Source organism: Palaemon carinicauda, chromosome 40, assembly GCF_036898095.1.
Source record: "Palaemon carinicauda isolate YSFRI2023 chromosome 40, ASM3689809v2, whole genome shotgun sequence".
Taxonomy (NCBI): Eukaryota; Metazoa; Arthropoda; class Malacostraca; order Decapoda; family Palaemonidae; genus Palaemon; species Palaemon carinicauda.
This window is the reverse complement of record NC_090764.1, coordinates 10,770,664-10,825,663: the sequence shown is the minus strand read 5'-3', so window position 1 is coordinate 10,825,663 and position 55,000 is coordinate 10,770,664. Positions and strand designations below refer to the sequence as shown.

Sequence of the window (55,000 nt, the reverse complement as noted above, 5' to 3'; positions counted from 1 at the left end):
TTAAGGTTTTTAGGTTTATTTTATCACAAATTAAGGTTTTTAGGTTTATTATATCACAAATTAAGGTTTTTAGGTTTATTATATCACAAATTAAGGTTTATAGGTTTATTATATCACAAATCAAGGTTTTTAGGTTTATCATATCACAAATTAAGGTTTTTAGGTTTATTATATCACAAATTAAGGATTTTAGTCATATCAAATTGTGACCCCATCACTGCGTAGTGAAGCGACCTCTTGGTGGAAATGATTATACGAAACTATGAGTAAATTATAGTTGCTGAATAGTAAATTTATCCACATAGGTATGAATGAATATGAACACGTGACCCATTAATTTTTCCAAAATCTTAGAGGAAAAGTCACATATCTAGAAAGACCGACAACTCAATTTTTTTTTATTATTATGAAATACACATTTACAATTAAGCAGAGAATTACTCACACCATTACAGATAGAAAATACATACCGATTTTGATACACACACATATACATATATATATATATATATATATATATATATATATATATATATATATATATATATATATGACAGCAGGCCGGGAGGAAAAAGGAAACGAAGATTGGACAACCGCTTTCGTGTTATTATTACACCTCTTATATATTTGTCATTATATATATATATATATATATATATATATATATATATATATATATATATATATATAAATATATATATATATATATATATATATATATATATATATATATATATATATATATATATATATATATATACATATTCTAGCATATCGAAGGAAAGGAAAATTGTAATGCATGCAGGACAGTTCCCTAGAGACTGACCATGTGTTCGAAGGATCAGTGCCCAAGCCTCCATCTCCACCCGATTTATAACCAGGCAAGACCAGACCGTGGCTGCTTCCCCAAACCCTCCTTAACTTACAAGGATGGTGAGGTTGCAGGCTAGTGGAACTAACGAGTTTGAGTGGGATTCGAACCCCAATCTGGCGATCACTAGGCATAGACGTTACCAAAAGTCCTATCTAAGAGCCCTGTTGGAATAGATGGGTCATTTTGATGGGGCTAATAAACCAGTTTGTTATTTTTATTTTGGTTTTCGCTAGGGAATTTTATTTGTCTAGAGAACGAATATTTTTTTCTATATGTAATTTTATTACCAATATTATAATGAATGTTGAGCAGAGTTGATCATATATCTATTTTAACACGGATATCTCTAAGAAAAGATGTCTTTTAGAATAATGGCGAAATATGATTTATTTTTTTAAACGACACCATAGTTATTCTATTGGGTACTTTGTGTTGACACGGACGCTGTGACAGCTCAGCAAACTCGCTCGCTTCTACGCTAGGTTACACACAGCCAAGCCAAAGAAATTTCCTATCACGTAAGCCAGTATTTTCTGCAGAGAACTATGAAGGAAATAAAGGGTCTTTTGTTATGTTTCAAAGGCAGTTAATAGAGCCATGGAAAGAGCATTGAAAATTATTGTAGATGCCTGTGTTGTAAATCAATATTATAAGCCAAAGAAATGTCCTATTACGTAAGCCAGTATTTTCTGCAGAGAACTATGAAGGAAATAAAGGGTCTTTTGTTATGTTTCAAAGGCAGTTAATAGAGCCATGGAAAGAGCAATGAAAATGATTGTAGATGCCTGTGTTGTAAATCAATATATTATTCACTTCATGCGCTTTACAGTATGTGGTGTTCATACACAGAGTAACGCATACATGCCTAACGACGCACACAAACATGAAATTTGGCGCCTCAGTGCAGGGTTACCAGATGATTTCCACTGGATTACCGTACATGAGCCTTAAAATTATCGTTTTTTAACCAAAGTTATCGTACACAGTTTCAAAATAATTATTTACGAGTTACGTGATTGACTTATTTCAAAATATTTTAGTATAACTGTTTAATCAAACACACACACACATATATATGATAAATTTTTCACATTTTTACGTAGCCAAGTGGCTTAGTCACTGTCTATACAGGCTTGCCGACCAGGGTTCGATTCCCGGCCGGAGCCAAGCTCTTGTCTTTGTGTGATTTCGCCTGGGGCTCTGATCCCGAGGTCGTTAAGAGAATCCAGACATTAATGTATCAAAAATATATATATGGCTTATTTGAACACACACACACACACACACACACACATATATATATATATATATATATATATATATATATATATATATATATATATACACCTAAGGTATGTATCATACATCGTACCGGACCCAAAATAACCGTACGTGTATGATAATTATCGTACGTATGGCAACCCTGCCTCAGTGACTCGCCCATCAACCAGAGCAGGTTGAAACCGCCAACATCGTAGCATGATCTATCCACGGTCCGACTCTTATCTTTTTTTCGTTATCTTTTATTATGAAAATACAATTACATTTTCTCAACATACATTTTTTTTTCCTTTTATAAAGAAATATTTCCTTAACAAATTATATTTTACATTTTTGTATATATATTTTCGCTATCTTTTATTATGAAAATACAATTACATTTTCTCAACATACATTTTTTTCCTTTTATAAAGAAATATTTCCTTAACAAATTATATTTTACAATTTTGTATATACATTATAACATCTAATATGATATGATAAAATTACATTTTTATTTTATTATTTTTCTAAATATGTTTTTAAGTTAGAAACATACTGATTTGTGAAAATATTTTTAACCTGATTCTTATATCCAGTAATATTGACATTAAATGTATTTAACAGTTTAATCTTTATACACTTAATAATTTGCTGTTCAGCACTTATTCCCAATTGTCTTGCCATCCAGATACTTGAAATAAAATCTGCTATTATTACCATTGCTGTATTTTCATCTCTTTTTTTAGTTAGCTTCAAAATATAGTTTTATAATCCTTAACCTGTTATTAGTTTTCAATGATAGTCGGACCTTGATTTTAGATCGGGGAACTATAACTTTATATTCAAGATTCTAGGAAAACATCTTACTGGGGAAATTTCCCCCTCCCCCCCTGGGGAAATTTCCCCCTCCCCGCCTGGGGAAATTTCCCCCTCCCCCCCCTCTCTAAATCTTTCACACTCACAGAATAGTTCTTAACCGGATCCTTAATGGATGTAATTAGTTAAGAAAGCTTGAAGAAAGTTTCGCAATCCTTTCTTTTATGTAAGAACACGCCGTGCCAATGAAGTTTCAGAAATGACTAGTTCAGTTATAAAGGAAACAGATGCCTTTCTTAAGAGTAAATTTCAATATGATCGGTGGCTTTTGAAAAATATCTATTAAGAAAGAATGAATAAAATGTTCACCAAAAAGTATATAAATTATTGTTTTTGAGTGACTAAAAATTAAAATCAAGATGTGTGATGTTGTAAATTGTTAAATTAGATGGATTTGTTTATAGAAAAATGCAATTAAATGTGATCATACTGTAAATATTGTGATTGTAAAGAATATGTAATTTAACGTTTTAATAAAAAGATAAAAAAAAAACTCCTAAACTTGGTAGTAACAGGAAAGTTGAGCACCCAGCACCCACTTCTCACTCTCCATTGGTTAATGTGACCAGAGTAATGTGACCATAGTCCCGCCTTTAGAAGGGATAGTCCCACTTATATTCAATTGTATCAAAATTTCCGCTTTTACTTTACTTGCGTGGTTTTTTTGTCCCGGTTTGTTCGCGTCTGTCCCCCTTTTTTACTTGTTTACTTGTTTTGGGTTTAAATCCAACCCTCCACTGAAGTCGAGTGAACTACTTCTCGGGCGGGTCCATATTAATCATCTAGCGAAACATTTTCATTATAACTTATACAATTCTTTGATTGTAGCATCTTCCAAATCATATGATCATGTGAAAAGTAATGTCTTTAGTTTCTTCTTAAATTCAATTGCTCCCTTTAGGTCCTTCATTTCAGTTGGCAGTTTATTATAGTGTCTAGGCGCACAGTAGCTAAAAGCCCTATGAACAAAACTGTCTAAATTAATGGAATAGTATTCATATTTTCTTGAAATTTTCCATTCCATGAGTCACAATGATTATCTAATGGCAACAGTTTGGATGGATGGAGTGAGTGGAGAAAGGTCTAGGTCTAGGTGATATGAGATTAGATGTGAGGGAGGCAGACGAGCGTGCTAGATATGAGTATGAATGGTGAATGATTGTGGCGTAGCTTCGGTAGGCCCTGCTGCTTCCTTCAGTCGCCGTGGTGATCGCTGAAGTAGTAGCAGAATTCGGCAAGTTACCCTATCTTCATATATATATATATATATATATATATATAGAGAGAGAGAGAGAGAGAGAGAGAGAGAGAGAGAGAGAGAGAGAGAGAGAGAGAGAGAGAGAGAGAGAGAGAGAGAGTGTGTGTGTGTTCACCTATCCTTTTTATTTCGGCTATCCCGAAAACTGGGGAATTTTCTTGGAAGATAGATAGAAATTAACATGGAGAGAGAAGGTATATATATATATATATATATATATATATATATATATATATATATATGTATATATATATATGTATATATATATATATATATATATATATATATATATATATATGTATATATATATATGTATATATATATATATATATATATATATATATATATATATATATATATATATATACATACACACACACAATATCTCTCGCTTAAAGTCGGTAATATATATATATATATATATATATATATATATATATATATATATATATATATATATATATATATAAATATATATATATATATATATATATATATATATATATATATATATATATATATATATATATATATATATACACACACACACAATATCTCTCGCTTAAAATCGGTAATATATATATATATATATATATATATATATATATATATATACATATATATATATATATATATATACATATATATATATACATATATATATATATATATATATATATATATATATATACATATATATATATACATATATATATATACATATATATATATACATATATATATATACATATATATATATACATATATATATATATACATATATATATATATATATATATATATACATATATATATATATACATATATATATATATATATATATATATATATATATATATATATATATATATATATATATATATATATATATATATATATATAATTAATATATAAACAAAGGTACTTAACTATTATTGCCCCACCACTAATTTCAGATATAACTCCAATACTAGTTCCCAGGGTAGTTTTGAATTTTATCCACCTACAGATTAAATAACCTAAGCTAACCAAACCTAACTTAAAAAATAGTAAAGGGGTAATATCGGAAATTAGTCAATTTTTTTTAGCAAGGCAGATTTGCACCGACTCGCAGGGGTGCCCTTTTAGCTCGGAAAAGTTTCCTGATCGCTGATTGGTTGGACAAGATAATTCTAACCAATCAGCAATCAGGAAACTTTTCCGAGCTAAAAGGGCACCGCTGCGAGTCGGTGCAAATCTGCCTCGCTTAAAAAAATGAACTATAGTGAGGAGGCAATATCAAAGGTTTTTTTTTTTTTTTTTGTCAACCTTTTTTGGTTTTCGCTTGGGAATTTTATTTGTCTAGAGAACGAATAATATTTTTTTCCATATGTATTTTCATTACCAATATAATAATGAATGTTGAGCAGAGTTGATCATATATCTATTTTAATAAGGATATCTCTAAGAAAATATGTCTTTTAGAACAATGCAATATTTCCCCTTTAACGTAAAATTGATTGAAATTGATATTGCCAGAAATTTCATTTAAAGAAATCAAGAACTTTCATGAACCGAAATAACATTCTATCTATAAAAAAAATTATTCAGGTATCTGTAAAAAAAAAAAAATTACTCCATTATGGGCCACAACTATACTGTACTCAGAAGTCTTGCTTATAATTCAATTGCATAATTTGCAATAAATTTCTTTTTCTGAATACATTTGGACGTGAAGTAGCAGTATGACCAGAATTCAAAACTTGGCAATTCAAATTGGAAATCTTTTTCAAGAATACAAAGCCTGATATAATAATTAATTCCATGAATTGAAATAATAATTAAAGTAAAAGTGTGCCGTCAAATCTGTGCCATGTAGTTTAATCCATAAAATTGATAATTGTTGAAAGAATTTGTTTCTAGGTATGATGTGCTTCATATTTTTCTTGAAATGTTTATTTTATTCCTTTCCTAATATTATTACTAGTTATGATACAACCCTAGTTGGAAAAGCAGGATGCTATAAGGCCATGGGCTCCAACAGGGAAAATAGCCGTGAGAAAAGGAAATAAGCAATCATAGAATACTGCGCCTGATTGTACCCTAAGGAAAGAGAACGATTAACCCAAGACAGTGGATAAGTTCATAGTCCAGAAGCTATGGCACTACAAAAGCCTAGAAAACTATAGTTTTATTTTCGATTCTACTTGAAGTGCTCACCCAGGTTAAAGTCTTATACACTTACGAAGAATAAAGTATTCACTGAATAATGGTAGTACAATAGTTAACCCCTTGAGTGAAGAAGAATGCTTCGGTCACCTTGGTGTTCTCAGGTGTATGAACAAGGAGGAGAATGTAAAATATAGGTCAGACTATAATAGGTAAATATGTAGGCAAAGAGAAATGAGCCGTCACGAGAGAGGGCTCCAATGTGGTATTATCGGGCCAGTAAAATGACCCAATAATTTGCTAGCAGTAGTATGTCAATGGGTGGCTGGTAGGGTTATTCAGTTATGAAGACCAATATGTGTACGAGTCCCAGTGCAGTTCAATTAAACCTTTCATTACTTATTCAGAATGAATTGACTTATGTTCACATTTTTTTATGGATAATCCCAACTAGTGAAGTTAATGCAAAGCCAATTTTTTTCCACGGTTTACCATTTGAAAATATTTAAAAATGTATAATTATTAACATTTAATCAAACTAATATTGTTCAAAGATAATCACTTTTTTTGGACGACTGGAAAAGATAAATGTTAGCAAAGAAACCCCTTGAAAGTGGTAAATTTTATATATATCAAGCCCCATCAGGTTGACCTTTGTAATAGTTTGTGGATTATTTGCCCTCTGGGTCAAAAGATATATCCTTAGTTGCAAATTGATTCCAGAGAGAAGATTAACTTTTGATTTTTTGTTACAGGCAAGAAGCAAGAATAGCAATGGATCCCTATCGCCATTACTACAAACCAGTACATCCACTGCCTCCAAGAAGAAATTTATTTCGTGGCCGTGATCTGTATGGTCCCATACCGAGGAATGAAGTGAAGTGGCACAACCTTCCCCATCCCAGTCCTAACTTGGATGGACTGGGTCAGTATGAGAAATTTGAGCGTAATATCCTATCGGAGCATGCCATGGTGCAGAACAGCTTTCCACGTCCCCATCCAAGTGTAGACGGTCAAGCAGTGATATCAAATGCAACTAATAGGTACTCTCAGATACCAAACAATGAGACGAGAGAATGCAGTAGATGTGGAGCAGTTTACTCTGTACAGGAAAATGGCAAAGCAGTCAAACCTGAGATATGTAAATACCATCCCCACAAAACACAAAAGTCCTTTCCTCATCGGTGTTGCCAAGGCATCCCTGGAACCAAGCCATGCAAGATTGCCTTACAACATGTCTTCGAGGCTATGGACCTTGACAATCTGACTGGTTTTCTACGGACGAAAGATAATATTTCTGTAACATCTCGCGAAGTCTATGCTGTGGATACCGAAATGATTTACACTGAGGGGGGTCTAGAAGTTGGATGCTTGTCCATTGTTAACATTGATTGTAACGTGGTTTATCAGACAGTGATTGTCCCTAGTAATCACATTTTGGATTACAACACAGAAATGTCAAAACTCAGCCCATTAGATTTCGTTGGGGAAACAACAACCATTAAACGTGTCCATGAAAAGTTACAGACCCTTTGGGGCCCTAACACCATCCTTGTAGGTCATGGACTGGAAAGAGATCTACTCAAACTGCGGGTAATTCACGATAAAGTTGTCGATACCCAGGTGTTATACCCACACAATAAAGGTCCCCCTTTCTTGAACTCATTGCATAATTTGAAGGAAAGATATTTATCACATCAGAAATACGCTAAAGGTTCTTATAAATGTAGCAATGAAGCAATAGCAGTAATGAGTCTTACTAAACTTAGGGTATAAGTCTTATTACTGGGACCTTAACATGCATCGGGAATATCTTAATCATCATCGTTGAGAGAAGAATATGGTATCAAAAGAGCTGGTTATTTAGGTATCATGATTACTATGGTTTTTTTTAATATGTTTTTTTTTTTTTTTTTTTTTTTTTTTTTTTTTTTTTTTTTTTTTTTAAATATTGAGTACCACCTGTCATGATTGTTGAATATCATGGGTACCATGGTTATTTTAGAAAAAAAAAAAAAAGTGTTATAACCAAAAATGTAGCCTTGACAGAATTAAATAGTGTTTGTATGGTTATTGTACCATTGATGGAAAGCTATAATACCTTCAAACACATGAGTTTTTGACATTGTAAATTTGCCTCTATTGTTTTGTATAAATGACACCAAATGTGTATTCTTCAGTAGTTTTGATATAGTTTTAAGTTTTTGCCATTCAGATTTTGCAAATAGTCAGATCAGTATTTGACAGTGCCATTGCAAAACATATTTAGCTTCATTTTAAACTTGCCTCATTCTTTGGTAAACATTGCAGTTTTTATTTTTGACAATCATTTATTCCAAAATATAAACCTGACCTCAGATAACTATTCAAATCAGTAAATGTCTCACTAGAAAATCATTTGAAAGACATTGTTTAATGTATAGTATTTTTATATGGTCAATTTTTCATGGTGTTTTGACCCAAGAACTAAATGTTTCCTGGGCTAAAAATATACTATAATTGTTAAATAGTATGTATTTGCTGGTAATAATAGTTTTATGATATTGAAGCATTTGTGCTCTAATTATTTGGGTTATAATTGATTGGTTGAAAGTTGCTAAGTACCACAAAGGGGGTAGTTCTCTGAGAACATCTAGGTGTCATTTATTTCTAATAGAATATTATTTAGTTATCAGAGAATTTTTGGCGAATATTTAAGGTTTCCTTTTGTAATAAAGTTCGTAAGCTTCCCTTGTGTCTTTTATTTTGCCATTTATTTTTTATTTTGATAATTCATATAAAGATTAAAGTCTGTAGTCCAAATGCCCCTTTACTAATGCTATGGATAACATTAAGAGCCAAGTTGAAACAGTAAATTTTGTAAATGTGCCATGAAATGAATTTAAATCCTACAAAGAGTTCCTGCAGAGCTTGGATGACATCTTGTATCTGCAATAGCTATGGTGTGAATTGGAAAGAGGTTGGATATTAAGGTGAAAGGAAACTAACATGACTAGAGGTAAACTAAAGTTGCCAAAGAGATTCTGGGCAAAATAAGCCCCACCCCCCTGGTGACATCATAGCCAATCATGTCTCCTGCATTAACAGCGGTCACTTCACTCAAAACACATCCCCTCAAAGTAATTATAAGTTAGCATAGTTTGAAATGTGTAAAGGGAATCTTTACCGTTACTATAGAAGGCTAAGAAATGGCTGAACTCTATCAAGTTTTGCTGGAATCACAATATTCTACAGGAATAGACAATATTAACGCAAGTCAAATCTAAACATTACAAGAAATTTGTTTTGTTAGAAGTAAATAAAGACCATAAAGTTACTTGCTGAGAATGACATTGATAATTTCAATGTCAGTGTTAAAATTTAGTTTTATAGAAATATACATTGTTTGCATCCTGACGGCGTATAAAGATTTGCATGCTAATGTAGCAGTTGTCAAAACTTCTCATTTGTGATTATAACAAGGCCAATAGATACACCAGCTATATACTTCCTAGGACAGATAGTATTATCATTTAGTTTTCTCTCCTGTGGACAATTATAGGTGAGAGTGTTCATATGTACTGTACATGCCTTTTCATATCTACCTCTTAGACCTTAACAAGTCCATTGCAGTATATTTGCTACAATTTTCATTGGAGGCCTTTTTGTTTTCCTTGCCTATTGATACAATTCGTGTTGATTACACTTACTGTGCAATTGTTACATTGATACTGCTTTAGTAGTCTTAGCATCCTGAACATCTTTATCTGCAAATATTTGGCCATTTGGGTAAGCTGGACAGAATGCAGTCCTATCCCAGAAATAGGGTAGCACTGGATTTTGTGGGTCAGATTTCAGGGTTAGTTCTGCCCTTAACATGTCAATAAAACTAGAAACCTATAATAACAACTCTCAGGCTCAAAATTATAGGTCAGATCTCGGGCATAGTTCTGCCCTTAAGATGTCAATAAAACTAGAAACCTATAATAATACCAACTCTCAGGCTCAAAATTATGGGTCAGATCTCGGGCACAGTTCAGCCCTAAAGATGTCAATAAAACTGGAAACCTATGATAATAACTCTCAGGCTCAAAATTATGAGGCAGATCTCGGGCATAGTTCTGCCCTTAAGATGTCAATAAAACTAGAAACCTATAATAATAACAACTCTCAGGCTCAAAATTATGGGTCAGATCTCGGGCACAGTTCAGCCCTAAAGATGTCAATAAAACTGGAAACCTATGATAATAACTCTCAGGCTCAAAATTATGGGTCAGATCTCGGGCATAGTTCTGCCCTTAAGATGTCAATAAAACTAGAAACCTATAATAATAACAACTCTCAGGCTCAAAATTATGGGTCAGATCTCGGGCACAGTTCAGCCCTAAAGATGTCAATAAAACTGGAAACCTATGATAATAACTCTCAGGCTCAAAATTATGGGTCAGATCTCGGGCATAGTTCTGCCCTTAAGATGTCAATAAAACTAGAAACCTATAATAATAACAACTCTCAGGCTCAAAATTATGGGTCAGATCTCGGGCATAGTTCTGCCCTTACGATGTCAATAAAACTAGACCCCTATATTAATAACTCTCAGGCTCAAAAAATTTTTGATGGGTGGACAAGACCACCAAAGCTCTCATAATTGGGTGTTGAGAAAGCAGCAATTGGAAAACCAGGGCAGCATGAAGAGGAAGATTGGTTGAACAAAAAGGGTGAAATGTGAAATTTGGGAGAAGTTGAAGAAATAAGAAAAGAGAAAATGATTCCATATGATTTTAGATATCCACATTTTCACATGATAGCCTTTACATTGAAGTCAAATTCAATTGTTCAATTGTTTTGGCCTAATAGAAGCCTCAAGTTATAGCTGAAAGATTTGTGCACCAGTTGTGGAACATAGCTGTATTTTCCTTCCTTACTATTTCATTGTATTGTATGTATTTATGAATTTGTGCCATATGCCCTAACACTGGGTACAAGGAAGCCATTCAGAGCATAGGTGCAAATGAAAGAAAATTATTTAGAAGTCTAACAGGTAGGGGCAAGACGATACTGCAGAGACCACTGGGATATTTACAGTGAACTGGAGACACTTCCCACCGAGTGACCTGGAACTTAAAAGTAATTGGTCAAAATTTCAAATGCAGTCTTCGGAATTTTGATTCCACACACATTCAACCAACACTCTTCACAAGGGTTGGGTAAAAGAAACGGGCGATTTCGCGTAAATTTGGTGCCGTAAGGTGGGATAACTCCTAACCTAATCTAAAAACTCGCCGACCATTGCCTACGCTCGTATAATTAACACACTAGTACTGCCTAATATTTTTTTTACTTGGTTTCTATCACAATATAAGAAGTTTGTGATTAAATAGATACATATCAGTTAGTGTACAGTACATGTGCTCACGTGTAAACTATGTACTGGACACGGTAAGTGTACAGTATACTACGTACAGTAACACTACAGTACATTAGTCATTGCCGTGACCAGAACTATAATTTTACCCAGTACATATTCGTCAAACACTTACAATATAAAAACAAAACACTATTGTTCCTATCAAGTAATATTGTATAACACTCGCTGATACTGTACTGTATCTTAGTGTAATATATGTACAGTACCATCACTACAGTAAAGCTTGAAATATTCTAAGGTAGTAGGTTGACCGAGGCACCAACCACATGTTGAGATACTACCGCTAGAGAGTTATGGTTTTTATTGACTGGCCAGACAGTACTACATTGGATCCTTCTCTCTAGTTACGGTTTACTTTCCCTTTGCCCACACATACACATAATAGTCTGGGCTATTCTTTACAAATTCTCCTCTGTTCTCATACACCTAACACTGAGATTACCCAACAATTCTTCTTCACCTAAGGGGTTAACTACCTCACTGTATTTGTTCAGTGGCTACTTTCCTCTTGGTAAAGGTAGAGACTCTTTAGCCATGGTAAGCAGCTCTTCTAGGAGAAGAACACTCCAAAATTAAACCATTGTTTTCTAGTCTTGGGTAGTGCCATAGCCTCTGTACAATGGTCTCCCACTGTCTTAGGTTAGAGTTTTCTTGCTTGAGGGTACACTTGGGCACACTATTTTATCTAATTTCTCTTCCTCTTGTTTTGGTAAAGTTTTTATAGTGTAAGAACAACTTATATAAATTCCCCCTTCATAAAGATTTTAGAGGGGAGAGAATAAAACACACACACACACACTCATATATATATATATATATATATATAGATAGATATATATATAGATATATATATACATATATATATATATATATATATATATATATATATATATGTATGTGTGTGTGTGTGTGTGCTTGCCGAATTCTGTTTACAAAGGTGTAAGTCTTCTAGTTGAGCACAAAGGAAAATTTCTGGTTTAGAAGACATTTGGATACTTTTATTTAGATTAAGTGTATATATATATATATATATATATATATATATATATATATATATATATATATATATATATATGATAAAAGAATTTTATGTCGATTTTAACGCTTCATATCGTTTTATGATAACTACAGATTTTTTTTTTTAAATTGCAAAACATTTTCGTTAATAAATAAGAAAGCTATTAAATAAATAGAAATTTTATGCAAATTCTAGTTTCATTATTTCCAGCCTGAAATAATCTCTTTATCAAAAGAATTAAATTACACTTTTATAATAACGTAAAATCATTCGAATTCAATACCCTTTACCGTTATTTCACAGCGAGAATAATTTCATGTCACTAAGTAATATATTGAAAGATTTTCTTATGCATTTCATATCAAATATTGCATAAAAATATACTGAATGTATTTAGAGCCCCTTTTAATAATTTCCAATGGTAATGAAATTGATAGTAAAGTCATTGTGTATTTGTTATTGTTATTGTTATTATTATTATTATTATTATTATTATTATTATTAAAGATAAGTATACATGGGTAAGAGTGGCAAATGGAAGAGTAGTAGAAAGGGCGTTAATGGATTGTGTTGATAACTAAAAGAATGTTTGGAAGATTGAAAGACGTGCACGTGTTTAGGGGTATGGCTAACGGTATGTCTGATCATTTTTTGGTGGAAGGAAAATTAGTTGTAACAAAAGAGTGGGGGAATAGAGTAGGTGGATGTAAAAGGGAGCTAGTGAGGGTTGAAGAGCTAATAAAACAGGGGGTAAAAAGTAAATATCAGGAAAGGTTGAAAATGACATATGACGAAGTGAAAGTAAGAGAAACTGGTAATTTAAAGGAGGAGCAGAAGTTAATAAAAGAAAATTTTGTTGGGATTGCAAGTGATGTGTTAGGCAAGAAGGTTGTTGGAGGCAGCATGGGGAAGGGCAGTGAATGGTGGAATGAAGGAGTAAAGGTAAAAGTGGAAGAGAAAAAGAGGGCTTTTGAAGAATGGCTGCAGAGTAATAGTATAGAGAAGTATGAAAAATATAGAGAGAAAAATGTGGAACTAAAGCGCAAGGTACGTGAGGCAAAGAGGGCAGCTGACCTGAGGTGGGGTCAGGGATTGGGTCATTTATATGAAAAGAATAAGAAGAAGTTTTGAAAAGAAGTGAAGAGAGTAAGGAAGGCTGGCTCAAGAATTGAAGAGACAGTGAAAGATGGAAATGGAAGGTTGTTAAAAGGAGAGGAGGCAAGGAAAAGATGGGTGGAATATTTTGAAAGTTTACTGAATGTTGAGGATAATAGGGAGGCAGATATAATTGCTGTTGCGGGTGTTGAGGTGCCAGTGATGGGAGATGAGAATGAGAGAGAGATTACAATAGATGAAGTGAGGAGAGCACTAGATGAAACGAGAGTAGGAAAAGCGTCTGGTATGGATGGAGTGAGAGCTAAGATGTTGAAGGAAGGGGGTGTGACTGTACTTGAATGGTTGGTGAGATTGTTTAATATGTGTTTTGTGTTGTCAATGGTACCAGTAGATTGAGTTTGTGCATGTATTGTACCACTATATAAGGATAAGGGAGATGTGCATGAGTGTTGTAATTCAAGAGGTATTAGTTTGTTGAGAGTAGTTGGAAAAGTGTATAGTAGAGTAATGATTAATAGGATTAAGGATAAAACAGAGAATGCAATCTTAGAAGTACAGGGTGGTTTTAGAAGAGGTAGGGGTTGTATGAATCAGATTTTTACAGTAAGCCAGATATGCGAGAAATATTTAGCAAAAGGTAAGGAGGTGTATGTTGCGTTTATGGATCTGGAGAAAGCGTATGATAGAGTTGATAGGGAAGCAATGTGGAATGTGATGAGGTTATATGGAGTTGGTGGAAGGTTGTTGCAAGCAGTGAAAAGTTTCTACAAAGGTAGTAAAGCATGTGTTAGGATAGGAAATGAAGTGAGTGATTGGTTTCCGGTGAGAGTGGGGCTGAGACAGGGACGTGTGATGTCGCCGTGGTTGTTTAACTTGTATGTTGATGGAGTGGTGAGAGAGGTGAATGCTCGAGTGCTTGGACGAGGATTAAAACTGGTAGACGAGAATGACCATGAATGGGAGGTAGATCAGTTGTTGTTTGCGGATGATACTGTACTGGTTGCAGACACAGAAGAGAAGCTTGGCCGATTAGTGACAGAATTTGGAAGAGTGTGTGAGAGAAGGAAGTTGAGAGTTAATGTGGGAAAGAGTAAGGTTATGAGATGTACGAGAAGGGAAGGTGGTGCAAGGTTGAATGTCATGTTGAATGGAGAGTTACTTGAGGAGGTGGATCAGTTTGAGTACTTGGGGTCTGTTGTTGCAGCAAATGGTGGAGTGGAAGCAGATGTACGTCAGAGAGTGAATGAAGGTTCCAAAGTGTTGGGGGCAGTTAAGGGAGTAGTAAAAAATAAAGGGTTGGGCATGAATGTAAAGAGAGTTCTATATGAGAAAGAGATTGTACCAACTGTGATGTATGGATCAGAGTTGTGGGGAATGAAAGTGATGGAGAGACAGAAATTGAATGTGTTTGAGATGAAGTGTCTAAGGAGTATGGCTGGTGTATCACGAGTAGATAGGGTTAGGAACGAAGTGGTGAGAGTGAGAACGGATGTAAGAAATGAGTTAGCAGCTAGAGTGGATATGAATGTGTTGAGGTGGTTTGGCCATGTTGAGAGAATGGAAAATGGCTGTCTGCTAAAGAAGGTGATGAATGCAAGAGTTGATGGGAGAAGTACAAGAGGAAGGCCAAGGTTTGGGTGGATGGATGGAGTGAAGGAAGCTCTGAGTGAAATTCCTTATTCACGAGAGGCAAGGTGGAAGTGGATGGATTTTTATTTGAAGCAAAAACCTGAATTCGACAAGAATGTGTAAAACCTAGTGGGAGTTAACTCCGTATCTCTCATGGCAATCTAGTGTAAGACTAAGTCAACTATCTGTTTTATTTCGTCTCTCAGACATAAGTTCGAATCCTGGGCCCAACATAGGTAATTCTCATAATAGAAATTTCCCATTGGGTATGTGTCCACTAGGAAGAGTGATTTCGATATTAAGAACTATTTGCGGCTTAATAATTGATATTATATATATAAATATATATATATATATATATATATATATATATATATATATATATATATATATATATATATACACACACACACACACACACATATATATATATATATATATATATATATATATATATATATATATATATACATACGTATTTACGACAGATAATAAATTAAAAGAAGAATAAGTACGAGATGAAGAGCTTTTGGTAAACAAAGTGAGATTATGAAATGTCATATGCCACTCTCTCTCTCTCTCTCTCTCTCTCTCTCTCTCTCTCTCTCTCTCTCTCTCTCTCTGAAAAGAAAAGTATTTAATCAGATGGTCCTACCATTATCAACTTATGTATAAGAATCTTGGAGCCTTATTAAAGCCTTAGAACATAAAGCTAGTTACAACTCGAAGAGCTATGGAAAGAATTATGTTGGAATTAATCCCATTAACACTACGAGACATAAAAAGAGCAACATGGATATTGCAAACGACCCAGGGGAAGGAAGTGAAGACGATGTATTGACGATTTAAGATAAGACAATAAACACACGAATATATATATATATATATATATATATATATATATATATATATATATTTATATATATATATATATATATTATATGACATATCTGTTTTGACGCTGTTACTGTTTTTAGAATGATATATTGTTAATTAATTCTCATCGTTTATTTATATCCTTGTTTCCTTTCCTCACTAGGCTATTTTTCCCTCTTGGAGCCCTTGGGCTTATAGCATCTTGCTTTTCCAAGTACGGTTGTAGCTTGGCTAGTAATAATAATATATATATATATATATATATATATTTATATATATATATATATATGTATATATATATATATATATATATATATATATATATGACGAGAGAGAGAGAGAGAGAGAGAGAGAGAGAGAGAGAGAGAGAGAGTCTTTAACAGTAATTAATACCATTCCTCTAAAGTTGCTTAGAAAAAGATAAACCATAATTACTTCTTGCCCAGATAAAGTGATTGGTAACGCCGTATGGCTGCCCCTACATACACGGAACCAACATGCCATTCCATATTACAAGTACAACTATCCCCAATTAAATAGTTTTCAAATATTCTTATATTGAGTCTCGGGTCTTCCTATACCGCTCATAAAGTCATGGTTCACTCACTCTTAAGGCCCCTACACACGATCAATTTTTTCGTCAATTTTTTGTTGACCAGGCGGACATGAGTCTTTTTATAGTTTATATATGACATATTTGTTTTTGACGTTGTTAATAGTTTATATAGGACATATCTGTTTTGACGTTGTTACTTTTTTTTAGATTGATTTATTGTTAATTTATTCTCTTCATTTATTTATTTCCTTTCCTCACTGGGCTATTTTTCCCCTTTGGAGCCCCTGGGCTTATAGCACTTTACTTTTCCAACTAGGGTTGTAGCTTGGACAGTAATAATAATAATAATAATTATAATAATAACAATAATTTATTGACGTCAATGAATTGATGGAGAAATTGACCGTGTGTAGGGGACATTGATATCAATTTAATTGAAACAATTTCATTGAATCAATTCATTGAGAGATCAAAGATCCTTTGATATTTATTGATGGGTCTTCAGTAAAATTGATCGTGTGTGGGCAAAGCATCAATATATTGATCAATAATCTAGTGTTTTCCCAGCAGTGAAAGAGTCGTCATCGTAGAGCCACAGATGCTTTCATCTCGAAAGCATCTAACTGAATATTGAAGTGAAATCATTGACCGTGTGTAGGCACAGTGATTTCCACAATTTCATTGTCGTTAATAAATTGATATGAATTAATTGACGAAAAATTGATCGTGTGTAGAGGCCTTTAACTTCTAAGTAATCTTTCCTAAATTCAAATCTTTCTGACGTTCACAAACACCCTTAACCCTTGTATGTAGGTACGCTCGGGCTGTTCTTAAAATGTACTATGATATATACTGTATATGTTATAAACTGTTAGATTGTAAATGTGTATTTCATGATAAAAGATAATAAAAAGTTTCAATTATCATTACTTCTCTTGTAGTTTATTTATTTCCTTGTTTACTTTCTTCACTAGGGTATTTTTCCCCTGGTGGAGCCCTTGAGCTTATAGCATCCTGTTTTTCTAATAAGGTTGTAGCTTAGCTAATAATAATAATAATAATAATAATGAATATCCTTTAGCTATGGTAAGCAGCTCCTCTAGGAGGACACTCCAAAATCAAACCATTGTTCTCTAGTCTTCGGTAGTGCCATAGCCTCTGTACCATGGTCTTCCACTGTCTTAGGTTAGAGTTCTCTTGCTTGAGGGTACACTCGGGCACACTATTCTATCTAATCTGTGTTCTCCCTGTTTTGTTAAAGTTTTTATAGTTTAATTAGGAAATATTTATTTTAATGTTTGTGTCCTTGAAATGTTCTATTTTTCCTTATTTCCTTTCCTCACTGGGCTATTTTCCCAGTTGGAGCCCTTGGGCTTATAGCATCCTGCTTTTCCAACTAGGATTGTAGCTTAGCAGATAATAATAATAATAATGATAATAATAATAATGAATATTCTTCATGTATCTTAATCGGCTTATCAAACGACTTAATGCCATTTGGTCAAGATATTATCTTAATTGACGATAAAATTCTTTTATTGGTTTACCAATTACTGTATTTTCCGATTGAATATTACGAATAACCCCAGACATAGTTAAGGACGTATCTGAAGCCTTTGTTCTGTAGTGGACTAAAAACGGCTACATTTGTTGTGTAAATAACTTGAAATTTACGGAGTTTCCTGTGGCGTTTCACAACTCATCATTTATTATTATAAAAATTAAATTATTATTATCATTAAAATGAATAAAATTATTATTATCATTATTATTATTATTATTATTATTATTATTATTATTTTTACTATTATTATTAGTAGTATTATTATTCTTATTATTATTTTATCTTTTGTTATGAAAATACAATTACATTTCCTTAACATACATTTTTTTCTTTTATAAAGAAATATTCCTTAACAAATTATATTTTAAATTTTTGTATATACATTATAACATCTATTATTATATAAAATTACATTTTTCTTTTTTTATTTTCTAAATACGATTATCAAAAGTGGCGCAAAATGAACTAAATTTCAATTTGTTTGAAAATAATAAAAACGAAAAAATTGATTTGAAAAATAACTAAAGCAAATAAATATATGATGCTGACGTCATACGCACCTAGTGTAACAGGAAGTCGTATTGCCAAGTATTATGATTCATATTTCGTAAACAGACCAGACCACGTATCAAACTTTCCTGTACGATACGTGTCGTAGCTTGACTGTGGCAATAACAATATCCATGTAATTTTTTTTTGTTTTTTTAAATACAGATTTAGACAAATACAAATATATTACATATCATGTAATTTTATACGATTCGCATTCTTCTTCTTCTTCTTCTTCTTATTATTATTATTATTATTATTCGTGATTTACAGGGTAAAATGTTTTAAAGATTAATTCTATCATTACAATCAATTACACACACACACACACACATATATATATATATATATATATATATATATATATATATATATATATATATATATATATATATATATATATATATATATATATATATATATATATGTGTGTGTGTGTGTGTGTGTGTGTGTGTGTCCAAAGTGTCAAGATCATTCAGTAAAATAAAAAGATTATTTACGTAAATATTCTATGATGTATATGTGTTATAAACTTTAGGATTGTAAATGTGTATTTCATAATAAAAGAAAAAATATTTTGGCGGTTTCACATTTCTTCGACGCAATTCACAAAGGTCTTCCACTGTCTTGGGTTAGAGTTCTCTTGCTTGAGGGTACACTTGGACACACTATTCTATCCAATTACTCTTCCTCTTGTTTTGTTATAGTATTTTTAGTTTATATAGGAAATATTTATTTAAATTTTATTACAATTTTTAAAATATTTATTTTTTCCTTGTTTCCTTTCCTTATCGGGCTATTTTCCATGTTGGGCCCCTGGGCGTATAGCATCTTTCTTTTCCAACTAGCGTTGTAGCTTAGCAAATAATAATAATAATAATAATAATAATAATAATAATGTGTATGCAAAGATAAAATAAACCGTAACCAGAGAAAAGGATCCAATGTAGTACTGCCTGGCCATTCAAAAGATGCCATAACTCTCTAGTGGAAGTATCTCAATGGTCTAGTGGAAGTATCTCAATGGGTGACTGGTGCCCTGACCAACCTACTACCTATAAAATAACCCCAAAAGACCGAAAAGGAGCAACATGGATAGGAGAACAAACTACAATCAATGATATTCTAACGTGTAAGGAAGGGAAATGGACATGGTTAAGAAATATAAGAATTTCAAATAATAGACGGACATTAATAATAACAGAACGGGTATCTGTAGATTGCAAATGAAGGAGGGGTAAGAAGAGAAAATGATGGATTAACGAAATAGGAAAATTCGCGGGTATAGACGACTAGACTAGAGAAGACATACTGGCCTGCAGTGGAGTAGTTATGACCACTGCTGATGATGATGATGATGATGTGTGTGTGTGTGTGTGTGTGTGTGTGTGTGTGTTTTAGTAGTGATAAACAATTTCTATTTCGATGAAAACGTCAAAACAAATTATCATATTATGAGAGGCTTAATAGGCCAATATTATCCGAGTAATCAGGCACCATCTCCCCCCCCCCACCAATAAAAAAAAAATAATACAATGAAACTGCCATTCAAAACAATTCATAGAATTTTATACTAAATCAACTTTAGCGTAAAAATTCGATGAAATTAAAACAGGCTGCCTTTATAAGGCTTGATCAACCCAGGGAATATGCAATGTTACTGATATGTTCTGTAGATTGTAGGCCTATGCATGTATTCCCATGACGGTATACTGTTTTTCGATAACAGGAAACATAACTGCCACTGTAATTATTATTATTATCATTACTTGCTAAGCTACAACCCTATTGGAAAAGCAGGATGCTATAAGCCCAGGGGTTCCAACAGGGAAAATAGCCCAGTGAGGAAAGGAAACAAGGAAAAATTCAATATTTCAAGAACAGTAACATTAAAAAAAAATCTCCTATATAAAATATAAAAACTTAAACAATACAAGAGGAAGAAAAATAAGATAGAATAGTATGCCCGAGTGTAAATATAATGTTTTCGATAACAGGAAACATAACGCCCACTGTAATGAACGGATTGTCCTCCAAATCTGTAATAATACTTCGTCGTAAGCCGTATCTTGGTTGGCTATCAATCCGTACCGTACACGTATTAGATGTGTAACCTATAGCAGCGACGAGGAAAGGATTGAGCTAACATCCGGTTGCCAATGCCACACCAAGTCACACTCGGTTTCAGTCTGTATTGGGATCTACACTCATTCTCTGACCAGTCTTCAGTCGCGCACATCATTCTAGATCAGCCAGACCATTTCCATATTTGAAGATTGTCACATTCTCAACGAGTTGGACCATAGGACGAAGACACAACATATAAATTCCATTCCTTCATTTCACTGATTGAGCATAATCCAATGTAAGTAAAAGTTCATAAGTTCAAATTTGCGACAAATGATTTTATGTGGAGGAGGTTTACGTAAATCTTTTTACATTTTCATATAACATATGTTCTATTGTTACTCTTCCTAAAATAATTAATTTTAATTGTTCATTACTTCGCTTACAGTTGATTTATTACTGGATTGCCTTTCCTCACAGGGCTATTTTTTTTCCCTTTGAATCCTTAATAGCATGTTGCCTCCCGTTATAACTTTTTTTTTTCAAGTAACACACACACACCCACACATGTATGTATGTGTGTTTCTTACGAAAATAAATCTGTAACTAGTTGATAGCAACAAAGTAATTGTCATAATGAACGGTTGACACATTATATAAATTGCGCATTGAATCACTTCTATGATTTTTTTTCCACATTTTTTTTCCACGTAGGACCAAATCTGAGTTTATTGTTTATAATAAGGTAGATCATTTCAAACCCACAATTTTGAACGACCTAATGTAAAGGGCTGGCTACTGACCAAGTATATACTTATAATAGTTCAAAATTCTTTTTAGACCTACCATTCTTTAATGGGTCGTTTTCATCAGGAACCCCCGGAGTTTTGGGGTGGGAAGCCTTACTGGGAAAATGATATTATGGTAAAAAGAAACCTCTTTGTACACTCAATCCACCTTTTTCTTCCCATGGTTTATTTTCAAAGGCCAGTAGTAGCCTAGCTATATCGATGTTCCTGTCCATGTTTTATCTGTCAATCTCTTGTCCCGCCGATGTCCTTTTTCTCAAAACCTTGTATAATATCCTCAAATTCTACTCTCGTGCTCCTTTTTTTTTTGGGGGGGGGGGTCTCTTAAGCCCAGTAAACTCTACGATTCATATATCAACCTCGTGGTGCAGTACTGGTGTTGTAAAAAAAACTACACACTAAAATCAAACCATTGTTCTCTAGTCTTGGATAGTGCCATAGCCTGTGTACCATGGTCTTCTACGGTCTTGGGTCAGATCTCTTGCTTGAGGGTTCACTCTGGCACCCTATTTTATCTTATTTCTCTGCTACTTGTTAAAATTTTTACAGTTTATATGGGAGATATTTTTTTTAATTGTTACTATTCCTATAATATTTTATTTTTCCTTGTTTCCTTTCCCCACTGGGCTACGTTCCCAGTTGGAGCCCCTTGGTTTATAGCATTTAGCTTTTCCAACTAAGGTTGTAGCCTAGCAATTAACAATAATACGGTAGCCTACTTTTAACACACTACGATTCATGTATCAGCCTAGTGGTGTTGAAATAAAAATTACTAGCGGCCATAGTGTAGCCTACCGCAACAGTGCTAACTTGTTTTCTCGCGATAACTGCGTTGTAAAACGCACCCATTCAATACTGCACTTGCAATGAACTAGAGTGCGTATACGCCTCAAGTGTTATTTCCATCGTTATTCTTTCCATAGCCCTCTTGGGGTGCAACCAGCTTATATTGTAATCACTAGTACCACTGTTCTATTGTATACCTTTTTTTTTTTTTGTTATAGGAATGGTTGAAAGTGTCACCTTATTAAAATGTCATTTTGATTTACCAAAGCTACCCGAGCTCATTGCCTTGGTAACCAGTTCCAAGTACATATGTACTAAAACAATCTCATAATTGTATTGTGAAAAACGGACGTAAGATTATGATATAAAAATAAATAAATATATATATATATATATATATATATATATATATATAATTTTATATATTCATAATCGATCTCATAATTGTCTTTTGTGAGAAAATGGCCGCAAGATTATATATATATATATATATATATATATATATATATATATATATATATATATATATATATATATATATATTTATATATGTATGTATGTGATATCAATTATCACTAACCTTTAGGTGTAAATCACCACAAATGGATAAATGATATTAAGTGTCAACTTAGTAAATATATATCCCCTGAAAATATATCAAGGCTGGAGTGTGTGTGTATATATATATATATATATATATATATATATATATATATATATATATATATATATATATATATACATACATGCGCATATGCATACATATAGACACGTGTGCATACAACATATGTATATATATATATGCACTATGTATGCATGTATACATATAGACCTACATGTGTACATCCATATACATATACATACAGTATGTTATATATATATATATATATATATATATATATATATATATATATGTGTGTGTGTGTGTGTGTGTATAGTTCCAAACTCACCTGTTTGTGTTTACATTAAATCTGATACACTTGGAATTATTAATACATCAACTCTGAGACAGATAATTAACTCCCAGACAGCAATATATCAAACATTGAAAATCCAAAAATCTCTTAATCACTCAAAACTAAACTGGAATAATACATTCTACAAAATTGAATTTATTCTATATATATTACAACATTTTGAAAGAATTTACATATAAAACAAATCACTCGAAATATAACAAAACTTAGATTGAGACAAAACTGTTACCATCTGAAAATTATATAATAACTTGACTTGAACTACTATACCCGAATAAACCTTAAACTAAGAAAAGGAAATAACAGTTATGAAAGGTATACAGTCACTTGTTTAACTTTTTAATTAAATCTGAATACAATACTTAACTTTGACACTTAGTGAAAATAGATAACCAGATCACAATACCAGAATCTACCAACTTCGTACAGGGCTGTTTACTATAACTCCTAAGAAAATTTTTATAAGTACTCCCTATGAATACAAAGACTCGTCACACCAAATCTTTGATTTGTCACTGAACTCCTTTAAAACAATACACCGAGGTGCGCGCGGCGCGAGAGAGAGAGAGAGAGAGAGAGAGAGAGAGAGAGAGAGAGAGAGAGAGAGAGAGAGAGAGAGAGAGAGAGAGAGGCATCCAAGCTGAGTCATCAGTTATTAAGTACAGTTACAGTATTGCTCTCAACTGTATCCACCAACACGAGACGGACTCTTACAGTCGGCTAGTTCTGCCGACCCTTTGTCACCAAAAATATCCTATCACTAGGTTTTCCGCCAATTTTCCAAAGCACATGGCACCCAAAACAATTATATTTTCTCAAACAATACCTCATAAAAATGTAAAAACATTACATAAGCTCTTGTTCATATTTCATATGGTCACAGAACACTCAAACAGGTGACTTGAGACTTGTAACAAAAATGCGTGAAATAATAAGTTAGTTCTTAAAAATAATTTTAATCTATATACTAACGACCAAAGAATGCAATGAAATTAATGATGAGGGTCTTAGGTAATTTCCATAATAAACTTAAATCTGCACGAGAGGCAATCACATTACGTTTGCCTCTGAACATTGTCTGTCTCTCGAACATACTATGTCCTGTTGCCTTGAGGTTTTGTATATAAAGAAGAGTGTTCCTTAATATATAACTCAGTCGTTTCCAATCTGCCTTTGAGTTCACAACTCCTCTCTCGGCACAGTCACAATCCCAGAGAATTTTACTAAAGGTATCCAGAATTGTAACTCCTGGCGCGAGTATCCCTTGTATTATCTTATAGGGATATCGCATAAGATGAGAGGACGTATTCTTGACACGCCACATAGCTATCTACACCCCTCATAGCGTTTACGCTTCGAGAGGGAAAGTGGCAAGAATTGTAGGAGAGCCGTTAAGGCAATACTCCTACTCGTACTGTAATTGGGCGCCATCTAGCCATTCTTTCGTTCTTAGCGTTCCTGACCGGTGTTTATCCTATGTTTTTGGGCTCAAGCCATATCGTCCTGATGGAAGGTTTCTTCAGTAGCTTCCTAGGGTATATTTAACTACAGTGGATATTCCCAGAGAATTAAACTAAAGGTTATCACAGAATTCTAACTTCTGGTGTGAGTACCCTAAAGGTTTCCCTCTAGGATATCGTATATCAACAGGGGACGCATCTATTAACACGCCACATAGCTATCTGCACGCCATATAGAGTTAACACTTCGATATGGATAGGTGGCTGAGTAACTGAGGAGCCGTTCCAAAGTTACTCTCATCCGTGGCTACTTTTGGTACCCGAGACGTAAACAAACGGGCGCCATTGCTAAATGACGTCACGTCCGTCCTCATCCTTTCGCTTGTAGCTCCTATGCTTAGTCGGATTTTTCCCAAGTGTCTTACTTATCTGCTTACATCGCCGTTATGACTCAATCTCCAGCCTCGTCCTCTTCTGGAAAGATGAGTACCAGATCCTAGTTTCGTTTAAATAAGCTCTGGCCGTAAAGTAACTTCTACTTTTCATAATATTTGGTGTTTTATGACGGAGCTGTGCCAGAACCGGACGCGCCATTTACGGTGCCGCTGTTCATATTGCATACCTTATTTAGTTAGCCAGAACAGCCTCTTCTGGTCCCTTAACTGATTAATATTATTAGTTATTTAGTCTTCATAGCTAGGATGTAATTATATTGTGTGTTTGCGCTCGTTAGGCACGGTCTTTGGCCGACCCCATACCAGATCGCTAGCCTAGCCCCTAGGCATGACAGCCTAGTGCTCATATTGCTTCTTGATATAATAGTGTTCCTAAGTTAAATCATGAAGAATTTGGCGTTGTTGAACATACTAGTTACTGTGATGTAAGTGTTTTTGCCTTCGGGGACCATACAAGGGACTGTGTTGGTTTGTGTACCACACTCTCCTAACCTATGTAGGAACCCTTGCATGCTTCCTATCCCCCTTACCTACGGGTAATTCCCTCTGGGTTGCCTTGCTTCTCCCTTATTCTATATTGTGGAAAATCTTTCTTCACCCAGAGTATTATCGCTTCTCATCCTACCCTAAGGGAATGAACCTCCCTTAGGGTTATGCTTGAGACCTTAGGAAGGGCTCTACCCTTCTCCAGTTTGCACTTGGTTGGGTTACTCCTTCCTCGCTAGTTTGCACTTGGTTGGGTTACTCCTTCCTCCCTGCAACTAGCGATGTGTCTTTCCAGGCCTCCCTAGCCTAGGAGAACGGTTCTCCTAATCTAGGTTAGGTTCTGGGGGCGAGATTCTGTTTTATCATAGTTCGGGACAGTACATCAGTGCTGTACCTGATCTGAGCTACCTATCCTAGGTTAGGGAGCGTTCTCCCTTGCCTTGGTGGCCTCTCATACAGAGTCTCTCCATCTTAGAAAGACCCCTACTCCCCTACCCCACTCTATCCCTTCGTGTAGGCCTGCCTACACACCTCTGTCCGCTGTCCTACAACTCCTCCCTTGGGTGGAGTGGTAGGGCTAGCCTTGTTCTGAGCTGGCCGGTCTGGTACACTTCCCCCCCATAGTGTTCTATGGGGGTGGTTGCCGGCGGCTGTCCTGTCGGCGGAGGAATTCCCTTCTTTGAGTGCTCTCTGTCCCTCCCTAGGGTTACCTTAGGCTCCCAGCCGCCTGCCGGCCCACTGCCGCCGGATGATAGGTGTATCTACTCCTATCATGAGTGCACTCCCTCCGGAAGGAAGCTGGCAGGGTATAGGTCATTACCCCTCCCTTCCCTCCTTACCTTTCTCTCTCTCTATCATGGTGCCGGTCCCTTGCCGCCACTTACTCAGGTGACCTCTATTCATAAGAACCCCCCCCCCCAAGGCGTCAACCTGCTGGGTTGCCGACATACCGCCGACGTCCTCCCTCATACATTTCTCCAGGCTTACCTGGCGACAGCCGGCCGAGTGTCAGAGGCTGCCACCCCTTCCCGCTGGCATTGATTGCCGGCATCCCAGGTGTCCGCCCTTCTTATTATATCTTATGATTTGATCAAAGGTTCACCATGCCGTCAGCCGCCGCTGTCTGAGCCCGCCGCCCTGGCGGTGCCCCGCCGCTGGGCCGGCGGTCGCCTCTGTGGTGTTTTCCATCTTGGTTGTCCAGTGTGTCCTCCTTGATGTGTTTTCACCTTGCAGGACCAGTCTCCGGCGTGCCGTCGGCCTGCCGGGACTACCTAATGAGACGCCAATGGACATGCACCCCTTTTACGGCTGACGGCACCACGCCGGCAGTCAATCTGATGCAGCCAGAGAGTCTGCCACCTCCATCTAGGCATCATTATACCATCTGATATAGTGGCTAAGCTGTATGGTTGCACAGCACAACATTTCCAGCATACTCTGTGCATCTCAGTGCAGTCTCTTGCCGGAGCCTACATATCATTAAGGGGTTTATCCTATTTTCCCCTCTCCCCCACCAGACTCTAAGCCTAGAGTAAGTAAGTCATATTATGCCTTCCATGTACTCATGATCTCCTTCTTTTCAAGAGGAGTATATGAAGTGTGAGAGCTTCTGTGGAGTTGAACGCCCGGACTTCTACGGGCACAGGGCGTGCCAGACCCACGCCCTTTGCGCCGCCAAGAAAGGCGACCTGAAATACTGGGATCCGCAGAACTGTACGATCTGCAAAGGTCTCCCGGAAAAGGCGTTCATTACTCCTCTTACCACCGAGGAACGGGACAATACTAGAGAGGAACTGCGCAGATGGGTACGCGGTTTCCTGAAGAACGCTTCCGGACCTTATCTTCCAAATGAAGACATGAGGGCCCTGTTTTTCCCAAAAGCTTTTAAGGACGACGCTGTGATCCCTCAAGATCAAATCCCAACCGTCCAATTGGTGATTACACCCGATATTGTAATGGAACAGTCCCTGCGCACGTGCCACCTTGACTCCGAAGAGGTGGAACGTATGTCGGAGATCCCCGAAGGAGCAGAGAAAACCCTCATGGGCGAAGAACTCGACTGAGGAGGAGCGTGTGGAGTACCTCGACTCAAGAGAACGAGGCTGATCCAACCCCCACGGTAACCCCAGTGGTACCTGAAGAACCTGTTCCCTCAATTTCTGCCGCCCTGGATCACTCCCAGCGGCCACTCAAGAGGTCTTCAAGATGCTAGAAGCCCTCATGAAAAAGAAACTGAAAAAGTCTCAGGAGCAGTTCCGGACTACTCTCAGCGGCTTCAAGCAACCGAAAAGGATTTCGGTTAAGGGCCTCCCTTCATGCTCGGAATCTAACCCTTGGAGATACGCTGAGCACATGCCAATTACGACAGGCAAAATTTTCATTAGTGAAAAGATCGGTTCTGTTCTCCTGGAAGAAATGGAGTTCTTCCCGAACTTCGAAGCTTATCCGGACTGTTGCGTCCGACTCTGGTCTAAACCAGCCTCAAAAGAAAAGACCGAACCTAAAGAAGTGATCGTGTTAGATCTCGCAAAGGCCCAAGTTATGCTGGCTCATGCAGCGAAGAGTCGGGGTTTCACCAACTCCAAGATGCCAGCACTGAGCTAAAAGCATCCAACCTTTGTTGCTCAGCTACTGCTACCTTCCCCTTCGTTGAAAAGGCCTTCCAAGCGGTCAGGAAGGCCGTCGAGGAAAGGGAACCTTGCCATGCACTGGAGGTGCAGACCCTTCTCTCACTCTTCCTCCCGATGGCAGGTACTGGAAAGACATCCAGCCTACCTTTACGGTTGGGAAATTCGAACCTGATGTAGCCGGTCGTCATTTCAACGAGGACCTCCCATGGCTGAACGACCATCTCCTTCGTCGGGAACAAGATACTAAGGAGAGAATCGCGGCTTCACTGTCACATCAGGTACAGCTAGAAGTCATGGCCGGGGACACCAGGGTCCTAGACTTTTACATGGTCCTTGCAAAATTACACTTTGCTACTGTGACCAAGGATCTCTACAGCTTTGTTAGGGCTCGCAGAGCCTGTAGAGAATTCGTGTTCGCCAATGCAACGGTGAAACCCGAACCCCGGAGACTGATTTCCTCCAACATCTGGGGCAAACATCTCTTCCCTTCTACCTTGGTGAAAGAGATAGTGGACAAAGCCGCCACGGAGAATCGGAACCTTCTCCACAAGTGGGGCATGTCTCGAAAGAGGATCTCCTCTCCCGTTGGGAAACTCGAACCTGATGTAGTCGGTCGTCATTTCAACGAGGACCTCCCACGGCTGAACGACCATCTCCTTTGTCGGGAACAAGATACTAAGGAGAGACTCGCGGCTTCACTGTCACATCAGGTACAGCTAGAAGTCATGGCCGGGGACACCAGGGTCCCAGACTTTTACATGGTCCTTGCAAAGTCACACTTTGCTACTGTGACCAAGGATCTCTACAGCTTTGCTAGGGCTCGCAGAGCCTGTAGAGAATTCGTGTTCGCCAATGCAACGGTGAAACCCGAACCCCGGAGACTGATTTCCTCCAACATCTGGGGCAAACATCGCTTCCCTTCTACCTTGGTGAAAGAGATAGTGGACAAAGCCGCCATGGAGAATCGGAACCTTCTCCACAAGTGGGGCATGTCTCGAAAGAGGATCTCCTCTCAGGACGGAGGCCCTCAACCTAAGAGAAAATCCTCGAAACCTAAGCCCCAGCAACGTCAACCAAGACGTCAGTTTCCGGCTCCTGCTACTCCCCAGGTGGTTGTACAACCACAGCAGACCTTTCAACTGGTCCCCCTACTGGTGGTGTTGCAGTCACCGGTCTCCACCTCTGCCTATGAGCAGCGTTCCACTACCTTTCGTCCCAGAGCTAGAGGCTCTGGCAGAGATTCTTCTCGCCGTCCCTCCAGAGGTAGAGGAGGAAGGGGAGCTTGCGGCCGAGGTGACAAACCCTCGGAAACCAGAAGCAATGAATTGCTTCCGGTGGGAGGAAAACTCTGCCAATTCCAGGATCGTTGGACCTTCGATCCTTGGACTCTCAGCATCATCAAGAATGGACTGGGCTGGAGTTGGATTTAACCACCCCCATCCTTCCAGCAATTCTTCCAACAGTCAACCCCCCCTCCTGGAAGAATAGGTCCTGGAACTCTTGAGCAAGAACGTGATCAAGAGGGTAAAGTCAACCAGGTTCCAAGGGAGAGACTTTTGTGTTCCAAAGAAAGACTCAGACAAACTCAGTCATTCTAGACTTGTCCCCTCTCAACAAGTTCATTGCGAACAACAAATTCAAGATGCTGACTCTGCAACAAATAAGGACCCCTCTGCCTCACAAGGCCTACACGGTCTCCATAGACCTGGCGGATGCCTACTGGCACATTCCAACGAATCACTACGCTTCCTCCTACCTAGGATTCGACTCCAAAGGAAAAGTTATGCCTTCAGGGCTGTGCCCTTCGGGCGTAACGTGGCTCCACGAATCTTCACCAAGCTGGCAGACACAATTGTCCGACAGCTATGTCTTCAAGGCGTCCAAGTGATGGCCTACCGAGACGACTGGCTAGTCTGGTCGACATCGCCCGAAGATTGTCTGAGAGCCTGCGACAGTCACCCAGTTTTTAGAGCATCTGGGTTTCAAGATAACGCCGAGAAATCTCGCCTCACTCCAGCTCAGAAGTTCCAATGGTTGGGAATCCATTGGGACCTTCAGTCACACCGCGTTTCCATTCCACCGATGAAAAGGAAGGAAATAGCAGGGTCTGTCAGATGGCTTCTAAAATCCAAACGGATCTCAAGACGCCATCAGGAACAAGTTCTCGGCTCTCTACAGTTCGACTCAGTGACAAACCTAGTGCTTTGCTCACAGCTGAAGGATGCTGCGGGGGTCTGGAGACGATTTGCATCCGTCGCTCGAAGAGACCTTAAGAGACGCCTTCCAAACAGACTTTGCTCATTTCTAAAGCCGTAGTCGGAAGCATAGGCCCTGAAAAGGCCCATCCCTGTTCAACACCCGCCTCCATCGATCAACATCCACACGGACGATTCACTGGAGGGTTGGGGAGGGCACTCCCACCAACAGCTGGTTCAAGGAACATGGTCTCCCCTATTCAAGACGTTTTCACATCAACATCTTGGAGGCCATGGCAGTTCTTATCACCCTGAAGAAACTCTCCCCGCCTCCCTCGATCCACATCCGTCTGACTCTGGACAACTCGATGGTAGTCAGATGTCTCAATCGTCAGGGGTCGAGAGCGCCCCAGATAAATCAGGTGCTTCTACCTATCTTCCGTTTGGCAGATAGGAAGAAATGGCACCTGTCTGTAGTTCACCTATAAGGATTCCGCAACGTGACAGCGGACGCTCTATCAAGGACAAGCCCAATAGAGTCGGAATGGTCTCTAGACGCAAGATCATTCTCCTTCATCTCTCGCCAAGTCCCGGAACTTCAGATCGATCTCTTTGTGACGAGCGACAACAATCAACTTCTTCGATATGTGGCCCCGTACGAGGACCCCAAGGCAGAAGCGGCGGACGTCGTGTCCCTGGTTAGGGACAGATGGTCCAAGATCTACCTGGTCCCTCCACCCAACCTTCTGCTGAAAGTTCTATCCAAACCGAGAACCTTCAAAGGGACAGCGGCCCTAGTGGCTCCCAAATGGCCCCCGGAGCAATTGGTATTCCCTGGTCCCGGAGCTGCAGCTCACGCTGATCCCCGTACCGGGCCTAGTCCTCTCTCAACAGGTACAGAAGTCGGCTACTTTGCTTCATCACTGAAAGTCAAGGACCTTCATCTCATGATTTTCTCTCCTTTGCCGTTAAGAAAAGGCTTTCTTCGAGGAGTACAAAACAAGAGTCTACCGGAAGGCAGTACGAATCTTCCTGGGAAAAGTGGCTCTCCTTCGTCAAGGCGATAAATCCTACGGAGATCACCATTGATTTGCATGTCCTTCTTTATTCACCTTCATGGACAAGGCCTTGCGGCCAACACGATTTCCACTTGTAAATCGACCTTGACTAGACCACTCCTATAAGGTATGCGCTAGACTACGCCCAGCACCTCCACCAAAACCTATCTCCTGGTCCCTGGACAAGGTGCACCATTTTGCTTCTAGCCTGGACAACGATTCGTTCCCTCTAAAAGACCTGATTCGAAAAGTTATCTTCCCTTTTGCTCTCGCCTCGGGAGCTCGAGTCAGCAAAATAGTGGCATTATCAAGAGAAGAGGGTCATATCCAACTACAGGGGATCTTGCCCTCTTCCCTGACCCAACGTTTCTCGCAAAGAATGAACTACCCACCAAGAGGTGGGGCCCCTGGAGAATCTGCCCCTGAAGGAAGATGTCTCTCTATGCCCAGTGGAGAGTCTTAAGGTCTATCTTCAAAGAACTTCAGACTTCGTTGGAGATCAACTCTTCAAAGGAGAAACCTCGGGCAGCGACCTGTCACTGAAACAACTAGAGTGAAAATCACCTACTTCATTCGCAGAGTGGATCCTGACAGTACGTACACCCGCAGGTCACGATCCTAGGTAAGTCGCCTCTTCTCTGAATTTTTTCAGAATATGGATTTCGAAAGCCTCAAGAGCTTTACAGGCTGGAAATCATCGCTTGTGTTCTTCAAGCACTACGCAAAACAGGCGCACGAAGGGAAACATCTCGTGGTAGCTGCAGGTAGTGTAATGAAACCTGCCGCCTAATTCTGCATAGAACGGTGAGTTATTTGGGACTCTAACTCTACGGGTGCCTGTGTTGACCCTATCGTGATACATAGTGATTTAATGAACACTTAGTGTTTCTAATAGACTGTTCTTTATCAAGGTGAAACGTCATAGAAATTTTACCCGTGTGCCACATGCTCTTGAGCATGGAGTGTATTTTGGACTATAAAAGACTGGCGTTCCCCAGGGAACTTGTGTTGCTTAAAAGCGAAATTTCCTTTTCAGACTCAAGATCACCGTCTTTAATTTTTCTATGTACATTACTCATTATTATTGTAATTAAACTCTATAATCATTATGGTAATTACTTTTATAATGACTTGCAATCTTAGAAATAAAATGTCTGTTTTATTTCTCATGTGCGTCTCCTTTCGCTCCTATTCCTTATTAGGAAATATACGATCGTTATAGTTTCGTTTACCCCTTTCCTGTCTGATCTAAAGAATAATATAAGTATTTATATTACGTACTCACCTATGATTGATAATATTCTTACTCGAATAATAACCTTTGATCTGTCTCCGAGACCAGCATGATCTCTCCACCAGGTGGGTAGTTCTTCAATGATCACTTCGAGATATTCCTCTTGTCCACCAGGACTTCCCTGCCAGGGGGGGCAGGAAGGCAGTTCATTGTAGAATCTCTGGTAAGGACAATTACTAAAATTGTCATAGTCTCTACGGTCTCCAGACCATAGGAATATAAGTCGAAGCCCTTGGCACTTGGAATAAGGGAAAAAATCAACGATACATTAATTCTCTGGTACACTTCCATCAGGACGACATGGCTTGAGCCCAAAAAACGGATTTTGAGCGAAGCAAAAAATCTATTTGTGGGTGAGATAGCCATGTCGTCCTGATGGACCCTCCCGTCTATCTAGTTCACCCTCCCGTCTATCTAGTTCAGCCTTTCACGCCCCTCCCTGACCTACTGTATCGCGGAGATTGGTAGGAGCTGAGCTCGGATGAGGATTGGTAGGAGCTGAGCTCGGGATGAGGACGGACGTGACGTCATTTAGCAATGGCGCCCGTTTGTTTACGTCTCGAGTACCAAAAGTAGCCACGGATGAGAGTAACTTTGGAACGGCTCCTCAGTTACTCAGCCACCTTTCCATATTGAAGTGTAACTCTATATGTGGTGCAGATAGCTATGTGGCGTGTTAATACATGCGTCCCGTTGATATACGATATCCTAGAGGGAAACCTTTAGGGTACTCGCACCAGAAGTTAGAATTCTGTGATAACCTTTAGTTTAATTCTCTGGGAATATCCACTGTAGTTAAATATACCCTAGGAAGCAAATGATGGAACCTTCCATCAGGACGACATGGCTATCTCACCCAAAAATAGATTTTTCGCTTCGCTCAAAATCCGTTTATCCCTCGCTATTTTGGATTGTTTTGCTACGATGATGTCTTCCCCAGCCTCATCTGCCTCTGGAAAGTCAAGTACTATCTTTGAATTGTATAAATGTAACCTCTTGCCAGTTTTTTCCTCGATATCAGTTTGTAATTAACGTAACAAGAGCTGTTGCCAGCCGGATGGCGCCTTGGACGCGGTCGTTCTTTGCATGTACATTTAGTTAGCCAGAACAACTTTTCCCGACATTGATCGCTTTATATATAAATTTTAGCTATTTATCAATTTAGCTAGGAATTCTTGTATTATGCCATTGTTTTCGTGGATTTGGCAAATTTATGACAGCCCCACGAGTGCTAGGCCTCCTAGCCTAGGCACCTACATACTTCATGCATGATATAACCTTCTTGGTAAAGTTTTATTGAAGCTCAGGCAATATTTTATACAAAAAAGATTTTACTGCTTAAAAATTTTCCTCTTCCAAGATAGTATACGAGAGTTTCGGTGACCGATTCTCACTGCTCCTAGGCTACCAGCCTAGGGGCTTTAGTATACTTTCATACATGTCCCCAATTGCCCTTGTATCGTCTTTTAAGTGGAGACTGACACCTCCTATACCTATACCTTCTAAGTCTATACCAATCTCCTCGTGAGATTTAAGAGCAATTCCTCCTCCCTCTGACTAGCCTAGGCTAACCCTAGTAGGTTTTGCCTTGAATTGTAATCTGGCAAATCTTTACTGGGGTGTTCCCGCTTCTTTCTGTCAACCACTGAGTCGGTTTTGAGTTTAGGACAGGACATCAGAGTAGCATGTCTGTGATCAACAACCGTCCATCTTGGTGAAATGATTTCCCAAGGCAAGTTGCCAATGCAGGAGGCTAGACCACCCTAGGCCATACCCTGGAGGAGTTATATGATAATTCCTCCTCTCCATTGCCTAGCAGACAGTCCTGTGCCGGCAGGTCCTAAGCCGAAGAATTGAATTCTTCCCTTGCTTAGGGTCTCCAACACTAGATTCTGTTCCTCAGTTGAGACAGCGACCTTCACCCAATCAGACTAACCCAACCTACGGAATTGAATTCCCTGGCAAGGTTGTCTTTGGTATGGATCAGAATCTTTTAGGTTAGGTAGTGTCTTCTAGGTACTACCTCACCTGCAGGACCCTTGCCCCTCCCCTGCTGTCCTTTAGTGTAGGCCTAGCCTTCACACATCCTGGTCATCATTCTACAATCGACCCTATGGGTAGTTTACGGGATTGGCTCGGGGTTCCCTGTCTGCCGCCCTATCCTCCCCTATCTTTAGAGTGTTCTTCAGTCCTCCCTTGGACTGCCTTCCATGACGCTACTACCAATATGGATGGGCTATGGGTGGATGGAAGCCCGAATATAATTACCCCTTTCATATGAACCCTCACTCCGGATGAAGGTCTGCAAGGCCGAGCCTTTGCTTTCCCACCCATCCATACTTTCTCTACATCTTACCATCAACCCTGGGCCGGTCATCCATGTCTGCAGACATTTTCTCCGCTGGCTGCCGGCGGGTCCACCTTGATAGAGGGACCCCTCGGCGGCCGGCAGCGTCGCAACTGCCCTTTATCCATGAAGGCTGTATATACCTTCAATAGCCCCGGACAATGCCGGCGTATGCCTACGCCGGCAGGCACTACAGTACTGACTACGGTGGTCGTAGTCACTGCGATATTGATTACTTCCCATGACACATACCGCTGCCCATACAAAATTTTTTTCCAACCTACAAGGTGCTTCATGGGCAGCCTATTGTGAGACTACCACTTCTAGAGAGCGATTGCTTAATTTAATGGTTGATAACTATTATTAAAAATCCCCAATATTGAACCTTAGAAGACAGTGTTAAAATTACACTATACATCCAAGGATATTATCTTCCCATATAATTCGTCAAGAATTTAGTGTTCAATATTGAAGGAAGTCATAGCAATGGGCTGGACAGGAGGCACATGTGGGTGTCTTTCCCTTTTTCTAGCTTACACTATCCTAAGCTAAATAATGTGTATACCACTGTATGATGAAATTTGAGATTTTCACCGAATACTTATATGCTTTTCTTTCTTTACAGGAGGAGCATCCCGAACGAGTCTTTTGATGATCAAAAGTCCGCAGAGTCAAGGGATGCAGCAAGAGAGACGCTGCAAAAATGGGTCAGAGGTTTTCAGAAGAACACCACGGGCCCATACCTTCCTAATGAGAAGATGAGGGCTTGTCTGTTCCCTAGGGCATCTTCGGATGCAGTTGTTCCCCTAACAACCTGAGATTCCCCTCGTCCAGATTCCGATAGAATCTGATGTGTCCGATGCCTTGAAGGACATCCAACTGGAAGACATGTCAGTTGTCTCCGAGGAGACGGAACGAAGTCTCCCAGTGTAAGAGCAGGAGCAGGAGACTGTCTTACCTCCTGAAGGCGACGCTGAGAAAGCCGAAACTACTTCGATGTCATCGGCTACGGTGGCTGTGCCTGTCCCGTCGACTTCTTCCTCTGGCCCCCAGCTAGACTCGATCACTAATACACTGCATTCGCTTTTGTCCATGTTCCAGGACATGCAAAAGCAGCCGTCCGAGAAGGAGGCTTCTCTACGGACTGAAATGCACCAGCTCGTGTCTACACGTTTAACTTCCATCAATCCTTGGAGGTATGCTGAGCACATGCCTATGTCAGGGGGGGAAGATCTTCCTCTCCGAGAAACTGGGCACTGTCCCAGTAGATGATGTTGGAGTTCTGGCCCAGCAAAGGCCTGCCTGGATTGTTACGTCCTCCTGAGGACGGAACTCCCTTCCAGAGAAGAAACAGCCGAAAGAGGTCATCATTCTAGACCTCCCCAAGGCCCAGGCCTTGTTTACCAAAACCTTGAAGGAGAGGGCCTTCACTAGCTCCAAGGTGCCGGCTCAGCAAGAAGCACCCTTCCTGCATTGCTGCTTCTTCCCGTGCCTTCCCCTTTATGGAAAAAGGGTTCAAGGCAGTCGAGGCGGGAAAACCTTGTCCTATACTTGAGGAGTGTAGACCCTTTTCCCTCACCCTACCATCTGACGATGCAAACTGGAAGGATGTTATCGCCGGATGTCAGTTTGGTGAAGACCTCCCAAAGTTGTAGGACTTTCACCTGCACAGGGAGCAGGAAATGAAAGAACGACTTGCCACCTCTATGTCTCTACAGACCGGACTAGACACAATGTTCCAGATACCCCAGATATGTACATGGTCTTTGCCAAAGCTCATTTGGCAACGGTCACCAAAGACCTGTACAACTTCATTAAAGCCCGTCGGGCTTGCAGAGAGTTCGTTTTCGCCTCAGCTGCGGTGAGGCACGAACCAGGAAAGCTGATAGCCTCCAACATCTGGGGAAAAGACCTCTTCCCAAGTGAAGTGGTCAAAGAGGTCGTGGACAAAGCCGCAACGGAGAACAGGAATCTCCTCTCCAAGTGGGGCTTGTCCTCCAAGAGCAAGTCTTCCGCTGAAGAGGGTCCCCAGCCGAAAAGGAAGACAAAACGACACAGAGTGCCATCTCACCCTCCATGACAACAGCAGCTTCCCATGGCCACGGTGCCCCAGACGGTGGCACAACCACCCACACCTATTCAGCTGGTGCCCCAACCAGTGGCAACTCGGTCGCCCGTCTTCACCCCAGCCTTTGAAAGGTAATCAACGACCTTTCGGCCGAAGTCTCGAGGTTCCTTTCGAGGTTCCTCTAGACGCCCCTCCAGAGGTGGACGTGGCCAAGGAGGCAAATCCTCCAGCCAGCACTCCAAGTGAGATGCTACCGGTAGGAGGGAGACTTCTCCTCTTCCGGGATCACTGGGCCTTCAATCCCTGGGCCCACAGCCTAATCAAGAACAGACTGGGGTGGAGTTGGAATGCAACTCCACCTAACTTCCTTACTGATTAAAAGTTTCCTACATGATTGTAAACCTGTATCTTGTCTCCAATGAACAAACAAACTCGGGAGGTATTAGTAACCTACACAGAGTACAAACTATGCTTTATGTATATGAGGACACTAATATACAACTTGTTTGCTAGACTTGTTCCTTGAACTCACAATCCTCGGGTTTTTCTCCTAGAGTCTTCCAACACTCTTCCCTGAAGGGGGCAGGAAGCAGTGACGTAGTCCATGATCAGTTAAATGGTGTATGACGGTAACACCAGGTGTGTCTGGGTCTAGACGACCAAGGAAAATCTATCTCGAGATGATTGGCACTATGGCCTGAGCCCAAAAAACGGTTCGCTCAAAATCTATTTTTGGGTGAGGTAGCCATGTCGTCCTGATGGACCCACCCTCTTTTGTCAAAGGATAAATGAATCCCTCCCTAATATACTGTATCTGTAGCACCTAAGTAAAGCTACAAAAAATGACTAGCCAATTACAGTACGAGTAGGAGTATTGCCTTAATAACTGCTCTCCTACAATTCTTGCCACTTTCCCTTCTCGATGCGTAAACGCTATAAGGGGTGTAGATAGCTATGTGGCGTGTCAAGAGTACGTCCTCTGATCGTATGCGATATCCCTATAAGATAATACAAGGGATACTCGCGCCAGGAGTTAGAATTCCGGATACCTTTAGTAAAATTCTCTGGGATATATCACTAGTTAAATATAACCTAGGAAGCTACTAAGAAGGAACTTCCATCAGGACAACATGGCTACCTCACCCAAAAATAGATTTTTCGCTTCGCTCTAAATCCGTTAATTTTTTGGTCGATTCACATAGACCTCAAACCTGTTCATTACTGTCACTAATGCTAGTAGTTCCTTTTCAACTGTCGAGTAGGCTCGTTGATGTTTTTTCACCCTCAACAACATGAAACAAACAATGTGAAGAATTCCTTCCTCGTCTTCTTGCAATAAGACAGCTCGAATCCCGTTAACTCTAGTGGATAATATCTCAAGGGATGGCTGGTATCCCCGGGGCGACCTACAATACAGTTAAGCTGTACTGTACATAGTAATTCTGTAGACACTGTTTACTACATAGTACTGTTATTCTACAGCAGGCTGTATGTGCGGCTAGTGGTCAGAACAAAAAACGGCAAACATTTACACTACATGTACAGTTGAGCTGTGCTATAGTGATGGAACTGTACATATATTAGAGTAATTCTTTATACACATCAGTAACAGTGTGTGTTATATTAGATAGCAACAACGATTTTTCTTTTTATATACAGTATATAAATGTACCGATGACTACTGTACAATATTTCTTTATACAGTACAGTAACAGCGGGTATTATATTAAATAGGAACAACAGTGGTTTCCTTTTTATATTTTGTTTTTTATAAATGGACCGATGACTACAGTACTGTAGTATTTCGTACTCTACTGTACACTTGTGCACGTGCTGTACACTTACTGAAATTAGTTCAGTTACACAATACTTGTACTGTGATGAAAACTAAGTCAAAACAATATTAGATTTTAGGTACTTGGTGTGTTAGCCGACCGCATGTAGGAAATGGCAGTGAGTTTGTAATTTCTTTTTAAGTTATCCCGCCCAAGGCCAGCAATTATTCGCGGAATTTCGGTCTTCGTGCCAGTCTGTTACCTAACCACCGCAAAAGAGGGCTGACTAAATAGGATCCGGTTCATTCAGATGATCCACTACAAGAAGTGTTTCAACCTCATATACAGGTTCAACACTGGCTGATGAAAGTGTCTAGTTTAACGCTCGTTTCTTTTCTGTGTTGTTCGGGTCCTTGGTGAGAGGAGACACTTGTGTTTACGTGCAAGGAGCTCTTTTGTTTGAAGACACAGTTTGAGTTAGAGGTTCCCCAGACCTACTGCAGCAACTGGTTTATGTGAGCTTTTCTAAGGATTGCGACAATGTTGGACAGCTTTTAGCAGGTGCATTTCTGCCACCTGCAGTGATTTGCTATTCCCGTGTGTTCTCTTCTGCGGTCTGCAGCGCCGACGTAGGAATCCCGGCTTCAAGGTGGAGGTGGGAAGAGACGCTGCCGTCAATGCATCCTCGATATAGTCAGTTGCGGGAGCTTTGGAGCTCGTGATGGCATGTAGGGAGGCAGTTGCCAGGTAGGAGATACAGTGATACCTCTTCATACGATCTCAATTCGTTCAAGAAACTGCTTCATATGTTAAAACGATTGTATGTTGGAGCAAATATTCCCATAAAAATACATGGTAATTTATTTAATTCGTTCCTCAGCCTAAAAACCCCTAATAAATCCTTAATAAATGGCTACACATAATTACACATGACATTAATACAATATAATAAATACATACAAATCTAAAAAAAAGAATAATAATGAAATAATAAGTAAAAAAACGGGTTTTAATGTAACACTTTACCTTAGCGACAGGCTAGAGCAGGTATAGGGACTGCTAGGCACGAGGAGACGAGAACGTGTACGATAACTTACACTAACTTACACTACTACGTGAACTTTAACTTAACTTATTTTTTTTTTCATTTTTATAATTTTATATTTTTATAATTTTATATTTTTTTTTTCATTTTTTCCTTTCTTTATTTTTAATTTTCATCACTTTCACTCGATTCGGTCTTTCTTTTCTGTGCTTCACTTTCTTTTCATCATGATCACTAGACCGTTATAAAGATTTTTTAAAGAAACTATCGAGTGAAAGTTGCTTGGTACGGCGTTTGAGGGGTTTTTTCTAAAATGCGCTAAGCACAAATCATCCAACTGCGCAACAACACGGCAAACCTGAAGTTTCTGTGGGTGATGCTTGTCGATGAAATCGACCACGTGTTGATGATATGCTAACATCTGTGTTATTTCCGCCCTTTCCTAAGATTTGGCCTACCTCCTCGATCTCTTCCGACTCACTCAACTGCGCTTGGAACTCGTCATGCTGCATGGCTTGTAGCTCCTTGAGTTCCTCGGTGGTGAGCTCTTCATAATGCTCATCGACGAGTTCGGTGATGTCATCTTCATCCACCTCCAGACCCATGGACTTGCCAAGAGATACAATATCTCTTTGACGTCTCCCTCGGCGGCAAGCACAGGTTCATTCTCGGGGCCAAAACCTTCGAAATCCCTGGGAGCAACAGCATCAGGCCAAAGCTTCTTCCAAGCGGAATTCAGGGTCCGATTAGTTACTCCCTCCCAAGACTGATCTATGATCTTTAAGCAGTGCTCGATATTAAAGTGGCTCCTCCAAAATTCACACAAAGTTAAGTTGGTGCTTTGCGTGACATTAAAGCACTGTTTAAATAAGTGCCTGGTGTACAGCTTTTTAAAATTAGAGATGACTTGCTGGTCCATTTCCTGGAGGATAGGGGTGGTATTCGGTGGAAAGATACAACAATGATGAATTTGTATTCGTCGATGATATCTTATTCAAGGCCGGGGGGGGGGGGTGTGAGCGGGTGCATTGTCCAAACAAAGCAAGCACTTCAAAGGTAAATTCCTCTCCTGAAGATACTTCTTGACAGCAGGGCCGAAAACTACGTTTACCCATTCCACAAAGATATGCCTAGTAACCCAAGCCTTAAAATTAGAACGCCATAGAACATGTTGCAGGTCTTTATTAATTCTATGTGCTTTAAATGCCCTAGGGTTTTTGGAATGGTAAACTAATAAAGGCTTAATTTTGCAGTCCCCGCTGGCGTTGGCACAAAGCGCAAGAGTCAACCGATCCTTCATTGGCTTATGTCCAGGCATTTTCTTCTCTTCGGCGGTAATGTACGTTTGACAAGGCATCTTTTTTCCAAAACAGACCGGTTTCATCACAGTTGAACACCTGCTGCTCTACGTAACCTTCCTCCGCTACGATGCTTTCGAACTTTTTAACAAAGTCTTTAGCAGCCTTGGTGTCCGAACGCGAAGCTTCTCCATGACGAATAACTGAATGAATCCCGGTCTGTTTCCTAAATTTCTCGAACCAACCTCGAGACGCCTTGCATTCCTCCGTCGTAGGATTGACTGAACACTCCCCCGCGTCACCCCGAGAGCCCGCCGCCTTCAAGTCACTGTAGATAGCGCTGGCCTTCTCACAAATGATCGTTTCCGCGATCGTATCGCCAACAATCTCCTTGTCTTTGATCCATATTAACAAAAGTCCAACAATCTCCTTGTCTTTGATCCATATTAACAAAAGTCCAACAATCTCCTTGTCTTTGATCCATATTAACAAAAGTCGTTCCATCTCTTCAAGGGTATGGCTACGACGTTTGGAAATAATCGTGATCCCCTTCGAAGGTTTCACTGCTTTAATGGCTGCCTTCTGTTTTATGATCGTCGAGATCGTAGGCATATTCCGGCCATATTGTTTAGCCAGATCGCTAAACACGTGCACCTCGCTCATGCTTTTCTATTATTTCTTGCTTTAATTCTAATGAAAGCACAGACTTCTTCCTTTTCTCACCACTACTACTACTTCCTGAACCGAAACTAAGCTTTTTAGGACCCATTATTACGGAACACAGAAAACAACACGTGAAAAAGGAAGATAAAAAACACTGTTAATATCTGAGCGAATAGAGGACAATCACACGATGCGCACGAGATGAGAGGACTGATCAAGGTGACGCTCGATTGCCGTCCCTCCGATGTGCTGTCGTCTAGCAGCGTCAACAACAAACCACGCTGGACGCTGTCGAGAAAATTCCCCGCGTACGCATAATATTTACTTCGTATGTTAGAGCAACACTTTGGGTGTCGAGACAGAAATTTGGTCAAATATTACTTCGATTGTTGGAAAATTCGTATGATAGGACATTCGTATGTAGAGGTTCCACTGTATTGTTTACCTTCTTTTTTGGGTTGGGACTCCATTTCCCTCCCTTTGATGAGGAGTCCTGCCGAGCTGCACTCACTATGGTAGGTGATTGTTAGTGAAGTAACTACCTTGGTTGGAGCAGGGTTGATTTTATCCAGCCCCAAAGTGTGTGAGAATACATATTTTTATTTTTTTTCTTGTGGTTAATTATTTGAATGTTTGTCTCATTGACTCTCATTGAGAGTATGGTGTTTCCCGTTGGGGGATGCAAAAAGTAAATGTAACTAAAGAATCCTAGGGTTAACCGTGTCTCTTGAAGAATCCCAGGGATAACCCAGTCCCTCAACTTGAGGATGAATAATGCAAATGCAACGGGAAAGTCTTTGGAATAACCGAGCCCCTCAACTTTAGGATGGATAATGTAAATACTACTAAAGAATCAGGGTTAACAGAGTCCCTCAACAAGGCTCCAGCATGACCAATGGAAACGAGTTTGTCATAACGCCCCAGTTGTACGGATAGGATAGAAGGGCATCCTTAACTGGGACCTTCACCAAATGCTCTAGGATGAATGGAAAAATGCAATTGTGCCAGCGGGTTTTTGGAAATAGGTTAGAAGGGTGATTCTTTAAAATCCTTAACAGGACGGTCTAGTTCCTAAAGGGATTTCCCCAAGGTGGCGGGTGATTAGGACTAAGGCTCCAGGATGAATAAAACTGCAATTGTGGAACCTGATTGGCTTGGCAAATATGTGAAAAGGGGATCCTTAAAATTCCTTAACAGGACTGTCTACCTCAAGGGATTTCCTTGCGGGGGGGGGGGGGGGGGGGGTCGACCCAATCAAGTAGTTGGTTCCTTTCATATTTTTGTAAGTATGATTGTGGTGCTTAATTGTTCTTAGGTAACTTGGCTCAGAAGGTTGACTAGTCAACCATCTTATGCTCTGGTGCTATCCCTAGTGGAAGACCATATAACTGCTATTGTGGAACAGAAGGTGACTAGTCAACCATCTTATGCTCTGGTGCTATCCCTAGTGGAAGACCATATAATTGCTATTGTGGAACCTGATGAGCTTGAAAAATATGTGGAAAGGGGATCCCTAAAATTCCTCAACAGGACCGTCTACATCAAAGGAATTCCTTGAGTGTTGTGGTGAGTGGGTCGACCCAGTCAGGTAGTTGTGTCCTTTCATATTTGTAAGTATGACTGTGGTGTTTACTTGGTTTTTGGTAACTTGGCTCAGATGGTGCTATCCCTTGGGGGAAAGACCACGCAGCATCTACATTAACCTCTTTTTACGAAGGAAAGGTGAATTGACTTGAATGAGATGGTTGACTGTCTACCATCTTATGCTCTGGTCCTATTCCACAAGGGAAGGCAATGCAGCATATACACAGATGGTTGATTGCATAAATTCTTCTATAGTTTATATATCAAATATCTGTTTTAATGTTAATGTTTTTAAAATATTTTTCATAAATTCTTATAACGTTTATTTCCTTATTTTCTTTCTTCACTGGCTATTTTTCCCTGTTGGAGCCCTTGGGCTTATAGCCGCTTTCATTTCTAACTAGGGTTGTAGCTTAGCTAGTACAGTAATATAAATAATAATAATAATAACAATAGTAATAATAATTTACCATCTTATGCTCTGGTGCTATCCCTTGGGAAAAGACTATGCAGCGCTGCCGCCACGTAGCATCTACACTAACCCCGTTTTATGAAGGAAAAACTTTTGTTCTGAACCTGTTGGTTTCCTTTAGACGCTTGAGTCTGTGTCTTGCACGTTGATACACTGGTCTCAGGTTACGACTATTACTTTGATATAGCGCGTCCTATTGGAACGGAAAGTGTTCTAGTAGTGTTAAAAATATTCGTACTGTACACTGTAGGGTCCCATTTCACTTCCCAAACCGAAGAGCTAATTTATGCAAGTTAACTGATGTACTTTGTTTGCGGTCACAGTTCACCTTCTAAATATTTTTAAAAAAGAAAAAAAATTGTATGATTTTGCAGTTATCCTTCAAAATTTTCTACCTAATATGAATAAAAACGTATCATAAAAGAATCAAAAGGAAAAATACTAGATCATCTATCGAAAGTAGAATCAGACTTATACCAACTGTTCAATTAGAAAATTGCTAAAAGTTATATGGTCTATCAACCTAGAGTACAGTAGTAAAATGTTAGCACCCACAAATAGTTAACTGTATGAAGGCAAAAGGACCCTGGGGGATAGTTTGAGATATGTTGGTATTGTTTTATAGTTATTCTAACTATATACAGTATAAAAATTGAGATCATTCTAATGTATTAAATTCCATTACAGATATGACAAGCAATGGACCACCCCAGCCTGTACGAGAGACTTGAGCGTCACCGGTACGAGAGACTTGAGCGTCGTGTCCTCTCTGAGAACCTTATGAAACAGTACAGCTATCCACGTCCTCATCCACATGTTAAAGGCCAAGCACTGATATCCAATGCAAGAAAGAAGTACTCACAGATACCAAGCAATGGAACAAAAGTATGTAGACGATGCAGAGCGGCTTACTCTGTCAATGGAAATGGCAAAGCTGTAAAGCCTGAGGTTTGCAACTACCATCCTAACAATACACCAAACCCAGGAAAACCATATAGATGTTGCGGTGGCGGGTACACTGCCAAGCCATGCAAGACTGCTTTACAACATGTCTCTGACGATTTTGACCTTTCCAATATGACTGGGTTCCTACTAACAAAGGAGAATATGTCTGTTACAGGACGGGAAGCTTATGCTCTTGATGCGGAAATGATATACACTGAATGTGGTCTAGAAATTGCATGCTTGTCGATTGTCAACACCAAATGTGAAGTAGTTTATGAGACTATGATTCTACCTGATAATCCCATTTTGGATTACAATACAGAGTTTTCAAAACTCACTTCTTCAGATTTTGCAGGGGTAACAACCACTCTGAAAGACGTTCATAAAAAATTGCTAACCCTTTGGGGTCCTAACACTATCCTCATAGGTCATGGACTAGAAAGTGACTTGATCAAACTGAGAGTGATACATGATAAAGTTGTGGATACTCTGGTGTTATACCCACACAAGAGAGGGCTCCCATTCTTGAACTCCTTGCAGTATTTGAAGGATAATTATCTATCATCAAGCACGTTTGCAGGGACTTCTAAGAAATGTGGCCAAGATGCAATTGCAGTCATGAAGCTCGCTAAACGGATAAGTTAGTAGGTTCTAATCTTTTTGTGTATCAAACTCGGCCTATTATAATCTTTTTGTGTTATCAAACTCAGCCTATTACAATTGAACTTGAATTCAGGGTACAGTAAATGTCATTTTAGATGTATGCCGAAAAATTTAATCTATGTCAATAAGAAATGTACCTTTGTACAATAATCAAATTGTGCAACAATCGTGTTCTCAACAATTTATGATTGAATAGTCCCATTTTAATTGCAGCGATGTCGCATTGTATGGCAACAATTATGGCGGCCAGATTAGTGTCAAACCTTGTATGGTCATGTAATCACACTTGTCTTACTGAAATTAACAGTAATTAGACACAGGTTGAATTGTTCTGAGTAATTGAACAGGAGTAAAAAAATTATTGCCAGGTATGAATTGAATCCTTCACTACTTCAATTTTAATGTAAATTTAAGTAAGTTCATGTTTCACCACTAGCCTCCTAGTCGAGCTGACTAGTTTTATTTCATAAAGTCGTGGTGTTAAAAACTTTAATTAAACTTTAAGCCCGATGCAGACTTTTCCTTATATAGTGGTGTATGTTATTAAATAATTGTCCCCTGTTTCAATGCCAGATCTTATGGTGTATAAATAAAGAAGGTTTACTCTAGTTACCTTGACTTTTTACTACTGGAAAATTAATAAAGCCAACCAGTGGAGTTTTGAAGGGGTTGCAACTATTTGAGTTTACCAAAAAGAGTCACAATGGCAAAATATGTATACTGTGTACGTTCAGTATGAAGGTACTGTAAAATTGATAGTCCTGTAGGCGTAGCTGCAACCTATTGAATTTTAATTTTTTTTTTTGTGTATATTTTTAACCAAATTCATTAGGGAGTTGTACAGGCTGTAAGACTCCAATACCTATCAATATGAGAGACAACTTAACTCTGGGTACAGTTGCAACCTAGAGGTGATTTGCAACTGGCCTCCTCTTATAATACTGTATACAGTCATTATGAAAGAATTGTAAAGTAGTCCAGTACCTGACTTGACTAATAGCTGTCGGTTATTAGTCTGCATGACATGAAGGATGTTGTAAAAATAGTAGTCCAATGGCTGTAGGTATAGCTGCAAACAATAGAACCGATTGACATCTGTTCTTGTAAAAAAAAAAAAAAAAAAAAAAAAAAAAAAAAAAAAAATTGACAATGGTCTTGAGAAAAAAAAAAAATGTATGCAATACAGTGTGAAGGATGCTGTGACACTTGTAGTCCAGTACCTAATCATTTGAATCATAGCTGTCTGTTTTAATAGTGTATAAAGCACGAAGATGCTGTAATAATTGTAGTCCAGCGCAGCCAAGCTAGCAGAACTCTTTTATGCACTTTGAGTCACGCTAGCAGTACTCTGTCTTGTGCACTTGCTGCCATGCCAGCGGAAAGATTTGTCTTGCATACTGTACTTGATGCCATGCCAGTGGAACGATTTGTCTTGCATACTTGCTGCCATGCCAGCGGAACGATTTGTCTTGCATACTGTACTTGATGCCATGCCAGTGGAACGATTTGTCTTGCATACTGTACTTGATGCCATGCCAGCGGAACGATTTGTCTTGCATACTGTACTTGATGCCATGCCAGCGGAACGATTTGTCTTGCATACTGTACTTGATGCCATGCCAGCGGAACGATTTGTCTTGCATACTGTACTTGATGCCATGCCAGCGGAACGATTTGTCTTGCATACTGTACTTGATGCCATGCCAGCGGAACAATTTGTCTTGCATACTGTACTTGATGCCATGCCAGCGGAACGATTTGTCTTGCATACTGTACTTGATACCATGCCAGTGGAACGATTTGTCTTGCATACTTGCTGCCACGCTAGCAGAACTCTATTTGGCTTGTGCACTTACAGCCAAAGTTTGTGGAAACCACTGTAATCCACCCCTCCCTCCCTTGCACAATTCATTATTATAACACCTTGTTTCTTGTGGTTGTAATTTAAACCATTTGAACACTGGAAGAGCACTGTATCGTTCGTTGGTAAGAAAATTTTCATAAATTTTATAAAATAAAACTACACTGAAGAACTACCTCCATTATATATATATATATATATATATATATATATATATATATATATATATATATATATATATATATATGGGATGATCAATGAATATCTTAGTTCTAAAATTATTAATATATATATATATATATAGAGAGAGAGAGAGAGAGAGAGAGAGAGAGAGAGAGAGAGAGAGAGAGAGAGAGAGAGAGATATATCTATATATATATATATATAGAGAGAGAGAGAGAGAGAGATAGAGATCCTTATTCTTGTCTGTACAAAAAAAGAATAAAATTTAGTAATACAAGTAAAGGTGAAATTTAAATATGAAAATTATCATGAATTGTCGTATCTGAGGACTTTTCCTGCAGTGGACTAGAAATGGCTGCTGTTGTTGAAAGTGTTTTCTTACAGACAAGAATTATAATCGTTAAAAGTAAAGGTCCTGAAATCTTTAATATAGTCCCATTGCTATCAATATTACTTGGGGTAAATGAAAAACATAATATCCACCTATCGTTGAGTTAGGCGATACTACATCATAGTCTACCGTAACCCCAAATTTCAATTTCACTTCGCCAACACCGTCTCACTCACGGCTTCTTTACGATCTTCAAGCTCTTTTTCTCACCATACATACAGTTAACACTAATACCCTTGCTAAACATTCGATAATTAATATTTAAATAATAAAAAACATGTAATAATACGAATTAGGCATAAAGATCAAACGTTCTATATAACAAAATTCTTACTTTTCTTTTGTTCCACGTCAACCCTCCCGATCCCGTGTCCTTGTTTACCAATATGGTGGCGTTGGAATCGGACGTTCCCGTCTTCCTCCTGGTGTATTATCTAGTGTGTATTCGATTGTGAAATATTCTTAATTGCCATGAAGATATCAAAGGCCCTCTATCAATATTGCAGAGTCAAAGTAAGTTGTAACTTTACTTAAAGAAGAACTTAGTACTTAGTACTTACAACGTAGGGTAGTATGTGTTTATGTGATCTGCCGAAGACCCTCATTTACTCGACAGACGCGGATTAAATATAATTTCACACACGAATATCAAATGTTGGTTAAAATCTACCTTCACTGAAGAATACGATATGTAGTTATTACCGCCACAGGGTTTAATAGTAAACAGAACGAAGCCACGGTTACTGATTAAACAATCCACTACTTTACCGTTTGTTTACGAGTTATGATTCGGAGCAGTGTTGCCAGATGGGTTAGTTTAAATATCCCCGAAACCTATGCTAAAAGATCCCCAAATCAATCCAAAAATCCCCGTTTCCACTAATATATTGTGATAAAAAAATCCCCGTTTCCACAAATATATCGATTAAAATCTCCAAACCACCAAAAAATCTCCAATTACACACATTTTCTTCTGATCATGTCTTTCCTAATACAGAAATTACTCACTATACTTCATAACAGTGCAAGTAAGCTATTTGCAACAACATAAAAGTTTACTTATCTTTGTTTTTTCTTCATAGAAATTTGTACAGAATATCCCCATCATACACCTAAATCCCCAAATCTAGGAATAAATTCCCATTATTGGCAACACTGATTCGGAGAACTCGACTCTAGATAGCGCCACAATCACAAGTGTCGTCTTTTGTTTATATTATGATTCTTGGTGTCTATGGGGTTATCTTTAAACAATTTAAATATTCTACCATTACATAAATAGCCTTAAATGTAAAATAGTGTCGTTCACTATTACGTAAATAGTCTTTAGTGAAAAGTTAATACTTCCATTTATATAGTCTCAAAGTGAAAGTGGCGTTGTTTACTAATTTAAGTGTGGTTTTAGCCCAGGTGATCGTAGAATCGTCATAATTTCAGTCTTAATCGTAGTTTTAAGTATCACTGATTGATATTAGTAGTTATTTATATCAGTGTTTTTCGTGTTAGAATTATTAACAACGATCTGTTACCTGTTGTGTGTAATATCTTTTGTAGTAATGCTAGGTAAGTTATCTAATATTGCATTGGATACTTACTTTGATGGCTGCTTTTCCGATCCCATACAGCAGGGGAACCCCAGTCTCTACAGGACCTCCACTGTCGTTTTACCTTATTCGTTCAGAGTATTTAACGTTTCATGTCTCATATTCTTCAATTACTGTTAAATAGTTGTTAAAAAATAAATATCTTGCTCATATGATTGTAAATTCCACGTGTGTATAAAATTTGAATATAGGCCTATGTATCTATGTATATATGTACCAATGGTAATAACTTTAATTCATAAATCTGACTACAAGCATAACACGAATCTGTTGAGAAGAAGTTTTCTCAGCACACCGAATTTTCACGTTGACTGTAAATCTCTTACGTAATTTACTTACTTAATTACTTGGTTTGGGTTTAAATCCAACCCTCCACTGAAGTAGAGTGAACTACTTCTCGGGCGGGTCCATATTAATCATCTAACGAAACATTTTCATTATAACTTATACAATTCTTTGATTGTAGCATCTTCCAAATCATATGATCTTGTGAAAAGTAATGTCTTTAGTTTCTTCTTAAATTCAATTGCTCCCTTTAGGTCCTTCATTTCAGTTGGCAGTTTATTATAATGTCTAGGCGCACAGTAGCTAAAAGCCCGAATTAAGACTCGCCATTCTCAAATGTAATATGGGAATATCGGTTATAGGGGCCAAAGCCATTTAGGAATGGCCTTTTCGATTTACCCTTTTCCTCCTGACCTTTCCTGTTGGAGAAATGGGTTAATGGAGGTCTGTGACAAGAACTGATGGCTCTTTGCTGTGACCAGATCGAAGGCATATATCTTTCTGAGAGAGAGAGAGAGAGAGAGAGAGAGAGAGAGAGAGAGAGAGAGAGAGAGAGAGAGAGAGATATTTCTAATAGTCATGCGTTCTCTACCACAATGCTCAAATAATACAGTGGCTTGAAGTTTTATTCCAGTTGTGGCTAAGTTATGGAATGATCTTCCTAATATGTTAGTTGAATCGGTGGAACTTCAAAAGTTCAAACTTGCACCGAAGGTTTTGAAATCAAAGAGGCTGACGCAAGTCTCTTCTATCGTATATATATATATATATATATATATATATATATATATATATATATATATATATATATATATATATATATATATATACACATTTTATATATATATATATATATATATATATGTATACACACACATTTTATATATATATATATATATATATATATATATATATATATATATATATATATATATATATATATATATATATATATATATATATATATATATATATATATGCATACATTCAAATAAGCCATATATATTTTTGATACATTAATGTCTGGATTCTCTTAACGACCTCGGGATCAGAGCCCCAGGCGAAATCACACAAAGACAAGAGCTTGGCTCCGGCCGGGAATCGAACCCTGGTCGGCAAGCTTGTACAGACAGTTAGTCAATGTCTGTACAAGCTTGTCGACCAGGGTTCGATTCCCGGCCGGAGCCAAGCTCTTGTCTTTGTGTGATTTCGCCTGGGGCTCTGATCCCGAGGTCGTTAAGAGAATCCAGACATTAATGTATCAAAAATATATATGGCTTATTTGAATATGAAAAACACGTAAAAATGTGCAAAATTTATCATATACATACGTATATATATATATATATATATATATATATATATATATATATATATATATATATATGTATATATATACATGTATAGATATATATATATATATATATATATATATATATATATATATATATATATATATATATATATATATATATATCAGTCTTAGAGACTTTAAGAGACAAAGAACAGACAATTAATCAAGAATGGTGTGATATATCTGTCAGTTGGTAGTGAAGTCTTGGGACAAACAGTTACACGAGAAAGCCGTGAATATCAAATGATACGTGGGATAATATAAAAAGGAGTCAAAGACAGAAATTGATTGTTGAAAGTTTTAGAGGAAGTAAGGAAAATTACAAGGTAGAGCATGCTAAGTATTCCAGTATTGACAGCGAGGTCAAAAGAAAAACCAGGAATGACTGGAGAGAGTATTTAGACAATAATATTTATTATTATTATTATTATTATTATTATTATTATTATTATTATTATTATTATTATTATTATTATTATTGATAATGGTTTATTATTATTGTTATTATTATTACTGATAATGATAATGAAAATAATTGTGTATATATATATATATATATATATATATATATATATATATATATATATATATATATATATATATATATATATATATATGTGTGTGTGTGTGTGTGTGTGTGTGTGTGTGTGTGTGTGTGACGGGCCGAGGGAAGGTTGTGACTCAAGGCAGGATGAAAGCAACTGAGTGAGTTTATTATAGAACATTCTCCTTAATATACAAAAGCTCAGGGCAACAAGAATTTTCATGTAAAATTGACACCGTTACCTATGAGTAAAGACAGACATGTTTATTCAGGTTCTTTTTAGTGCGAGGGGAGAGCAAAGATAAAAGCAATATATACACAAAATGAAGTATGTACAATCATGTGACACACGGTTGGTACATGGCTCCCCCCCTAAAATTGACATACTGAACATGTTAAATAGGTGCCCTGAATCTGGAGAGGTAGTAGTAAAAACTGCGCCGATTAGCGGCAGTGAGTGGCTGTAGAAGTTGTTGGTTGGGGCGCAAGCGAGTGGTAGATGATGGGTGGCTTTGTTGCCGCTCCGGCTCGTCACGGGATAGGCGAGTGTGTCTTACGACATTCATTGGCGTGTATGTCCTACGGCGTTCATAGGCGTGTCCTACGGCATTCATAGGCGTGTGTGTCCTACGGCATTCATAGGCGAGTGTGTCCTATGGCATTTACGTCAGCTTCAGTTGAAGTTGAATAGGTGTCTTCTACGTCACGAGTGGAGGCGTTGATGGAGGTTTGAAGGTCATGAAGTGGGTTCACATCACGAGGAGAGCCGTCTGCGGCAGGTTGCAGGCGAGTAATACTGGTCATTTTCCCGAGGGTGAGCGAAACCCTTTGGTCCCCCAACGGTTGTTGAGAGAGCTGAAAAAGCGTTGCTATACGGGGCGGCTGGCGACGGTGAGTCATGCTGCAGAAGGTATGCATTGACGGCGTCATAGTAACGGTGAGAAGGGGGCGGGGAAAGAGGTGGGAGGAGTGAGTCACTCCAGGGACACCAATGTGACGGGCCGAGGGAAGGTTGTGACTCAAAGGCAGGATGAAAGCAACTAAGTGAGTTTATTATAGAACACTCCTTTTTATACAAAAGCTCAGGGCAACAAGAATTTTCATGTTTAAAATTGACACCGTTACCTATGAGTAAAGACAGACATGTTTATTCAGGTTCTTTTTAGTGCGAGGGGAGAGCAAAGATACAAGCAATATATACACAAAATGAAGTATGTACAATCATGTGACCCACGGTTGGTACATGGCTCCCCCCCTAAAATTGACATACTGAACATGTTAAATAGGTGCCCTGAATCTGGAGAGGTAGTAGTAAAAACTGCGCCGATTAGCGGCAGTGAGTGGCTGTAGAAGTTGTTGGTTGGGGCGCAAGCGAGTGGTAGATGATGGGTGGCTTTGTTGCTGCTCCGGCTCGTCACGGGATAGGCGAGTGTGTCCTACGACATTCATAGGCGTGTATGTCCTACGGCATTCATAGACGTGTCCGACAGGCATTCGTAGGCGTGTGTGTCCTACGGCATTCATAGGCGTGTGTGTCCTACGGCATTCATAGGCGAGTGTGTCCTATGGCATTTATAGGCGTGTGTCCTACGGCATTTACGTCAGCTTCAGTTGAAGTTGAATAGGTGTCCTCTACGTCACGAGTGGAGGCGTTGATGGAGGTTTGAAGGTCATGAAGTGGGTTCACATCACGAGGAGAGCCGTCTGCGGCAGGTTGCAGGCGAATAATACTGGTCATTTTCCCGAGGGTGAGCGAAACCCTTTGGTCCCCCAACTGTTGTTGAGAGAGCTGAAAAAGCGTTGCTATACGGGCGGCTGGCGACGATGAGTCATGCTGCAGAAGGTATGCATTGACGGCGTCATAGTAACGGTGAGAAGGGGGTGGGGGAAGAGGCGGGAGGAATAGTAACGGTGAGAAGGGGGTGGGGGAAGAGGCGGGAGGAGCGAGTCACTCCAGGGACACCAATGTGACGGGCCGAGGGAAGGTTGTGACTCAAAGGCAGGATGAAAGCAACTGAGTGAGTTTATTATAGAACACTCTCCTTTATATACAAAAGCTCAGGGCAACAAGAATTTTCATGTTTAAAATTGACACCGTTACCGATGAGGGAAAACAGACATGTTTATTCAGGTTCTTTTTAGTGCGAGGTTAGAGCGAAGATACAAGCAATGTATGCACAAAATGAAGTATGTACGATCGTGTGACACGGTTGATATATATATATATATATATATATATATATATATATATATATATATATATATATATATATATATATATATATATATATATATATATATATATATATATACTGTATATATATATATATATACTGTATATATATATATATATATATATATATATATATATATATATATATATATATATATATATATAATATCTATTTCGTACCTTGAGTGTAAGTACAAACTGCAAATTATCTCGCTCTATTGTACTTGCATTAGTAATGCTTTTATCCAAATTGGCGTAAATGAATAGATAATTAGGAATACAAATTACGCCGCTTTCAATTAATTTTCTCTTCGAATTAATTACGTTAATATGA

At 38.5% G+C, this 55,000-nt stretch overlaps 2 protein-coding genes across 2 annotated transcripts in view; both read left to right on the top strand.

The window, feature by feature from the left end:
• LOC137631971 (exonuclease GOR-like) overlaps positions 1 to 8,306 on the top strand; it is an 8,980-nt gene extending 674 nt beyond the window's left edge. Inside the window, exon 2 of the mRNA XM_068363958.1 lies at positions 7,175 to 8,306. Coding sequence (XP_068220059.1) covers positions 7,194 to 8,195 — 1,002 coding nt within the window. The 5' untranslated portion in view covers positions 7,175 to 7,193 and the 3' untranslated portion in view covers positions 8,196 to 8,306. The remainder of the gene's footprint in view (positions 1 to 7,174) is intronic.
• A 13,030-nt stretch (positions 8,307 to 21,336) lies between these two features.
• LOC137631539 (RNA exonuclease 1 homolog) lies at positions 21,337 to 46,789 on the top strand. The gene is made up of 2 exons (XM_068363315.1): positions 21,337 to 21,499; positions 45,291 to 46,789. The coding sequence occupies exon 2, from the start codon at positions 45,303 to 45,305 to the stop codon at positions 46,191 to 46,193; it is 891 nt and encodes a 296-aa protein (XP_068219416.1). The 5' UTR covers positions 21,337 to 21,499; positions 45,291 to 45,302; the 3' UTR covers positions 46,194 to 46,789.
• Positions 46,790 to 55,000: the final 8,211 nt, after the last annotated feature.

Coding starts and splice junctions, on each gene's coding strand:
- LOC137631539 (XM_068363315.1), top strand. CDS start 45,303: ATGGACCACCCCAGCCTGTACGAGAGACTTGAGCGTCACCGGTACGAG.